Source organism: Adiantum capillus-veneris, chromosome 30 (genome assembly GCF_014529385.1).
Source record: "Adiantum capillus-veneris isolate H3 chromosome 30, ASM1452938v2, whole genome shotgun sequence".
NCBI lineage: Eukaryota > Viridiplantae > Streptophyta > Polypodiopsida > Polypodiales > Pteridaceae > Adiantum > Adiantum capillus-veneris.
In genome coordinates, this window is record NC_140960.1 from 103,498,849 (window position 1) to 103,570,937 (window position 72,089).

The 72,089-nt window shown below is 43.6% G+C and overlaps 2 protein-coding genes across 3 annotated transcripts; both read left to right on the plus strand.

Moving 5' to 3' along the window:
• The first annotated feature begins 34,766 nt into the window (after nt 1-34,766).
• Nucleotides 34,767-37,503, plus strand: LOC147418553 (protein TIFY 7-like). 2 transcript variants are annotated; one of them, XM_086507228.1, is made up of 6 exons: nt 34,767-35,162; nt 36,093-36,243; nt 36,332-36,428; nt 36,539-36,812; nt 36,911-36,968; nt 37,126-37,503. In XM_086507228.1, exons 1-6 carry the CDS (start codon nt 34,991-34,993, stop codon nt 37,313-37,315), a joined length of 942 nt encoding a protein of 313 aa, XP_086363354.1. In that variant the 5' UTR covers nt 34,767-34,990; the 3' UTR covers nt 37,316-37,503. The 2 variants fall into 2 exon arrangements, with proteins under 2 accessions (XP_086363354.1, XP_086363355.1); XM_086507229.1 differs by having other exon boundaries at nt 34,771-35,162; nt 36,338-36,428.
• Nucleotides 37,504-49,879: 12,376 nt separating this feature from the next.
• LOC147418554 (uncharacterized) lies at nt 49,880-51,995 on the plus strand. The gene is made up of 5 exons (XM_086507118.1): nt 49,880-50,332; nt 50,470-50,550; nt 50,618-50,954; nt 51,081-51,235; nt 51,432-51,995. The coding sequence occupies exons 1-5, from the start codon at nt 49,880-49,882 to the stop codon at nt 51,993-51,995; spliced, it is 1,590 nt and encodes a 529-aa protein (XP_086363244.1).
• Nucleotides 51,996-72,089: the final 20,094 nt, after the last annotated feature.

Here is a 72,089-nt window from a genome sequence, read left to right on the forward strand (position 1 = left end):
GGCACAAGCTGCATCATGCTCACATTGTAGCCAAAAACCGCACCTTCGACATGAGTGCAACCCAAAGTGAAGAAAAGGCCATCATTTTCTCCCTCGATATCCGCACAGGCGTTCTCACAACGGTAGGCTTTCAAGTAGCACCAGGCTTCTCTACATCTACATCCACATCTTTGCCACCTATTCCACCTACATCCACAATAAGCCTTCATAACTTGAGGAAGCTACTACGAACGCGTGGTCCCTCCCTCTCCCTTGCACCAAAAGATTCAAGGGTTTTCCAGCGCCGACAATCACCCCGTCTCCAAAACAAAAGGGTAAATCCTCCAAAGTCTTTCTATACCTCACTCTCATCTCATGAGCCAGGAACTAGAAACAGCAGCATGGATTCTACGTCGTCTACCGAGTGAAGTGCGGAGCTTGTCATCGACAAGGTCTTTGACACAGGTTTTGCTTGGCGGAAAGACAAGATCCTCCACCTTCAAGGGGTGTTACTTGTGAATCAAGGCTATGATGACGACTTTACAGCTTGCTATGTATCCATCCAACTTGGATTAATACAAGTGGTAAGACTCACCACCTACCTCATCACACATGTGTATACACTAGATGGCACTCTATCTTGCAGGAAAGTGAAGTTGCTCAAAGAGAGAAAGTTCAAGCTTTTCCAAGAGCTTGCTAGAGGGGCAGTCCTAGAGCTAGAAGACAAAGACAACCTTGTCCTGTGGTACTATAAATTTGACCTCGACTACCAAGAGCTCTACACCTCCGACTATAACCTTCCACCACAAAGAAGAGAGCCTTTCCGAATTATCATGTGATGGACCCAGCACATCAACCTTTTGCAAGGAACCAAACTTATGCACCACAACGAATTCAATCAATCAAAGTAATCTTGGACCGCAAGATGTTTTATCAGCAGATCATTACAACCATGTTTGGTAGAGAACGACTGCAAGAGATAAACACCTCTTCTCTACCCTTTATCCTCCCTATGATTAATCATGAAGTGTCTTTTGATGTAGTTATTTTCATCCTTGTATAGTATGTTTTCCATCCACCGAGCACCCATGTATTGAATCTCTATAAAAAAAATAAAAAATAAAAAAATCTAAGTCGAGTTAATTTTCTCACTCTCACAATGGCAAGTGTAGCATTTCCAACCTTTACTGGTAAGGTGGGTGAGGATGCTGCAGACTTTCTAGACAACTTGGAAATAGCATGTGTCATCTCTGCGAGAGATGATGATGCTTCACGCTTGCGCATCTTCCCACTTCTAATGAAGGTGGAGGCAAGATCATGGTACAATGCCTTGGCACAAGAAACCAAGGAACGGTGGGACTTATTAAGAGCAGCCTTTGTCAAGCGTTTTGGAGAGGGCACAACATCAGAGAAGCTATGGCAATTGTTGACAGAGTTGAAGCAGGGCAGTATGCTAGAATACACATCATATGAGTCAAAGTTTGTAGATTTATGGGGGCGATGGGTTGCATCGCTAAGAGAGGATGAGGGGGCACCTGATTTCCTAAAGAAGGATCGGTTTGTGGCTGGGTTATGGCCAACTCTTAAAGAGAAGGTGAAGGGAAGGTTTCCTGCTACGTATGAGCTAGCAGTTGAAGTGGCCCGCCTTAAAGACAAGAATTTGCACCTACAAGCCAGCAATATCGATGGAGAGGAAGCCGTTAGGACCCCACCACCTCTAGCACCACCTACAACAGTCGCCCAGAGGATTCAACCACAAGAACCAATTGAAGATCAGCAAGACCTGCTCAACCGAATCACCAATCAACTTGAGAATCTCTCAGTCCATTTGATACAACAAGGGCATGCACACAATCGCAACCAAGAGCAAGGGAGAGGACAACGAAGGCAAAACCAAGAATACCACTGCTACAATTGTGGGGAGGATGGTCATGGCATGTACTACTGTCCACAACCAAGGAGGCAGAATTTCAACAGAGGAGCCAGACAAAACCAGGTTTCACCACCAAGAGCAAGACCACCACCACTGAGGGCACCACGACAAGCACCACCCGTGCAAATCTTACAACCACCACAACTTCTCATTCCACCCTTACCCCCACCACCAGTTGGCAATCAAACAGTAAGCGTCATCAGTCTTGAAGGTAAGGGAAAGGAGAAAGTGGAGGAGGATAAGACCAAGGTTAAAGGAGTAGATGCCATTGGGGTAAAATGCGCTAGGCATGGTGAATCTTCTCAAAAGGAAGAAAAGATGAAGAATAAAGGGGAATCTAGCAAAAAGCCGTCCAAGTCACGACGTAAAATTGACATTGTAGATTTCTCTTTGGGTGAATGTTCTAAACCATATGATTTGGTTCAAGATGTTTCTGTGCAGGGCCCAAAAATCACCTGGCCCCAGTTACTCCACCTAGCACCTAGGGTGAGGAGACAATGGACAAAGATGGTTAGCACTATGCGACCAAAGCCAAAGATAGCTGGGGCTATCTCCGGGAGGAATCTAGACGACATACTACCAGTGATGGATGCTTACATCAAAGGGCAACACATCTCCAATATCTACATCGATGGTGGCGCACAAATATGCGTCATGAGTGAAAAAATGATGCACCGTTTGGGTTTAGAGGTGAGTCGGCCGGCACCATGCCGAGCCAAAATGGCAAATAATTTAAAAGTTCAATGTGTTGGTGTCATAAATGCAGTTAGGATAAAGGCATTCAACACCGAGGTAGATGTGGACATCTTTGTCGTGCCACACAAAGGGGAGGGCTATCCTATCATTCTAGGGAGGCCTTGGCTTATGGCTATGAGAGCTAAGCAGGACTGGGACACCGGCATAATCCAGATGAAGGATGCAAAAGGAAGGCCAATACTTTACGACATGAAGATAGGTCAACAACGTGACATGGATCTAGAAACCTCCGAGGATGAGTTTTCTAGTGGTGACTCTTCAACCACTTCAGAGGAGGAGTCAACAGTGAGTGAAGAAAGTGACAGTAGCATTGAGGTGATGGGGATCATTCTCAAGGACCCTAAGAAGATGGAGCAACCTGATGCCTCATCATCAAGACAAGGGAAGACACCAGGTATACAACCTCTGGTAGAAGCAAGTAAGCTACATCATATGCTCTCTAGTGAGTTGTGTGGGAAGGAGCGTGAAGATTATATTTTGATGCTAAGTAATTTTACCACATTGTTCATTGATGAATATGATAAAATCACTGGCATCACAGTAGTTCAACATCACATTAAGCTCAAGGAGGGAAGTAAACCTGTAGTGCAGAAGCTCAGGCGGCTAGGAGTAATTCAACAAGACGCCCTACTCAAAGAGGTGAGGAAATTGCTAGAAGCCGGTTTTATCTATCCTGTTGAAGACTCAGAGTGGGTTTCTCCAGTGGTAGTCACACCAAAGAAGAATGGTAAGTGGAGGGTTTGTGTTGATTACAAGCCTCTTAATGCATCCACAAAGAGGGACCATTTTCCTCTTCCTTTTCAAGACGAAATACTCAATGAGGTAGCAGGACATGAGCGCTACACGGTATGTGATGGCTACTCAGGCTACTTCCAAATTAGCATCGCTGAAGAAGATCAAAAGAAGACAACCTTCATCACACCATGGGGATGTTTTGCTTACAGAGTTATGCCTTTTGGTCTCACTAATGCTCCAGCCACTTTTCAGCGATATGTGACATTTGTTTTTCAGCCATTCTTTGGAAAATCAATCCGTGTTTTTATTGATGACTTTTGCATCTATAGCTCTCGCTCTCTTCATTTGGAGAAAGTTTATGAAGGTCTAGCTAGGCTACAAGCTTTGGGTGGCCAACTCAATGTGGAGAAATGCCACATTGGTGAAAGCAAGGTTACTCTTCTTGGCCATGTGATCTCGGCCAACGGCATTGAAGCTGACCCAAGCAAGGTTCAAGCCTTGGTGGCTTTGACCTCTCCCACCACAACAAAGCAATTGGTCTCTTTTCTTCAAAAGGTGAGGTATTTGAGTAGGTTCATTCACTTGCTCTCCCAAGTGGTTCTCCCTTTACAACAAGTTACCCATCAAGAGATCTTCACTTGGAGTGAAGAAAATGAACAACAATTCAATGAGGTAAAACAAATTCTAGCTTCACTTCCCACCATAGCACCTCCAAAGTGGGATGAGCCATTTTATGTAAACCCTAGTGTTGGCAATGACACACTTGGGGCTGTATTGATGCAAAAGGATTCTCAAACTTCTTTCATGCGTCCTATCTACTTCTCTAGTCGAATGATGACCCCATCAGAAAAGGGATACACGGTAGTGGAGCACATGGTGCTTGCATTAATGTTTGCTACCACCAAATTTCGCTCTTATTTATTGTCTAGACCATTCATAATCTTAACAATGGAAGAAGTATTTCCTTATGTAATGCAACACATGGATGTTTCTACTAGGATTTACAAATGGCTCACAAGGCTACAAGAGTTTGACTACACAATGCAAGTGGAGAACTCCACAAGGGCCAGTCTAGGAGGTATTCTCACTCATCGCCACTATGAAAAGAAGCTAAAGATAAAGCCAAATGATCAAGATATTACACCTGTGCTGGAAGTCCCTAAGGTAGAGGAGGCTCACCCTCTTTTCTTTGATGGAGCCTACAAGAGGAAAGTGGACAAAGCTGCAGCAGGCATTGTCATCTTCAACGAGCAAGGGGACAAGGTTTTCTCCATTGGGAATCTCTTGGATTCTCACTCTAACAATGAGGCAGAATATGCAGCTTTAACTCTTGGGTTAGAGTGGTGTGTGACACAGGGCATTCAACGGTTAAATGTATTTGGTGATGCCATGCTTTTAATAAAACAAATACAAGGAACTTGGGCTTGTAAAAATCATATCTTGCTAGGCCATTTGCGCAAAGTCAAGGAACTTTTAGGGAAATTTCAAGTTGTACAATTACATCATGTCCCTCGAGCAGAAACTCAAGAAGCAGATGCTCTAGCTAGAGAGAAGTTGCAAGATGTTTCAGTGGTGGGTGCTATCAAGTTGAAGCTGCCTCTCTTCCAAGGTAGCGATGCTATGCTTGACATCATGAGTTTCTTGGACACAGGAGAGTGTCCTAAGGATCTTACTAAGGGCCAAAAGCAGTGGCTTGTGCGCAAGGCAACAAAATACCGCCTTATCAATGACGACCTCTACTGCAAGGGTAAGGATCAAATTCTTAGGCGTGTACCTCTCTCTAGAGAGATCACTGAAATCATTTCAAGTTGCCATGATGGTGTTTGCGGAGGACACTTTGCACTTGACATCACTAGTAGAAAGATTCTACAAGTCGGGTTTGTATGGCCTAGTCTACATAGGGATGTGCATCATTGGTGTAAAACATGCAAGGAATGTCAAAAGGCAGGGGATAGGAGGCTCACATATGAGCCACAGACTCCTATAATCTCATATGGACCATTTGAGAAATGGGGAATTGATGCTATTGGGCCTTTGCCAAGGAGCCAATCAGGTAAATTTTCTATCATCATGGGTGTGGACTATATGACCAGGTGGGCTGAAGCAGTTGCCACCACCCGGATTACAGCTAAGGAAGTGGCTAAGTTCGTATTTGAAAACATTTGTTGCCATTTTGGCACTCCTCTTGAAATAATTTCTGACAGGGGACCAGGTTTTAGAGGAGACCTTGTAGGAGAGCTAATGGAGAAGTTAGGTATCTCACGATGACACTCAACTCCCTACTACCCACAATGCAATGGTTTGGTGGAAAAGGTAAATGGTATGATCTGCAAGATCATCACTAAGCATGTAAACAATCACAAAAGTGATTAGGACAAGCATCTTATGGCTGCACTTTGGGCTTATCGCACTTCATTTCGCACATCCCTTGGGTTCACACCATATCACTTGGTGTTTGGTAAGGAAGCCATTTTACCCATTGAAGTACAATTGGCTAGTCTCAGGGTGCTAGCTGGGCAGGTGGAATGTCCTAATGCTCATCTCCACAACCACATTCTTGATCTAGAGAGGCTTCAACTAGACAGAGAAGATGCTATCAACTATTATGCAGCACAGGCAGAGCAACGTCGACTTACCTTCAACAAGGGACTTAGGGCAAAAGGTCTCAAGAAAGGTATGTTGGTCCTACGGTATGATAACAGGTTTGACACTAGGAAGGATAAAAAGTTTTCACCCAGATGGAAAGGGCCATTTGTCATTAGAAAGCACTACGCCAATGGCAGTTACCGATTGATGGATGCAGATGATAGGCTCCACAAAACACGTGTCAATGGATGGAGGTTGAAGCAGTACTTTTTGAGATTTGATCAAACACCTATGATAGAAATCCCCGAGGAGGGAGACTCCTCCACCTCAATTGAAGAAGAATCAGGTACAACGCTAGAGGCATGAATACCTCTAGCCTTAGGGGGAGGGCTATTGAGGAAAGCTTTTCCATGCATGGGAACCCCCCCATATATTTTTGCCCTTTTATCAAAATATTTCCCATTATATACGTTACTTTTGATTTTTTCTTCCTTTTTCACAAACATTTTAGCCTTTATTAAATAAATAATACTTATGCTAATCAATCACGATGTAGCATAATAAGTAAGCTTTCTTTGTTGATCTCTCTTTTGACCTTAAAAATATTAAATATATATATTCTAGTATTTTCTAATATATTTTTTTCATGTATGTATATTATTCCACTCTACCAAATATTTTATTCACTAGTTTTCATTTTCAAACCTCAACCCCACTTTCAAATTTCAATAATACCTCCATCTAGATGATTGCCAATCTTTTCAACACTCTAGGTCATGTTTTCATACACATGAAGGAGCTTACACTTGAAGGCAAGAGAGAAGTCCACTCAAAGGGGACCACCAAAAGACTTTTGCAGCCACAAATAATACATTATTTGGCTGAATTTTTTAAGTAAAGAAGAACCCCGAATCTGAAGGAGCGTTCAACATGAAAGATGTAGCTCGTGATCTCAACTTTTAGCTCAAGTTTTTTCAGAATTTTTGGAGTTATGAACACGGAGATATGATTTTTGTAGTGGACCCCAGTTTTCTCGTGTAATGGTGACACAGGCCATCCCCACTTTTCTTCCTTCCAGAATGGCTATGGTTCTACAAGTCTTCAAGCATGATTACAAGAGACAAGGCTCTTTTAATGAGGTCTTGGCTAGTCTAGAGTAATTCTATCACCATTTTTGGAGGATCCATCCTCATCAACAAATATCCACCTTCGACAACCTCTCTTATAATTTTCTTACCTCTCTCTTCTCTCCCTAATAAGCTTATGTCTATCCAAAGCTAGACTATTGTAAATATTTCCTATCCTCTACATCCTACCCACATTCTCTCTTTTTCTCTCTCTATTGACTCTAGTATTTTAAATAATGAGGAGATAAGATGGGAGCCACAGTCACATGCACCCCATTTTCCTAGTCACCAAAGTGGGACACTCACCTCAAATAGAAATATTGCTAAATCCTTCCCTCCTTCCCTATATAAGGAGGCCATGAGAGCTCACTTGGGGGGAGAGAACACACACACACACCTATCCATACACACTCTTGTGCTACATACTTGTAGCATGAACCCTAATCACATAATCACAACACCATCATCATCACCATCACCATTCACAAAAGATGAGCACCACACCTCCACACCACTTGTAATTAAGGGTTGAAGGCACAATTTCAAAAAGAAGAAGGGTGGACACACTCATGATATTCCTCGCCATCAACTCCCATCTCTCCATTATGCCTCCTATGATCTTGTTCCCTTCTCATTTTCCTGTCATACGCTACCTATTGTATTCATCTTTTGCAAGCAATCAACACACTCCATCTTGGTACCATACTTTGTGTCGCTTTGGATACATCTCATTGTGAGTATGGTATATGCTTGTTCCTTGCCTCTTTTGTTTTTGCTTATGCTAAGGTGTGCGGATTCGCCACCATACACACACACTCTCTCTCCCTCTCATATTCCTATCATCTTGCTACTTCCATCTTGAGGTGTGCGGATTCGCCACCTCTTGTATGAGAAGTGAGCATACTTGCATGTATCCCTGACCTCGTTATCTTCCTTACTACATGCACGAGTAGCGAGCCCATTCTCACTCACTCACCACTCCTCTCACCTTATTCTCTGACCACCCCATTCCACATTTGGGCGTGGATCTTGAAATTGTTTTCCATGGCATGCTTCATTGTGTATATGTATGCGTCCTAGCCGCATATCTTGCTAGGTGGTGCCCCTATTGTGTATCCCCCATGATGAGGCCATTGTGCATAGTGTTGGTGTAGAGGCCACCGGGTCTATTTTTCACTTTCGCCTCTCACATACTAAGTAACACACTCTCTATTGTGTGCTTTGAGCTTCCTTCGTCTTCTCCAAGCTGTGTGCGTATCTCTGCAACCCTAATTCCAACACTTGGTATCAGAGCAGGTTGCATCCTCCCGGGCTTAGTCGCTAGCTTCTCCAGCACATGCCTACTCACTTTCTCCGATTTCAGTGAGCTTTGGCAAGAGTTCGTAGGTCGACAAAAATTTCGGGCTCATTTCGGCCTCTGTTTCCACTACAGGCAGTACTGCACACACTTATTCGTGATTTTGTGCAGAATTTTTGTCAGTGTGGTTTTTTGCATAACAGGTGCCTCATAGTCTTCTATGGTTTGTGTTGTATAGCACGTGTTGTTCCCGCTCAGTTTCTCCTATTTTCGTGTAGCTTTCACATCAGGTGTAGCATTTACCATGGCTGACAACACATTAGGAAAAAATGGACTCTCCATGGGCCTTGTAAGAATCCCTAATTTCAAGGAAGCTTGTCAAGATTAAGGGGGACAAAGGCTTTGAATGGGGCTATTTTGGTAGGGTCTTCTCCACCTTTGACCCCTAAAAAGGTAGGGGGAAGGGGGGGGGGGGGGGTAACCATTTAAAAAGTAGGGAAGGGGGGGGTAAACCATTTGAAAAGTAGGGGGGTAGGGGGTCTTCTCTCTCTAGCTTTTTGGCCAACTTGTAAGTGGCCTCTTAACTCTCCCATGCCACCTAAGCAAATCCATGGGTCAAAGAGGTCAAAAAAATGACTTTTTTCAAAAACTTTCAAAAAAACTCTATTCCCCCCTAAAAAGTACCCCCAACATATATACATATATTAAAAAAAAAAATAAGTTAAATTACTCATAATTAAACATTTTTTGACTCCCTCCAAAACTTTTAGGAAATTCCCCCCAAAATTGAAAACTTTCCCTCCTAATCTAAGCTCCTCTCCTACACCCATCCCCCTTGCACCTGCACCTGCTGCTGCACCTACACACCCATCTCTCCATCCTTCAAGCTCCATCTCTCCATCCTACAATGCCTCTTGACGACGTGACCAATGTCCCAGCAAGCGGTTCACGCGGTAGGTCTCTAGGGATTTTCCTACGCCTACCTCGAGAGTATGTTCCAACAAAGAAAACATGCTTGGGTACATTACCTTCAGCCAACGAACGCCGCGCTCAAGGGGAGAAGAATGTGGATCTCTGGACAGACGGATGCTTGTATCCAAAGGATCCTTCTCTCAATGTTCATCCGTCTTTTACAAACATTCCATCACTATTGCAATACGTTGGAAATGGAGAGCAAGGTTTGTTGGGCTACTGCAAGAGACTCAACAAACACAAGATTGTGCGGTCCGAGATCTACTTGCGTCATTGGCAGTTGCTGAATGGGAGTTTCCACAATCTTCAAGATCAGATACAAACAGCTACTAGTGCGCTTGAGGAGGCAAAGAGCACTATCACAACCAAGGAAAATGTAATTAAAAAGCTTGAGGATACTCTTTCACACATGAAGAGTACTGCCATGGGAGGTAGGGTGAGGAAACGAGAGTTGTCCGAAATTCAGACTCTTGCACCACGTGGAGGTGCAAGAAAACTAAGGGTGACAGCTATGAGGTAAGATGTTTTGTCCCTCGTGTTGTTTAAGTCTAATACCGCTCATCATTGTTGTTTTGGGTAATAGGAACTTCATCCAAGAAACGTGCGGCGGCGAGAATGCGTCAGCTAGGGCTTCTTTACTTCGTTCTTGTTTCAACAAAGAGGATTTTATTGGGATGCTTGATGCTCCAGAGGCAAAACACTTGAAAGACGCAATCACTAAGAGAGTTCTTAGTGATTTTTCTAATATTGTCACTGATCTAGATGTTCAGGATATTTGTGATGCTGTTGGGATTAGTACGAAGGGCTATCAAGCAATACATCAAGTGTTAAAAGATGCATTAAGAAGTCAAGGAGTCACGGAAAACCTATTCCCACTTCCTCACAGAGTGGCGATTGCCAAGAAGGTGTCAAATGAAGATGTTGTTCACCGATCAGGGGACTACTTGTATATTGAAGACACGATGCCTCTTCAGACGCTCCGTAGCAAATCACAAGGAAGAAAGGGCCGCGGGAAGGAAAGCGGTGCTGTTTCTATCAGTGTGTTGCGGACCGAAGGGTTTGTTTACACCAAATTCAACAATATCTTTGTGGACTTGATACGATTGCAGCAGTCCATGGCTGTTTTCTACAATTTGAGTGATGCAGGTTAGTTTAGGGTTGCCTACATGCTCTATGATGTGTCATAATATGCATTCTGAGGCTTTATATTGTTGGCAGTTCTTGAAGGCAAGCTTGTGTTCATGCTGAAGTTGGATGAGTGTGTAATTGTTAAAGGGAGAAAGTTGGAGAGAATGAGCATCACGCTTATGAATGAAGCCCTAGCTTCTGCCAAGCAATCTTGCAATTCGAGTGAAGTGGCAAAGCCCTCTTTTAGTGTGCAATCAGAGAAGGATATATGGTGGCTTGGTGCAATTGAAGTTCCGAAAGAGACACATGAAGTCCTTGCATGGATTTTCAATAGAATCTCATGGGTCACAGAGGTCATTAAAGCTCAAATAAATGGTGAGAAGCTCATGGTTCCAGGACGTGGGGAGTTTGATGTTGAATGGCATTTAGCTGGTGATCTAAAGACCATAAAGTGCATGCTTGGATGCAAACAAGGTGCAAATTCTTTACTTCCCTGTCCATTCTGTGTGAAAGGGCACAAGACAAGTCGAGCAACTCAAGTGGAAGGTCAAGACGAAGATAATGATGACCATATAAATAGGGAGTGGCAAACTTCGGTTCTTTCATGTGATATGCTACAGGTGCCCAATAGGGATAGCAAAGATCCTAGGTGGAACCCCATAATTCCCTTCTCCCTCAACAATGTTCACTTTTGTACATTGCATGCGTTTATGCGAATATTTGATAGGGTCCTAAAGCATCACATTGATTATGCTTTCACAATGAATCCCCTTCAATGGTCAAAAGACTCCTTGCAGGGGGTGGAGATGCTCCTTAATGAGATTGGATGTCACCGATCAAGGGTGAACATTGTAGCAGAGACTTGTAGGGAGAAGACATATGAGGTGGCACAGAAGGTTTTCATGAATGGAGCCAAGGCACATCGATTTTTCAAGAAGATGTCAAAGTCTCCAATGCAGGTATCCAAGGCAAGTGTCGATCTAGCAAGTGAGAAGCGGTGGGAGTAGTGGAAAGATTTGTGTTCATGCACGACGGACAAAGATCCCAATGTGGAGGTTGCTAACCAACGCAAGCTAGTATGGTCATCCTTTCAAAAGGTTGTGCAATTGATGAATCTTTCAAGCACCACCGTTGAGCAGCGAGAGGAGTTCAAGAAGGTGCTTTATGAATTCACAAAGGCCGCTAAGGACGGATGGTCTGAAAGCAAGATTACACACTACATGGTTTGTTTTAATGGACTTAATACATATGCAATGTTTGAAAATGCAACTTTTCTATTGGCTTATCTCCTTTTTGGTTGTTTTAGCACGTTCTCTATGCGCATGGTGCATACTTCATGGACCGCTATGGTTCGCTTGATATATGGAGTACACAAGGCATGGAGAAGTCCCACTATCGAGCAAAAGGAGTGTACTTCAAGAATACTCGGCATGGTGGTGGTAGTTCACACTCCAACTACCTCCAAGAGATGTTTAACTGGTTTTTTAGGCACACGTTTGGGAGAACTCGCACTATTGAGAAAGCAAGAGAGTCGATGTTAGCAAAGCAGTTACGCAATGCCTCCCGTACTGCAGCATCCGAGAAGTGGAAACGCTCGTGAGCATCCCTGGGCCATGAAGCTTGGCGCGCAACTAAGTATCGAAAAGGCAGCATTTGGGCGTCGCGTCAGCCCTTCGCATGATCCAAGTTTAGTTGTTAAATTCAATTGGTTTATTTGAGTTTCACTCAATTGGCCGCATAGTGTGAAAGGGCCCAAATCTCAAAAAAAAACTATTTAAAGGTTGAAGGCGCTCATTTTGTCATTTTCCCTACTAGGTGCTACCATGGCAAGAACAAAACAAACGGCAAGGATTGCATATCCAGCGGGGCTGGATGGCCAACGACTCAAAGGTACAGCAACAGAAGTTGGAACTTCACAAGCTCAAGGTGAAGTCCACACAGAAGAAGCTGGAGCTTCAAATCAACATGGCCAGTCCTCTACAGCAGCAAAAGAGAGAAGGAAGCATTTCCTTGTTGTCTATTCATCGGACTCCAACGATTCTGATGGCAGCAGAGAGGATGAGAGCGACCAAGGCAAAGAAACAAACAGCCAAAAGCAACCGTCAGAAGGCTCTGAATAGACGCAAATGGATGAAGATGCCCCATGGGTTGGCGTCAAAATACAAACTTATCAGGCTCATATGTCTATTGGGGGTAAGACACTTCCTAAAGGGAGTGGACCTACACCATCACATCCGCTCAATAGTGAAGAGCACGAATCAGATGGAGAGTGGGTGGAATCAGATTATGAGGTGTTGGAAGTGCCTGTGCAAAAAAAAAAGAGAAAGAGCATTGTCTACAAGAAGAGGAAGCAAGCTGCCCCAACTCATGCCAAAAATGCACCTCCACGTCGACCTCAGAAGGTACGAAAGCGCAGCCGTGCTTTTGTGGAGATTTGACACTATCAAAAGAGCACCGAGCTCTTGATTCGAAGGGCCCCTTTTGCAAGGCAATGTAGGGAGATTGGGGAGAATTTGAATACAAGCGTCTTTTGATTGTATACCCCACTCTGTGCATTGTATTGGGAAGAATTTGAATATAAGCGTCTTTTATTGTGTACCCCACTGCGCATTGTATTGTTTTAATTCTGTACCATGCAATGTAGCACTGGTCCAAGTTTTGTCTACCTTCTATTGTGTGTATGTAGCCATTACCTTGTTATTGTGAAAACTTGCCGATGTTTAGCACCTTGGCTAAGTGGGGCATGCACTTCCTGATGCTTCCATGCTATGTGACTCACTATTGCATGGCAAAAGCATTTACAAAGTGTTGAAAATGGCTTGGAATGCCCCCAAACTGGCTGCCACAAGGGCGCGCATTTGGGGCTTCCAGAGGCATACGGATGGGCACAATGCGCGCCCTTGTGGCAGCCTTTTTTGGTGCATTCTAGACACTTTCCAATGGTTTCCAGATAATTTTCACAAGCAATAAGTATGTTTTGTTTGATTCAATGCTTCAATTAGCATAGATGCTTCTGGCAATCATCCCCCCTTAGTCCATGTACCATAGAAATTTTCAAGGATGGTTGTTATCTGTGAAGTCAGTCCTATACTCCAAAATGGGCTTGATATGGCCACATAGCTTTCTCTTGTGGTTTGTTAATACAACTTCAAGTATCTGGGCCAAGATGGTCTTGTCTCCCTGTTTTGCACCTGGGTATGTTGTTATATGGGTCCAAAATCATCTGCCACAAGGGCGCGCATTTGCCCATTTCATCTGCTGATGGAAGGCCCCAATGCGCGCCCTTGTGGCAACCCATTTTAGGGACTTCCAAGCCCTTCAATAGGCATATACATAAATTTGGAAGCCTAGATATAACAAAGTATGCATTTTATTGATTTTAATGCCTGCCAAACCCTTCATTAGTCATATCAGAAATCATGGTGCTTCTCATACACAATGGATGCCCAACATATAAGAAATTCAAAACCTTGCAAGTAAGAGAGTCTTAGAGACCAAAAAGTAGTTTCATTAAAGAAATCAATGCTTTACATGATATCCGGCTTTTGCTTTAGGATCTTTCGAATTACAATTTTCTGGCGCTTGGCCTTTTGGGGTGGCTCCCTGTTAAGTAAAGTGGTTGTGATTTCTTGGGTGTCATTAACCCCTACAGCTTGGTTCATGCCGACATGGGCAATAAGGCGCCCGTGAAAGTTAACACCGAAAGTGGATATTGCAAAATCTTTCTTTACAAGCACTACAAGATTGGCCGTTTGGGCAAGTGTTGTTAAACACAACGCCTTGGAGAGTGAACGGAGAGCAAAAATGTTGTAGCGACCATTGGGAGAGTAGTCAGCATGGACAAACACCACGACACCAGTCGAAAGCGTGCCGAGGTAGTGAGCAAGTGCCGCTTGAGGTCCGAACGGCGTCCTCCTCCCCCCTGACCATTGCGCCCAAGCGTCAACCTCCAGAACATCCTGCAAAACATAGGTTTTATTTGATATGGCACATAATTATGATATAACATTAACAAAATCATTTGTAACAATCAAATATAAGTGAGCATCTATACCTCTTGTCTACGATCCTCCTCATCCGCATCCGGGTGCAAGTAAAGATCCACACTTGACTTCCCCTTTGGATCAAGCAAAACAGGTGTTGCAGCAGGTGGTGGTGAATCAACTCTTGCGAGTTTAGCCAAACACATGCTTGCACGGCCACAAACTCCTCCTCAGAGACCTTGGCCTGCTCGGCCGCTGCCACCTCAGCTTGTGCGATCGCCACTGTGTCCGCCAAAATATTCCCCATGGGCAGTAGGAGATCATCGTCATGGGAGGTGGTGGTATCAACCTCAAACTTGCCATGGGCATCGAGGATGGCGAAACACTCATCCATGCGAAGCTCAAAGGATTTCTCCAGATCGTGCATAAACACAAACTCCTCCCCACCCACCACAATGGAGGAGAAGCGGGTAATCTCTACCTTAGGGATGGCATCCCGAGTGGTGGTTCCTTCTGGCGGTCCCGATGATGAACCGATAGATGGAGAGGCCTCCAAGAGGCCTTGAATCCCTATAGGGTAGGTCAAGGCAAGCGTCCTCTCCTTTGCGGATGAGTCAATGGCCGCGGACTTGGGGTCCTTCACATCAACCAGTACCCCGCCGATCTGCAAGTGTGGTAGCACTACGTCAGGGCTTGCTAGGCACTCATGAAGGAGGAAGATCATTATGGCCTGAACAGAGAAAAAAGTGTTTCCGATCCTTGCCTTACGCATTGCTCGCACATCATCAGCTTCAAGCCGAACATATTGCCCGGCGGGTTGTGTTATGGTGGCAAAGCGTGCAAGCCGCTAATGAAATGGCCTTTCCCCTTGGTAGATGTGGTGGAGAAGGTCTTCAAGGACCCATTGCCCTGGCTGGTTTGGTAACTCAACAATGAATCTCCCCATGCACGTGGAAATGTATGAAGTAATGTGCTCAAGAGATTGAGAGTGGAGGGTCAAGGTGGTTTCCAAATTGGGTTGGGTTGTGAAAAATGCTTGAAGCTCAGGGCGATTTGCATGCCCAACCTCAGTAAGGAATGCATCTAAAGCACTAGTAGCAGCCATGTCTTCTCTTTGCGTGATTGGGTATACTAGGTCTCTCTGCAATGCTGGGATGAAAATGGTGAAATGAGGAGGTGGTCCCCCTTATATAGACATATTCCATCTCGAAAAAAATAAAAAATATGCATTTAAAAAATAAATTTACACCACCTTAAAACTCAAGTACAACACCTTAAAACTTTTCAAAATCTTTAATAAAATATCCAATATATAAACGATTAAAGTTACAAGCCAATTCACTTAGACAAGATAATTTCGTTTGTAGCCCAATCTTTGTAAACAAGCATAGTGGCCTCCATCCACCTTCCAATCTATACAACCAAAAAATGGGCAATCAAAATACAAATACCCACAAAAAATAAGAAAAGGTAGCTAAGCAAGCACAAAGCAGACCTTGCGTTGTTCCAGTTTGAAACTTGCATTGCCGACATCCTCAAATCCCATTATGACAAAGTGTTCCCAAAGATTGGCAAGAGTCCAATGCGGATTCAATGCAACCACCTCCACCTCATTATTGGGCATGTGGACACGAATTTCAAAGGATTGAACCTCTTTGGCTGTCAGCTGCAAGGGTATCCATTTGCCACGTTTGTGCATCCACCTCTCGTAGCTAAACCGTGCATACAAGGTTCACCTTGCTTTCAAATACCGAAGGCAAAGCTGTGTGGGGGACACATTGCACTTATAACGGTCACCATCATGCAAACCGTCAACATAGCCCCAATTGACACCTAGAATGGTGTCCATTGCATCTATGCCAACTTCTTTGCAAACAAACATTGTTGGTGTTTCTACAATCGGCAGAGAGTGGAATGCATGCACAAACAAATGAATGGGACAATGCCAACTGAGACCCACCGATCTGGTTGCCTTACCAAACTTTAGGGACCCTTGGAAATTTTGCAGCACCTTGCGCTTGAAAGAAAGCAAAGCCCAATGGTCTGGAGTTGGCCATTCTGCACTCTGTAATGAGGGTGTCTCCACGGCTTCTAACCTACCATAGCTTTGGCTTGACTTCGGCACCACGTACTTGTGGGAGTACATGAATATTTGCTGCTCGGTAAGTTTTTTCGATGAGACATTAGGAAACATAAGCTCCCCAATGTGAGCATGCACAACCATGAACGTGCCTGAGAGGCACTCAAGCGGCTGCTCCTCAACTAAGCTGGATGGAAAAACATCTTTACAAATGCCCTTAGTTAAACATAATGATCGCATAAACGTAAACATGTCATATGCATGGGATAGCTAAACCATGAAAACTTACAATGAAGTGCAAATTGAGTTGAAGCTATCTTGAGGTGGATCTCAGCTGCACTGTAGACGTGTTGCACGATGGCCACCATTCCGGACTTGGTTTCTTTGAATGCCAATAGCTGGCCCTTCCAATGATGTTCCAATACACCTCGACACCGTACGCGATGAGGTCCAGCACGTGACGATTGCATGTAGACCCATGCACCCTTCTTGAATACTTGTGGGATCCATACACCCTCTAAATCTTTTGTGTTGTGCAACACAATCTCCTCTATCTTTGGTTTGGGCCGTCTATGCATGGACATGCTTGGGAAGTTGGGCTTATGAAGGGATTTGAAAGAGTTGGGTACTATGGAGAGAGAATGAGGAGCTGAGGGTGAGCTGCCTATGGTGGCTATGGTGGTTTTGACAGTGGAGATAGAGAAAGAGGGGAGGAGTGAGAGGTAGAGAGGTAGAGAGGATAGTGGAGCTGTGGGCTATGGAGTGTGGGACTGTAGAGGGTTGATGGAGGTGTGAGAGAAGGGGAAGCTATGGAGAGAGAGGAAGAGAGTGGTGGAAAGCTTTTGGCTATGGCTGCCTTGACTGTAGAGAGAGAATGGGAGGAGGGAGAAGAGGGAGAGTGTGGGAGAGAAAAGTAGTGAGGGAGAGAGAGAAAAGTGGATTTTGAGGGGAAAATTGACTTTTTTAAGTTAGTTTATGTTTTGGGGCAGTTTTGGAGGCAAATGGGTCAACTTTGGAACTTTTAAATTTTTTTTAATTTTTAGGGTTTTTAAGCATGTGCGTTTTTTTTTGGGGGGGTCCCTCCCTCTTTTATGACACCTCTCTCCTCCTATTTACCGCCCCCCCTAGCCTACCTCCCACCTCTCTATAAGAACCAAGCATTGAAGAGGGAGACAATTAGGCTGCACCCCTACCATTCCTCCCCCTCTAGGTGATATCCCAAGAGCCTTCTCATTGGTTCTCCCTATGGCCTTCACTAATCAAAAAGGCCCAAGGAGAGTCCATATTTTTCCTAATGAACACAGATGTGTTCAAGATTTTTGCTGCTGAGGACAGGTTGGATAGGGACAACTACCTTATGTGGGCTTATATGATGCAACATGTTCTTGTGTCAAAGGGCGTTTGGAACATTGTGCAGGGCATTGATGTACGTCCTTGTTCTGAGGATGCAGGCGATGTTGAGGATGTTGCAGGTATTGCTGCAAGGATTGCTGTTATTAGAGTTGTTTTGCCTACGGCAGAACAAGCTCATTGGGATGTAAAGGATGCGCAGGCTCATGCATTAATTGCGTTGTCTGTGAAGCGCACCATTGTTCCTCACATCCGTTCAGCAAAATCTGCAAAACAGGCTTGGGATATATTGGCTAGTCTTTATGCAAGTCGCAATGAGGCTAAAATTGCTTTGCTGCGTAAAGAGCTGGAGTCGAAGATTATGCATGAGGAAGATGATATGGACACTTTCCTTGCTAGTGTCAACGATATCAATGAGCAACATATTTCTACAGGTGAAGTCATTTCAGACAATTCCCTTGTGCAGATTGTTCTTGATGCCTTACCAGATTCTTACCAGACTTTTGCTAGTACTTGGAGACTTATGACCCAAGGAAATCCAGAAGTTGTCAAGTTTGATGCATTATGCACATTGCTGTTGCAAGAGTCCGTTTCCAGAAAAAATAGGAATATGCAGCGTGCAGTTGAACATGATTTTATTGTTTCTCAAAGAAAGGGTGGTAACAGCAATGCAACCACTTCTTATGGTTCTGCTGAGAGTGGCAAAACTTCTGTTTCCAATGCTTCTGCTTGCAACACTTCGTCTGGCAATTCTCGTGATAAGGGCAAAAAGAAGATGCGTTGCCATTATTGTAAAGCTAATGATCACTTGATCAAGTCGTGTCCTAAGTTGAAGTCCAAAGAGGCTAACAAGAAAGAGGGTGGTTCCACTGAAAAGGCTGGTTCCACTACTAATGCAGCCATTGTTGAGTCTTCTGTGAAACGAGACTGTGTTGCTGATGTTGATGCAGAATGCGCTTTTAGCGCAGAGTGCACTTACAATCCTGCTGTCCATGATGGATGCTTGTCAGTTGCTGCAGATTCACATGTGTGGTATCTCGATAGTGGTGCTACAAAGCACATTACCTCACATCGTGAATTGTTCACCTCTCTCGAGTCTGTCCCTCATGGGAATTCCGTCACTTGTGCCAACAATGCCTCTTATCCGGTTCAGGGAGTTGGAAAGATTGTGCTTAATGCTCCAAATGGCAGTTCTTTCACACTTGTTGATGCACTTTATGTACCTAGGATCAAGAAGAATCTCTTGTCTGTATCCGCACTTGCTAGAATTGGACTTGTAGTCAAATTTGTGGATGACAGATGTACAGTTCATGATCTCAGTTTTGATGATGAAATTGTTGCATCTGAGCTTTTGTGTCGTGGGTTGATGCACTTTATGTACCTAGGATCAAGAAGAATCTCTTGTCTGTATCCGCACTTGCTAGAATTGGACTTGTAGTCAAATTTGTGGATGACAGATGTACAGTTCATGATCTCAGTTTTGGTGATGAAATTGTTGCATCTGAGCTTTTGTGTCGTGGGTTGTATAAGCTCACTTTGTATGACAAGTGTGGACAAAAATTTACAAATGCTGTTGCAGATTCAAGGGCTATTTCAGATGCAAAACTTTGGCATGCACGTTTTGGTCATCTGAATTTTGCTACTTTGCTGCGCTTGAAGAAATCTGATATGGTTGCTTCTTTGCCGCCTCTTGAAGCACCTGTCAAACATGTTTGTGAAGGCTGTATTTTGGGTAAGATGCAACGTTCTAAGTTTCCAAAGGATGGTTCAGTTCAGGCCACATGCAGGTTGCAGCTTGTGCATAGTGATGTTTGTGGGCCCATGCAAACTCTGTCCTTGGGCAATTACCTTTACTTCGTGACTTTCATTGATGATTACTCCAGGCATGCATGGGTATTTCCGCTTAAAGCGAAGTTCGAAGTTTTATGTGCTTCAAACAATTTCTGGCTATGGCTGAAAATTTCTCAAAATGTAGTATGGACACCCTCCGTTCCAATCGAGGGGGGGAGTATATGTCTCATGAATTCAATGCATTTCTGGCTAGTCGTCGGATAAAACACCAATGTACAGTGCCTTCTACACCTCAGCAAAATGGTGTTGCTGAGAGGAAAAACAGGTGACTGACAGAAATGACACGATGTATGGTCAAAAGTCAAGCTTTGACGCATTCTTTTTGGCTTGAGGCCATCATGTGTGCCACTTATGTACTTAACAGGTGTCCTACGAAAGCTTTGCAGTCTATTACTCCATATGAAGCATGGCATGATAGAAAGCCTTCTATTGAGCACATGCGTGTTTTTGGCTATTTGGCATATGCTTTGGTGCCACGAACACAGCACTAAAAATTGGATGATAAGGCTGTCAAATGTATTTTTGTTGGTTATAGTGCTGAAAGCAAAGGTTACAGGTTATATCACCCGCAAACAAAATGTATTCTGGTTTCATGGGATGTAGTGTTTATGGAAGATTCTGTTCAGCCCTTGCTGTCATGTACTAGAGACAGTAATGGAAGCTAACAGGACATTTATGACACTTTGTTGCCTCTTTTCAGTGGTGGAAATATGAATGTAAGTTCCAATGAGGCAAATGCACAGCCTATGGGGGTTTCTGAAAATGTTACAGATCAGCCTATTACTGATGCAAATGTACATGATGTACTTGATGAGGAAAGGGCTGAAAATGAGTAGACTAGAGGTATGACAAAATGGCTGGTGCACACTTTGCGTGACATTAAATTGGATGTACGTTTGTCTAGTCGTACTCGTTTAGGCTCTCGCCATGCATCTTATGCATCGGATTGTTATGCTTTGGCTGTGTCTAGCTTACATGATGTTGAGGAGCCTCTATCTTTTGATGAAGCACAGAATTCAAAGAATTGGATGGCTGCCATGCAATCAGAATATGATGCACTTATAGGAAATGACACATGGACTTTATGTGATTTGCCTCCTAGCAAAAATGCCATTGGTACGAAGTAGGTTTACAAGTTGAAAGGCAAGCCGGATGGTGAGATCGATCGCCATAAGGCTCAACTTGTTGCAAAGGGTTATGCACAGCAAAAAGGCATAGATTATGAAGAGGCCTTTTCTCCCACTTGTCGTATGACTACTGTGCGTTTTCTATGGACATTGGCAGCTCATTTTGGTTCGGATGTACATCAATCACACATTGTTACAGCTTTCTTGAATGGTGACATATTTGAGGAAGTTTATGTAACGCAGCCTCGCGGTTTTGTCATAAAAGGACAAGAGGACAAAGTGTGCAGATGTAAGAGGCTTTGTATGGGTTGAAGCAATCTCCTCGTGCTTGGTAAAACGAGGCTTTTGTAACAGTCCAACAAAAAGCACATTGTATGTAAAGCGTGAGGGTGATGTACTTCTCATTGTGGTTCTTTATGTCGATGATTTGTTGATCACTGGACCAAATGAGATACATATTGCTGAATTTAAGGCTGATTTGAATGCTACTTTCAAGATGAAAGATTTGGGGTTGTTGCATTATTACTTGGGCATACAGTTTAAGCAGTGTGATGGTGGTATTGCCTTGTGTCAGAAAAGTTACATAGAGACATTGCTATGTAAGTTTGGACTTGAGGATTGCAAACCTATTGACACTCCCATGGAAACAGGTTTGAAGTTGAGTCTACATGATGCTGGCGATCCTGCTGATGTCACTCTTTACCAAACTGTTGTTGGTTGCCTCATTTATGTATGCAACACGAGGCTGGATATTCAGTTGGCAATCTCACAGGTCAGCAGATTTCTGCATAGCCCAAGGTCTAAGCATTGGCAGGCTATCAAGAGTATTTTCCGCTACCTTAGTGGCACTTTTACATCTTGGCTTGTTTTATCCCAAGGGGGGATCATTGCCGCCAGATTTACATGCTTTTTCGGACTCAAATTGGGCTGGTTGTTTTGACATGCGAGTGTCCACAAGTGGTTTTTGTTTCATGCTTGGCAGTTCATGTATATCATGCTTGAGCAAAAAGTAACCACTGTGGCCACTTCGAGTTGTGAGGGTGAGTACAGGGCAGTCTTCACAGCTACAATTGAGTGTGTATGGCTTAGATGCCTTATGGATGATTTGGGTGTTGGACAGGACACTGCCAACACTATTTACACTGACAGTCAGAGCGCATTGGTAGTTGCGAGGAACCCAGTTTTTCATGCTCGCACAAAGCACATTGAGGTGAATTACCACTATGTCAGGGAGAGGCTCTCAATAGGAGAGATCAGCTTGGCTTTTGTGCCAACACAGGACAACCTTGCAGATCTTTTCACAAAGGCATTGTCTCGTGAGCAGCTTGAAGCTTTTCACAAAGCTTTGGGCTTACTCCCCTTTGTGGACTGATCATGTCCTTAGGGCATGGCACTTCCTTTACTCATGTGCCAGCTCTCGTTCACCGCATCACTCCAGGGGGGATTTGTTACCATATACATGTGGTAGTGATGTGTGTGAACACACTAGGACCGTTGGGGCATTTTTTTCCTCTTTAGGAGGTTTTTCCCCTTGAGCATTGTATATAAGCCCATCACTCTAGGGCTATCTATCTTTCCATTGCATACTAAGTAACACACTCTCTATTGTGTGCTTTGAGCTTCCTTCGTCTTCTCCAAGCTGTGTGCGTTTCTCTGCAACCCTAATTCCAACAACCATCTCTCCTCTTGGTCCCTGCTGAGATAGGTCTAGAAGCACATGTCTCTATTCTAACTATTGTTCTCGTTTATTCTCCCACTTTAAATGATCATTTTAATATGAGAAAATCGTTTGGATTAGCTAGATATAAGATTTTATGACATTTACATGTAGGTTCTAGCGTGTGCTTGCTCACCTATCCCTAGAGCCGATATGACTGCATGTAGATCGACTGAGCGAGCCAATGGGCATAGGTTAAGAGAGTCTCTCACCTGTTTTATTATACATACTAGTAGTTTAGCTAGTAGGACCCACTTATCGACACATTCACCTTTAAGTGGGAGAGTGTTGGGGTAAAGGCCTCTGTGCCTTGCAGGGTTGCCCAGGCTATGGGCTCCCTCCCACTGACCATCATCTTATCTTGTATATATATCAAGAATAAGGAGCTCCTTATTTAGAGGCTGACTCCACCCACACATCTTGCATTCCTTCTCCTTCTTCCCCTTCCCGCACGCACCGCACCACACGCATTCCGCACTGCACCGCACTTTTCAAGTATTATGTGACCCCTACCACGTTTAGACCAGGTGTCTTAGAGACAAGGTGAAAATCCACAAAAGTGGTTCCTATTAGAACTAGAGTGGAAGATTCATTCTGTCACCAGCGGACAGTACTCACAAAAACAACAATCCAGTGCGCCATCTTCAAAAGCCTTTATTTGGACAATGTATTGTAGATGGAGCCTTGCCATCCAAAGCCAGTGAACAATTAGTTTTGTACTCGCATCTTGCAACACATATTTTTTACCCAATGCATCTCTTCCATTGGCATAATAGGGCCACATTTCACAGCCTTGCATTGACCTGCTATTTGCATCCATGCACATTGCGAAAACTTTCATCAGAGGAAGACTCATTATGAAAAGGGGGAAGTAACTATAGCTTTTGTAGCTTATTGCAAGATCTTAACCTGCAAGATGTTGAGAAATTATGTATACAATGTACAAAACGTATTTTCTGCTTAAATTTTTACTTTTTTGTAGTTTTTTTATAGGATTTAACCCTTATCAAGCATAATAATGAGCCATAGAGACAATTTTTTAGAGACATGATGCTTAGACTGAGAGTATGTATATATGAGTGTATGGAATAATTTGTGCTAATTTTTGGCCAGATAATAATAATTTTTGGTAGTTCTTTTTTCTTTTTTAGTCTAATAAGGATCAAAATTTAATAAACTAAGCTATGGAAGTCAAAATCAAGTTCTAAAAGCAAACACCAAATCTACAAAGCAAGAGTTTCACGTATGTCAAATTTGGAAGTTTTGGTACAAGTCAAAATTTGGTCCAACTTACGGCAGACCAAAATTGCAAAATCGAGGGCAATTGGCGACCAACAATTCAAATGATGAACCATCTGAGCTGTAGGTGGTATGCTAGGAGAAACCAAAGTAAACAAGGTAAGTATATACTAGGCACTTTGGATAAGTTGGGAACATATAGACAAGTTGGACCAAGGTAGAGCTCATTTTCATATGAGAGAGCCACACACACACACACACACACACACACACACACACAGATCCCTTTGTGACCTAGAGTGACCTGCCACATTTTTGCCTGCTAGAATACGCAGGGATATCATACTACAGTAGATTTGACCTTGATCAAGAGAAAATGTATATAGCCCACACCGTACAAAAACACCGAAACAACCGCACATGTCAAATCTAAGACGAATTGTCTACAAATTGTTTGGGGTTCATAGGGGCATCAAAACCACTCCAAGTTCAAATATTTCACCAGTGAACTCATCAAGGCAGAATCTAAACATGCAAGCACAATTCAGAAAGAGGGTGAAACAAGACACGCAAGTACAATTCAAAAAGGGGGTGAAACATGGATCGTGATCCATGCTCCTCAACCTCCAATTCAAAGATAATTGGGAAAAATAATCCTCTCAACAACACCTAAATAGTAGCATAATCACACATTGCAAACGATTCCCAACATGGATCACAATCCATGTACCCAACAATTCTCAAATTTTACAAAATTTGGCTCACAATTAGAGACCAGGGAGTTTCCATCATGGAAATTTGGGTGAAAATGGATGCAAATTGACACCCCAAAACCCTATGAAATAAAAAAAGTCAGTCTACAATTGGTCATTTTGACCTAGAAAATGAAGAAGTGAGTGTAACTTCAAAATATTGTGACCAATAGCTTAGGGGCTATCGGGAACCATCCCACAAAGTTTGGTGTGATTTGGCCACAAAACATGGATCGCGATCCATATACTTGAAGGGCAATTTTGGGATAGGCAGTGCTTTTAAAGGCTAATGATGGTAGGATATAGCAATTTCTCAAGGATTTCATTCAGAATATTAAAGGCTAATGATGGTAGGATATGGCAATTACCTCAAGGATTTCATTCAGAATATTAAAGGCTAATGATGGGAAAATATAGCAATTTCTCAAGGATTTCATTCAGAATTGTTCCAAATTCTAGCATTGGGTAATTTCAGAGTATTAAGTGTTAAGGTCAAAGTGTTTTGCAAAAACTAAAGAAAGGAAAAGTTTGGAATGCTCAAATGTGTCACAAAGTAACGCAAAAAAGCTTATCAATTGGAAAAATCTTGTAAGCCCAACTAGGATGGTCAAACAAGCTCCAAATATACTAAAAATGGACAAATAACTGGTCTTGGACATGGATTGATGGATTGCAACTTCAAATCGCCAGAACACCCAAATTCAACTTAGTCTAGCCACAAGGATCAATAAAAGTTGGCATCATAAACTGCGCCATATAGTGGGAAATTGGGAAAACTTAAGAAAATCTACTCCAAACTTGAAAAGAGGGACATGCCTACCAAGTTTCACCCCAAAATGAGACCAAACATGGATCGCGATCCATGTACCTTTTTCACTTTTCTAGGCCAAAACCTAACCATTAGCTCCTAAATACAGAGTAAAGCCTAAGCTTAACCTTCAAGTCATTTGGACATCAAACCCTAGCCAAAGTGCCAAAATTCTCTGAGTTTGCAAAAATTTTCAAATTTTGGCATAGATTCCAAAAGAGTGATCCAAATCACAAACGTTCTGAACCATAGCATCCATAACCTACTTTATTAGATGGTGCAAGTAGAGTTCCAAGAGGTGTTCCAACATGGATCGCGGTCCATGTACCTCTGACCCATAATTGACTTGTAACCCATTGCCCTAGTGCCAATAGTTGTCCTAGTTGCACCGATGAAGTTTGGTCAAATTTGGAATTGTTTTGATAAAGTTATTTTCATTTTTCATTTTGTGGTCAAGTTTGCATTTTCTTGACAATTTTTGACTAGTTTTCACGCCTAAACAGTTGATTTTTTGGTAGTAAAATGCCTCGACGAAAATCTCAGAAGGAGTGGGAAGCTGCTCTGTACAAGATAATCGACGTCTCTCATCAAACATGAAGGCTCACATCATAGATGAAGAGTTAGCTAAAATGCTAGTAAATGTGTTCATAAAAAAAATTCAAGCAACGAATGGTACTAAAGTCAAGACCATCATATTTTAAGAGATCTATGGCCTTTGCATCAACAAAGAAAAGTCATAGGAGGGACCAGATGCCTACAACTTGATAGTTTGTTTAGATTATTGCCTTGGGGGATTGATTTCCAAAGGGCACATGAACTCATGAGCTCTATTCTCAATACAATGGAGAGGCAACACTCATATACAAAGATGCAACCACCGTTAAAGTAAGGATTACGGATGAGCTCATCAACCAGGCTCTCCACCTCTCCACCGACAACCACAATCTACTAAACAAGACCATTATGACAAGGCCTTTGTGAAGCAGCAAGGTCACAAGTTCACATATAGAGATTTGATCTATTTGGAGATCGAACTGCCCTTACCTCTCATTTCACAACATTTGAAAGTACAGAAGCTACCATGATACATAAAGTTGTTACCATATACATGTGGTAGTGATGTGTGTGAACACACTAGGATCGCCGGGGCATTTTTTCCCTCTTTAGGAGGTTTTTTCCCTCGTGCATTGTATATACGCCCATCACTCTAGGGCTATCCATCTTTCCATTGCACACTAAGTTATACACTCTCTATTGTGTGCCTTGAGCTTCCTTCGTCTTCTCCAAGCTGTGTGTGTTTCTCTGCAACCCTAATTCCAACAATTGGTATCAGAGTAGGTCACGTCCTCCCGGGCTTAGTCGCCAGCTGCTCTAGCACACGCCTGCTCACTTTCTCCGTCTTCAGTGAGCTTTGGTAAGCGTTCGCAGGTCGACACTTATTTTGGGCAAGCTCAAAGAGCTTGGTCTGCTCAAAATTTTGATTTGGGCTCATTTCGGCCTCCGTTTCCACTACAGGCAGTACTGCACAAGCTATTTCGTCATTTTGTGCAGAATTTCTATCAGTGCCGTTTTTTGCATAACAGGTGTCTTATAGTCTTCTACGGTTTGTGCTATGTAGCACAGGTTGTTCCCGCTCCGTTTCTGCTATTTCCGGGCAGTTTTCACATCAGGTGCAGCATTTACCATGGCTGACAACAACAACACAGATAGGTTCAAGATGTTTGCTGCTGAGGGCAGGTTGGATGGGGACAACTACCCTATGTGGGCTTATATGATGCAACATGTTCTTGTGTCAAAGGGTGTCTCGAACATTGTGCATGGCATTGATGTACGTCTTGGTTCTGAGGATGTAGGCGATGTTGAGGATGTTGCAGGTCGTGCTGCAAGGATTGCAGCTGTTAGAGTTGTTTTGCCTACGGCAGAACAAGCTCGTTGGGATGTTAAGGATGCGCAAGCTCATGCATTGATTGTGTTGTCTGTGAAGCGCACCATTGTTCCTCACATCCGTTCAGCAAAATCTGCAAAACAGGCTTAGGATATTCTAGCAGGTCTTTATGCAATCCGCAATGAGGCTAAAATTGCTTTGATGCGTAAAGAGCTGGAGTCGAAGATTATGCATGAGGAAGATGATATGGACACTTTCCTTGCTAGTGTCAAGGATATCAATGAGCAACTTATTTCTGCAGGCGAAGTTATTTCAGACAGTTCCCTTGTGCAGACAATTCTTGATGCCTTACCGGCCAGATTCTTACCAAACTTTTGCTAGTACTTGGAGACTTATGACCCAAGGAAATCCAAAAGTTGTCAAGTTTGATGCATTATGCACATTGCTGTTGCAAGAGTCACTTTCCAGAAAAAATAGGACTAGACAGCGTGCAGTTGAGCAGGCTTTTATTGCTTCTCAAAGAAAGGGTGGTAACAGCAATGCAACCACTTCTTATGGTTCTGCTGCGAGTGGAAAAAATTATGTTCCTAATGCTTCTCCTGGCAACACTTCGTCTGGCAATTCTGGTGATAAGGGCAAAAAGAATACGCGTTGCCATTATTGTAAAGCCAATGACCACTTGATCAAGTCGTGTCCTAAGTTGAAGGCCAAAGAGGCTAAGAAGAAAGAGGGTGGTTCCCACTGTAAATGCTGGTTCCACTACAAATGCAGCCATTGTTGAGTCTTCTGTGAAAGGAGACTGTGTTGCTGATGTTGATGCAGAATGGGCTTTTAGCGCAGAGTTCACTTACAATCCTGTTGTCCATGATGCATGCTTGTTAGTTGCTGCAGATTCACATGTGTGGTATTTCGACAGTGGTGCTACAAAGCACATTACCTCACATCGTGAATTGTTTACCTCTCTCGAGTCTGTCCCTCATGGGAATTTAGTCACTTGTGCCAACAACGCCTCTTATCCCGTTCAGGGAGTTGGAAAGATTGTGCTCACTGTTGCTAATGGCAGTTCCTTCACACTTGTTGATGCACTTTATGTACCTGGGATCAAGAAGAATCTCTTGTCTGTATCCGCACTTGCTAGACTTGGACTTGTAGTCAAATTTGTGGATGACACATGTACAGTTCATGATCTCAGTTTTGGTGATGAAATTGTTGCATCTGGGCTTTTGTGACGTGGGCTGTATAAGCTCACTTTGTATGACAAGTGTGGACAAAAATTTGCAAATGCTGTTGCAGATTCAAGGGCTATTTCAGATGCAAAACTTTGGCATGAACGTTTTGGTCATCTGAATTTTGCTAGTTTGCTGCTTTTGTAGAAATCTGATATGGTTGCTTTTTTTCCGCCTCTTGAAGCACCTGTCAAACATGTTTGTGAAGGTTGTATTTTGGGTAAGATGCAGCGTTCTAAATTTCCAAAGGATGCTTCAGTTCGGGCCACATGCAGGTTGCAGCTTGTGCATAGTGATGTTTGTGGGCCCATGCAAACTCCATCCTTGGGCAATTACCTGTACTTCGTGACTTTCATTGATGATTACTCCAGGCATGCATGGGTATTTCTGCTTAAAGCGAAGTCTGAAGTTTTATGTGCTTCAAACAATTTCTGGCTATGGCTGAAAATGTCTCGAAATGTACTATGGGCACCCTCCGTTCCGATCGAGGGGGGGAGTATATGTCTCATGAATTTAATGCATTTTTGGCTAGTCGTGGGATAAAACACCAATGTACAGTGCCTTATACACCTTAGCAAAATGGTGTTGCTGAGAGGAAAAACAGGTGACTGACAGAAATGGCACGATGTATGGTCAAAAGTCAAGCTTTGCCGCATTCTTTTTGGCTTGAGGCCATCATGTGTGCCACTTATGTACTTAACAGGTGTCCTATGAAAGCTTTGCAGTCTATTACTCCATATGAAGCATGGCATGATAGAAAGCCTTCTATTGAGCACATGCGTGTTTTTGGCTGTTTGGCATATGCTTTGGTGCCACAAGTGCAGCGCAGAAAATTGGATGATAAGGCTATCAAATGTATTTTTGTTGGTTATAGTGCTGAAAGCAAAGGTTACAGGTTATATCATCCGCAAACAAAACGTATTCTGTTTTCTCGGGATGTAGTGTTTGTGGAAGATTCTGATTAGCCCTTGCTGTCATGTACTAGAGACAGTAATGTAGGCTCACATGACATTTATGACACTTTGTTGCCTCTTTTCAGTGGTGGAAATACAAATGTAAGTTCCAATGAGGCAAATGTACAACCTATGGGGGTTTCTGAAAATGTTTTAGATCAGCCTATTACTGATGCAGATGTACATGATGTACTTGATGAGGAAAGGGCTGAAAATGAGCAGGCTAGAGGAATGCCAAAATGGCTGGTGCACACTTTGCGTGACAGTAAATTGGATGCACCTTTGTCTAGTCGTACTCGTTCAGGCTCTCATACATCTTATGCATCAGATTGTTATGCTTTGGCTGTGTCTAGTTTACATGATATTGAGGAGCCTCTGTCTTTTGATGAAGCACAAAATTCAGAAAATTGGATGGCTGCCATGCAATCAGAATATGATGCACTTATAGAAAATGACACATGGACTTTATGTGATTTGCCTCGTGGAAAAAAGGCCATTGGTACGAAGTGGGTTTACAAGTTGAAACGCAAGCCGGATGGTGAGATCGATCGCCATAAGTCTCGACTTGTTGCAAAGGGTTATGCACAGCAAAAAGGCATAGATTATGAAGAGACTTTTGCTCCCACTTATCGTATGACTACTGTGCGTTTCTATGTGCATTGGCAGCTCATTTTGGTTGGGATGTACATCAATCAGACATTGTTACTGCTTTCTTGAATGGTGACATATTTGAGGAAGTTTATGTAACGTAGCCTCGCGGTTTTGTCATAAAAGGACAAGAGGACAAAGTGTGCAGATGTAAGAGGCTTTGTATGGGTTGAAGCAATCTCCTCGTGCTTGGTATGAGAAAGCTGACACTCATTTGGTAAAACAAGGCTTTTGTAACAGTCCAACAGAAAGCACATTGTATGTAAAGCGTGAGGGTGATGTACTTCTCATTGTGATTCTTTATGTCGATGATTTGCTGATCACTGGACCAAATGAGAGACATATTGCTGAATTTAAGGCTGATTTGAATGCTACTTTACGGATGAAAGATTTGGGGCTATTGCATTATTACTTGGGCATACAGTTTAAGCAGTGTGATGGTGGTATTGCCTTGTGTCAGAAAAGTTACATAGAGACATTGCTATGTAAGTTTGGACTTGAGGATTGCAAACCTATTGACACTCCCATGGAAACAGGTTTGAAGTTGAGTCTACATGATGCTGGCGATCCTGCTGATGTCACTCTTTACCAAACTGTTGTTGGCTGCCTCATTTATGTATGCAACACGAGGCCGGATATTCAGTTTGCAGTCTCACAGGTCAGCAGATTTCTGCATAGCCAAAGGTCTAAGCATTGGCAGGCTGTCAAGAGGATTTTCCGCTACCTTAGTGGCACTTTTACATCTTGGCTTGTTTTATCCCAAGGGGGGATCATTGCCGCCAGACTTACATGCTTTTTCGGACTCAGATTGGGCTGGTTGTTTTGACACGCGAGTGTCCACAAGTGGTTTTTGTTTCAAGCTTGGCAGTTCATGTATATCATGGTTGAGCAAGAAGCAACCTACTGTGGCCACTTCGAGTTGTGAGGCTGAGTACATGGCAGTCTTCACAGCTACGGTTGAGTGTGTATGGCTTAGACGCCTTATGGCTGATTTGAGTGTTGGACAGGACACTGCCAACACTATCTACACTGACAGTCAGAGCGCATTGGTAGTTGCGAGGAACCCAGTTTTTCATGCTCGCACAAAGCACATTGAGGTGCATTACCACTATGTCAGGGAGAGGCTCTCAGCAGGAGAGATCAGCTTGGCTTATGTGCCAACACAGGACAACCTTGTAGATCTTTTCACAAAGGCATTGTCTCGTGAGAAGCTTGAAGCTTTCCGCAAAGCTTTGGGCTTACTCCCCTTTGTGGACTGATCATGTCCTTAGGGCATGGCACTTCCCTTTCTTCATGTGCCAGCTCTCGTTCACCGCATCACTCCAGAGGGGATTTGTTACCATATACATGTGGTAGTGATGTGTGTGAACAGACTAGGACCGCCGGGGCATTTTTTCCCTCTTTAGGAGTTTTTTCCCCCCGTGCATTGTATATACGCCCATCACTCTAGGGCTATCCATCTTTCCATTGCACACTAAGTTATACACTCTCTATTGTGTGCCTTGAGCTTCCTTCGTCTTCTTGAAGCTGTGTGTGTTTCTCTGCAACCCTAATTCCAACAAAAGCCCAATCTACACATTGCAGTGGTGATGGCAATGGGACTGGCAGAGAGGAGAGTGATCAGATGTGACCTTGGGAATTACATCCTCAAGAATCTGGTTGAAGCAAACACTATTGATCTTAGAAAATCAACTATTGTGGAGGAAGAATTGGTTCAAAAAGCGACCAAAAGATGAGATGATGTACATGAATACACCGTAGCATCTCAAGAATGACCCTAAATTTTGCCCAATTCCTTGATGGTGGTCCTAAGATAGCTACTTGATATGAAAAATTCACAGTTCATCACTTCTAAACTACCTAGTGTCAAAGCCGACATGGTTGGACGTAGAGGAGTGGACGGGGATTTCTCGAGAGCAGCATGAGTGTCCACAGTAGCAGCGAGATGCAGTTAGAGCACGCCTGGAGTCTGTAGGATCTTGTCATCTGGGGAGTGGAGGCTACGAGACTTTTCAACATGAGTTTGTAAGTGTCATATACTATTTAAATAGCATATGTACATATGTTTTCAATCGTTTATCTTATGGTTAAGTGTTTATACTATAGGAGCTTGACATGAAGCGTCTTTCAACGGGTAGAGAGGAATAATATGGATTCAAGCATGGGCTATCATCACTGCTTCTGCAGCTTTAGGATGAGGGAGAGGCTGTCGACTAGGAGGCCTTACCTTGATCAACCTGGTCGATGCATGTATTTTCATTTGTACATGTTGATGTATAACTACTTTTAGATGGTAGCTGTTTATGGTTGTGATTATGGTTCTGGTTTTAGAATGGTTATGTTTTGCGATTTACACGATGGATATGGTTATGGTTTTAGAAGTCGGTTATGGTTATGGTTTCAGAATTTGGTTATGGACTCAAAATTCGGTTAGAAATATGGTTTGAGGTTATGGTTATGGTTTCAGAATTCAATTATGGTTATGTTTTACGATTTACACGATGGTTATGGTTATGGTTTTAGAATTCGGTTATGGTTATGGATTCAAAATTAGATTAGAAATATGGTTTGAGGTTTTGGCTATGGTTTCAAAATTCAATTATGGTTATGTTTTGCGATTTACACGATGGTTATGGTTTCAAAATTTGGTTAAAAATATAGTTTGAATTTATGGTTATGTTTCAAAATTTGGTTATGATTTCAGTATTCGGTTATGGTTATGTTTTTAGAATTCAATTATTGTTATGTTTTGCGATTTACATGATGGTTATGGTTTGTGAGTATTGTTATGGTATGTTTTGTGGATCTCGTCATGGTCAATATGTACTCACACATCTGTGGAATTTTTAGGTAAAACGAAGGTGGAGTGTGGTTGCTTTTGCACTCTCTATTTTGAGCAAAGAGGGTTGCTTTTGGTGCTATAGTACATGCAACACCAGATGCCAGCCTTCTCTGCTCATTTTTTTGTGTGTGCAGGTTTTGATGTCGGTATGAGCGTCCATATAGGCATTGGTATCCCCGTCGATATGCACATATTATATTCCAACAGATATATCGACGCCTGCTATAATGACGTGATGGTACCGATGCTCATACCGACGAACGGGCTCTCTTTAATTAGTTTATTTCCATCGCTACGGGCGTCGATATTGGTGCAGCGTGTTGTAGTGAACAAGAATGTGTGCCAGTGGGAAAACTACGAAGGGGGATTTTAATAACAATTGGACCAACAAGGTTTGAACACACGATCGTATGATCAAGATGTTATGTTGGCTGGGATAACTGGGCAATCACTTACTTCACGCTATTTATAAATGGGAGTAGTGTTATATGTTTTTGGGGGACCCTGCCCTTTGTGTGGGGGTATCCTATAGAAATGTGAATAGTACTAGATGAAGTTCCAAAATCATGCCTTCAAATTAGCAGAAGAGCTCTCTTGACATAAAAGTCGATGGAGATTTGTAGGTAGGTCACACATGCAAACAAAAGATGGCACACAGTGTCATTTTCTACTTCACTGCATTGCATAGGATGAGAGAGTGTAGAGAGAGAAGGGCATACTTATGCCAACTTTGCCAATAATTGGCCAAATTAGATCCTCGTTGGCATCATTTTCACTAGGAAACAAAGGATGCCTATACCAAAAAAATATTGCAGTGGACGGTGTGGGAAACGTAACTAAGGTGCGTTTCGCACATGGCAGAGTTTACCCCCGACTCACATCGTCAACCTACCCCCACCTTATTTTTTTAACTCTGCCGAAATGGGCAGATTTGTCTCTACCCCACCTAGTTGAGGCGTTCACGCAGCAAGCAAGCAATAAAAAGACAGGATTGCTGATGTAAGCAAAAACCCTCCTCTAAGTTCTAAGAGCCAATTCACATGAGAGTGAGGTTTGCCAACCGGCAACTTGCCATGCCAAGTTTCCATGGAGATTTAGCATCACATTAGAGAGAAGAGGGAGTGTTCCTTTTTAAGACAATTGGAGGGACATGGTCCCTGTGTGTGTGAGAGAGAGAGAGAGAGAGAGAGAGAGTCAAAAAGGTTTGGTCTTTTCTAAATTAGAAGGGGGTCACTTTTTCAAATTTTGTCCTCTAGTGTGGTTTCCTTTGTGCTCCAACCCCTTGAAGTAGAGCCCAATTGCAACTTGTTGGCAACATATTGCCCCTTTTTTTTTTAAAAAAAACCATTCATGGGAACTTAAAAAGGCTCATGTGAACTAGCTCTAACTAGCGCTGTGGAAAGTGGAAACTTTCTTTGAAACTTCTGATTGATGGGCTTTTTGCCGACAGCAATGAGTACAAATTTACAAAAATGAATTTGTTAGCTACGTGGCCACGAGAATTCTATTTTGCCATGTGCAACAAATGATCACGTGCTAAAAAGTCAAGGGAGTTTGGGGCACAGCTGGCAGGTGCCGGTGATGGAAGCAAGTGCCAATTGCCAAGTGGGAAAAGGGGAAGTCTAGAGGGCTGCATTTGCCGGTGCAGTCGGTACTCTCCTTTTTCGCTTGCATTTTACTCGTGGCTCCTGGGGGCGGAATCGCAACTCGCAACTGTGCAGTTTGTGGCTCTTGTGGGCGCTCCACCAGGAGCACCTATTATATTTGCCCTAGCCTAGTGGACCGACTTCTTAGTCGGTGTGAGCCATCCGCTCCACATTTTTGTCTCCTCTCTCTCTCTCTCTCTCTCTCTCACGCACACAACACAGCTCTCTGCACTTCACATACATATACCCACCTTTTCCCTCTTCCTCATACCGCGTTTCGTCATTCCTCCTCCTACCCGCACACACGCTTCCCCTGCCTCTGGAAAGAGCTCTCGTGCTCTCCTTCTCCACGTGATCATTTCCCGATCTGATGGTCCTCGAAGTTCAGCAGCAGCAGCAGCCCATCATGAGGGATTTCTTGGGGCTAGGAAAGCTCGTCGCTGACAATGATCCAGCAAAGGGCGAGAGCTGCGCACACAAAGAAGAACCCTTCCATTCGGTTCCCGGCTTTTTCTCTGCTTCCATCAACATGGACTCCACAGGTACAATTTTGGCATATATCTATCAGACATTGTTCCAGCTATTGGTTAATCAGGGGGATTATTGGATAGTCCTGCCAGTTTTAGCATGAACCATTTTTCGTGTGGTTCACATGACTCTGGTTTGCTTCGCCGGTTTGATGATGGCCCATGTGATATATACTTGACGAATGTCTTACATATAGTGCACTGACATGTGCACTACTTAGCACCGCGCGTGATGCATATTTATACCATGTCGATTTTGTGGACACGCCCACTTGCCTACATTTAGCATCCATGGTTGGGAAGATTTGACCTAAAAGGTGCACGGTCAAAAATTGAGGATTTGGAAGAAGGAATTCAAGGCTTCATCTAGGAAGTTTATTTGTGCAATTCCAAATTTTATTTTCTCTGGTGTGTGTTGGCTGCATGCCATCTGATTGTAAGATGGCTTTTGTGGAATTTTGTAGTAGTTTAGTAGTTAGTCTTTACCATACATGGTGGCTATATTGCCTTGTGGATAGCGGCACTCCGAATGGAGTTTTAAAATCAGGTTTCTTCATGTTTCTTACCACTTGAAAGGCAGAAGTGCACATGTTTTACACCTTGAAGGGTTATCATGCGAACATGTAAGCGTAGAGAAGGGGGGTCGTGCAGGGGAGAGGAGACCTGTATATTAAAAATCGTGGTCTGGTATTTAAGGGTAAATAAGGGGAATTTGGTGCATGTAGGTGACATCCCCTTATTATTAGTAGTGGATACCCGAGAATAGTTTAAATTCTTTACGGGGCTTCAAGATAGGACCATGGGAATTGGATGTCAAAGTTAGATGCTTTCTTCTTGCTTTCTTCTTGACAATCTAGTATGGTTAGCAAGCTTGCATTGCTGGGTTACTTAAAATTATGGCATTTTTCATGTAAGTATCTGATAAGATTGTGGGTGTGTTTGCAGGAGCAAAGTATCCTAATGTGAACATGGGAGCCGTTGAGCACAGTTTCTGTGGAAGGAAAAATCTACATGACAGATACCTTGAGGGAAGTGCAGAAACCTTTGGCTTGTCGGGCACTAAGCGATGGCCGGGGATGGTCTCCAATACTGCAAGGTGTGGACAGCTTACATGCATAGCAAATGCCTTTTTTGTTGTGGTCATCTTTTCCGAGGGTTATGTACTAATGTGGGTTTTTTTATAGCTTCAGAATTGAAGCCAACGCCAAGCCGAGCTCCATGCAGCTTACCATATTCTACGGAGGCCATGTGAATGTGTACAACAACATTCCTGTTGATAGGGTGAGGCTTGCTTATCATTTTCTTTGCATCAAGCCTTTGTGTAGGCTGCCTCACATGCTTATCATTCAATTGATGGTGGCTTCTTACTCTTTTGTTGGTTTCATTCACAGGCTGAGGCGATAATGCATATGGCTGCGAAAGGTGATTTGTTGCCTCCAACTGCGCTAACTCCGTTTGGAGTTTCGCATACAACGGTCGCTCCAGGGTTCTGCCAGCCTACGATGGCCACAGAAAACGACCGTTTCAATACTCAGATGGGGGCCCCGATCCTTTTTGCAGCTGATCAAGCTAGTCAAAATGGCCTGCCGCTCCACAAACCATTTGATTGTGTGATGCCAGATACCCCCTCGACAGCAACTAGCCCACAGCCTGTGGTCCCGAGAGGTATGTTTGTGAAACGATTGCTGTGTCACTTATCTTCTGAGTGTTTAGAGTAATCAATTGAAAGGAAGGCAATTTAATTGCTCTACTTATGCCTACAGCTCTACCCCTGGCTCGGAAGGCATCGCTGGCTCGGTTCTTAGAAAAGCGCAAAGAGAGGTAGCTAGATCTTCTTTACTTCTACTTTTTGAATCTCAGCGTAGGGCAAGAGCTCTTAAGCAAAGGCTCTGTAGCTTTCTCTAGCTTTGTTGATTTGTTTTTCGGCTTTTAAAGGCTGTCGGGAGATTACTCATATTCTGAATATTACTGGTTCCAGGATGCAAATGATGTCCCCATACTTAAAGAAGCAGATTGCCCCAGCACAACAGGGGGAACAAACTGTCTGCTTCCTACAAAATGCCACTTTGTCTGAGGTCTATGGCCAGTATTTTGCAAGGCCCACGATGGTTTATCATATGCAAGAGCAGACAGATGTGTCTTTAAATGGTAGTGTTGCAAAACAATAACACAAGAACTTCGTTTTTTACAAGAAAACCCAACACCAGAAGCTAACATCACTCCTGAAATCAGCCAATGCTGGATCATAGCTCAAGAACATTTGTTAATTTTTTTTTGTCTCCAACTTGTATTCTGATGTATTCACTTCCTTGATAGCAAGGATTTTGACATGTTCTAATATACAGTTTTCAATTTATGAATGGCGTAACAAAAGTTTTGGCCGGCACATTGGTGGTAACACTCGACCACAATGAGCAGCTTTGTATGTTTCTCTGTAGCTGAAACGTTGAACCTTCATGAACTTGCTGCCTCTTCCATATTTCCAAATCATTGTAGGCATGGTGTGTGACCCTAGATTTGTGTTTTAGATATTGCAGGTACTACCTCTGAATTGTGGACTTCTAGCACGACTCCTGACTTCGCTTGATTCTGCTTTCTCTCGTGGTTAATTTCTTCATTAGCTGCTCCTTGAAGGCTGGCACTAACTCGCATAACTGTGTTGTCATCATGGACAACTCTACCAATGGTTTTTGTGCCAACCTTGATTGTGTTATGTTGCTGCTCAAAAGGTGATCAGATATGGAGTGCATGTTGTGAGGAGGCATGTGTTGTGCACACTAATTCACAATTTCTAATTAGCTTAATCATCTATGGCAAGCTAAGCGTAACCATGCCGTCCTCTTTGTGATATGAGTAATACATGCTAATAGCACTAGGTCGATCAGTGAATAAGTGCGAGACACATCAATCTTTCCCCTTGGATATGGAGAGACTACACATTGAAGCCAACTATCGCATTTGCATGATATGTCTGAGCTTCAACAAGGGGAAGTATGTTCGTGGGACAAGCGTGGTGACAAGCTCTTGCCGGATGCAAGCAATGTGCTCAGAGCTAAATCATCTTTTCCCTTGGCCTATCTTCTTTATGAGCATCATCTCCTGCTTATCACAGAGCTTCTTGGCTTTCCTTTGCCTTATTGTGAGTAAATTGCACAAAATTCTTGAGTCACCCCTCTTGCAAATTTGTAAGACTTTTTAAACAAGGCGTTTGAAGGAACGTTGGCACTACGTCCTTTCACTGTGGCTGGATGGATGGGGGGGGGGGGAGAGAGAGAGAGAGAGAGAGAGAGAGAGAGAGAGAGAAATGAAATGAAGTGCTATTTTAAACATCTTCAAAAGGCCAAAATGACCTATGAGACCGAACTGATACATTCCTACAATGTCTGGGTACAAAATAAAATGAAGTAAAATTCATGCTCAAATGAACATAGCTATCGGAGGACACCTGACATCAGGCGTTGTTAGAGGATGCATTGCATCGTTTGTTGAAGACTATCGTCAATGTCTCCCATGCCATGCTAGAATAGTCTTGATCCTCTAATGGAGCCTTTGTCGATGTCATGGTGTCCCTTGTCGACATGGGTGTCTAGTTGTCCCAAGCTCAATGGTTGCGCCAATCAATATACCTTTGGTATAGGTGGACTTTGAAGTTTGTTGTGAAGCTTGCTCATTGGCTCTTGAGTCTCTACTCTAAAGAAATCAGTTATTTCCCTCTGTGTATGTCTCCCTGTTATTTCCCTATATGAATGTCTCCCACTGTCTAATCTCCTCAGTAGACTCTCCCTGTGTTTGTGCAGCTCTAGCAAAAACAACCCGAAAAGGCATCTGTGATCTTGATATCTCATGACTCTAGCCAGTGGTTCAAGCCCTCTCTGAATAATAGACAGTGAAAGAGGCCTTGTGTCTTGTAGTACATTGGACAATGATATGTATTATGTAACTCTGTCTCTGGCTCTATATGATACACTCGACAAACCCAGGTCTTTGTTGGTACTCTCCTAAATCTACCAGTCTCAATCTCTTGCCAGCGCGATGATGTGCGCATCTGACCAATAGCACATCGTTTCCCAAGGAATCGATAATGGAATGCCCATATAGGTAGGTATGGCCATATATCCATCCTTTGTGAGCTGGAGAAGATGCTCTCTATAGAAAGCCATCTTCATGTCAAGCTCTCATGTCGGCTTTGTCCATGTCGTCCTGGTGTGTCAGTTGAATCAAATCTTGTCTCATGAGGCGGGTAATCTCGGTCCGTGTGAGGGACAATGAGGTTGCATCCAACGAGGGTTGGAAGAGGGGTAGTTTGTCCATACTAAAACCATGTAGTTGAAACCAGGATATCATCTATGCATACCAACAAGATGTGTTTCCCTGTGAGGCAAGCTGTCAAGAAGACTCCAAAGCTAGGCGAGCATATCTATCTTTGGGGAGATCCCAGATATTGTGTATAAAACAGACGGATTTGGTAATTGCCTCTATGGCCAACGGGGGAGGAGCAAGCTCTGCACGAATAATCTCATGTGGTACAACGGCCTTGGCTCTAATCATCTAAGGAATCATAGAGCAAGCTCTGCACGAATAATCTCATGTGGTACAACGGCCTTGGCCCTAATCATCTAGGGAATCATAGAGACTAGAGGTCTCTCCATACATCTACATCCATCAATACTACTAGCTTGTTGGCTATGATGGTCCACTGATGGTCCCCATATCTACACCCATAAAGCATAGCTGAGGTAACCAACGTGTCAAATAGACAAGAGTTTTGTTCGAGGTTCTTGAAACTAATCAGCGAACACCTCCTCTCCATCCTCCCCAAAGCTACATTTGCTCTCCTCAGTTTGGTCTCTATTGCTCTCCTCAAGGAGAACACTGGACCATTGAAGACCACTCCTAGGTAATGTATACATCTGTAAACTCAACCACGTGCTGATGATATGTGAAGATCGGTGCAGATTGCATGACCCATTGTGTTGTGGTGTTGAACACCATAACTCTGGTTTTGCCAAGGTTCATCGACAAGCCATTATCATTAGCAAGTGTCGTTGCATCCCCTCGCACGAATATTAGATCAACGCTATATCATCTACATATAGTAGTAATAAAATCCATGTCCCTGCTAGCTGTGCTCCTCTATCACCTCCCCTTTCAATGTAATCTGAAACCTCATCTACATACAAACCAAACAATGTAGGGGAGAGTGGGCATCCTTGTTTCACTCCAACAGAGGAGTGAATATGCATCGATAATCCCTTGAGAGTACAAACATGCCGCACGATTGTCCTGTATAAAGCCATGACTCCCCAAATCTCCCCCAGATCAGCACTGTGGGTACTCCCATCTCCTATAGTCTTTGTATCGATTGAGCTCTAGGGACCGTATCAAATGCTTTGCAAAAATCCACAAAGGTACAATAAATCCTCCTCCCATGTGGTATGCTTTCCTTAATAACAACTCTAAGTGTCAATATATGATCAAGAGTACATCTCCCGAAACCTGCCTAGCATGATGCCCTAATGCCTGCTCTCTCTACCCATCTACTCAACTGCTGCTCAAGAATGGATGCATACAACCTAGCTAGTGTGCGCCCAATCATGATAGAAAGACAATTCAGCGGTATCATGGGGTCTAATGGAGTTCCTGTCATTGGGTGATCACCGTTTTGTGAGTGCTAAAGGTTTCATCCAGCGTTTTCCCGTTACTTTGGCAGGCCAAACTGTGGAGATTGATTGTTATGCTTTGTGTCTTAGTCTGGGATCTAGGCAGTACCAACTTCTTTTGGGGAGACCTTGGATATGGATGACTGACTGTGTTATTGATATGCCTAGAGGGCGGCTGCTGCTGGGTAGAGGGTCTTCATGGGTGGTTCTTCTAGCTTATCCTTCTTGTATTACGAGCTTGGGGTTACTTCAAAAATTGAGAGTAATGCTGATGATGACTGTAGTTCTACTTCTTCTTGTAAATTTCTTATTGTATTTACCCTAATGCTATTGAGATTACCCTTGATGAGGATGAGGAGACTCTACCTTTGGCTAGAGAGGAAGACATTGTGAGGGTTCCTATAAAGGGGGAGGACAAAGTTGTTCTTTTGGGAGCTTCTTTAGAGTCACCATTAAGGGAGGAGGCTATTTTTTTATGTCGGGAGTACCAGGAAATTTTGGCATGGGATTACACGGAGTTGAAAGGTTTCCCACCTGAGTTAGCTGTGCATCACATCCCACTTAAACCAAGTGTTGTTCTTGTTTGTCAATGTCATCGTAGATTGCCAGAGCATTATAGAGAGGGGGTCTATATGGAGATAAAAAAACTTTTAGAGGCTAGGCTAGTTTTTCCCGTGGATAACACTGAGTGGGTTTCCCCTATTGTTGTTGTACCCAAGAAAAATAAGCAGCTTTGTATATGTGTTAATTATAGACAGCTTAATAAGGCTACTATCAAAGACGACTATCCTTTGCCTTTTATTGATCATATTTTATATGCTTTAGCTAGGAGGGAGATTTATGGATTTATGGATGGGTTCTCGAGATACAACCAGATGGTCATAACTGATGAAGATAAGCTTAAAACCACTTTTACCACCATCTTTGGGACATTTGCATATCATGTCATGCCATTTGGGTTATGCAATACTGGTGTATCATATCAAGAATATAAGCATGAAAGCTTTCGAGATGACCTTATAGACGACACAGGCGTGGGGACCACTTGAGCAAATTTTCTTAAAGCCCTCCATTATGTGTTTCAAAAGTATCGAGAGACGTCCATTGCATTGAATGATCACAAATGTGTGTTTGGAGTCTCCTATGGTATTTTATTGGGACATCTTATTAGTGAACATGTGATAGCTATGGATCCTACAAAGGTTGAGGCCATCCTTGCCTTTCCTGCACCTACTATCATTCGTTAGGTTAGAGGCTTTCTTAGGGCTGTTGAGCATTATACCCGTTTTATTAAAGATATGGCTCATGTTATTTTACCACTTAATACTCTTTTGAGGGTTGAGAAAAAGTTTGTTTGGGGGACACCTCAAGAGACCTCCTTTTCTTCCCTTAAAAGTGCATTTACTAAGGCTCCTATTCTTAGGCCACCCGATGCTTCCAAACCTTTTCATTTATTTTTCACTTGCTCGCATTATGTTTTATCTAGTTGCATTGCCCAACTTTATGACAAGAAATTGCATCGTGTTGCATATTATAGTCACAAGCTTAAAGATGCTGAGATACGCTATACTTGGGTAGAGTGGGATTATTTAGCTATTGCTGAGAGTGCTAGGGAGTTTTGCACCTATTTATCCACGCATCACCCCATTATATACGTGTCTAAGGACTCATTACGCCTTATGATGAGTAAGTTAGAGCCCTCTGAACGTATTATGCGATGGATTGTTGAGTTGCAAACCTTTGATTATGAGCTTAAATCCAATCCTCCTCCGTTGCAAAGCTTGTAGATATCTTGGTTGAAGTGTCTCCCTGTGCTGATGAGCCCATCGCACCTCAACCCAATTTGTTTCGCATTGTGCCTTCTCGAGAGCGGTATGGCCAAATTGCTCATTATTTGTCTACTCTAGAATTTCCCCCCTACATGAGTAAGGTTGCTAAGAAAAGATTAGCTACCCATGCAAAGAAATTCTCTATTATTGATGGGTCTTTATATCATAAGGGGTTCAAGGACATTTATCACCCCTGTGTTGCATAGGAAGAGATCCCTCATATTCTAAAAGAGTGTCATGATAGTGCATGTGGGGGACATTTCACCGAGAAGTTGATCGCATTGAAGATCTTGAGAGTAGGTTATTGGTGGCCTAGTGTGTTTAAGGACTCATTTGAGTGGTGTAAGAGATGTGATGTTTGCCAGAGAGCCACCGCCTTGAGAATCGTTTGCGCCCTAACAATCCTATTATGGCCACATTACCATTTGAGAAATGGGGCATTGACTATGTTGGGCCCATCACTCCTATATCTAAGCATGATAAATCCTACATCATTGTTGCAACTAATTACTTGACAAAGTGGTCTGAGGCTAGAGCGGTGAGGAGTGATGATGCACGCACTACTGCTTCATTATTGATTGATCATGCTACTTGTCGTTCTGGGGCATCGACAAAACTTGTATCCGATAGGGGGACACACTTTTTAAATGATGTTCTTGAGGATCTGTGAGGGAGCATGATGCCTTCATCCTTTTTGACCCTGGCTCTACTCACAACTTCATATCAACGGAGTTGGCCACTAAGTTGGGAATTCAAGCTTTTGAGATGGGAAATACTGTAATTTCTGATGGAGCTTTCAAGGGACAACAAGCCTCCATTACTCCCTTGATTGGGAAGTTGAGGCTTCATGTCCAAAGCTACGTCGACAAAGAAGATACTCTTCAAGGAGTAGAGACGTATTTCTTTTGGCCCACCATGAAAGTGGACATGCAAGATTATGTTTCAAAATGTGTGGTATGCCAAAAGACAAAGTATGATAGAGGGAAGCAACGTGGATTCCTCCAGCCATCACCAATCCCTAATTGGACATGAGACAATATATCCATGGAATTTATCTTTGGATTATCTAAGTCTATCCATGGGAATACAGGAATATGGACAATAGTCGATATGTTTAGAAAACAAACACACTTTATTCCTGTCAAAAAGACTATTAAGGCACACCAAATGGAAACCCTCTTCATATCCTAGATTTTCAAACACCATGGATTGCCAACATCCATCGTGTCAGATAGAGATCCTAGAATGACCAGTAATATTTGGAAAGGTCTCTTTGAAAATCTAGGTACAAGGTTCAATTTCTCTTCGGCCTATCACCCACAAACGGATGGCCAAAGTGAGATAGCTAACCTTAAGATTCTCGATTTACTAAAGATTTATGTTACAGAAGTAGATCAACGCTCACAATGGAAGAAGTATCTACCACTTGTAGACTATGGGTACAATAACACTGTCCATACTACTACAGGAAAGACACCTTCTGAAATCATTGAGGGAAGACCTAAAAGTCCCTTGCTACTTAAGGTACATGGGAATATCTTTGCTGCCGATGAGTATAGCCGAGACCTACAAGAACCTTTTCAAAAGATTAAGGAGGCTATATCCACCATCTCCCAACAAAGGCAAAAAGCTGCTGCTAACAAGCACAAAAGGGCCTTAACATTTAAAGAAAATGATCGGCTCTTACTTAAGTTTCCCAAGGCTCGATTGAGGCAAACTACTGCCAAAAATCCTACGGTCCACCAAAAGTATTATGCTAAATTAGCAAAAAGATACTATGGTCCTTTTCAAATCTTAAAACCAATCAATGAGATGGCCTATCAACTCAAGTTTCCCAACTATTGGCTCATACACAATGATTTCATGTGAGCCTATTCAAGCCTTACAAAGGAGAGCCACCAACCGAACCAATTATGAAGACCCCCCCCCCAGAGATCAAAGATCAAGAAGAGGTTCTACAACCCGAAGCTATCCTTCGACACGAGGACAAGGTACTACGACATGGTAAGATTATCCGATGATATCTTATTAAATTCAAGAATTATCCATTTGAAGATGCTAGGTGGATGCACGGAACACAACTTAAGGATAGTATGAACATTGTCAATGCTGAAAATGCTACAGTAGAGTAAGAAAATGTAAATGTTTCTTTTAAATGATCAATGTTTTTGTCTTATAAGACTAGGTCTCTCTTTTTATTGTGCACAAATTTGAGTAATATGCATGCTTAGAATCATGTTTATGATGACGATGTTTCCCAAACACCAAGTAGAATTTGTCACTCTACTTTGGAAAGTATGATATGGACTAAAGAGAAGACATGCTTGCGGCATCTAAGTCTTGAAAGCACCAAATGGATTAGTCATCCATTATGGAATGATGTTGTAGTGTAAGAATAAATCCTCTACCCGCTAAGAAACATAGACTAATGACTAAGGCTTTATCTTCTCTACCTCATAGTCGAGGACAACTATGATTTCAAGATAGAGGTATTGTCATAAAATCTAATATCTAACTAACCCAAATGATTTTCTCATATTGAGCTGATCATTTAATGTGGGAAAACAAACGGGAACAAGAGTTAGAAAATAGACATGTACTTTTAGGTCTATCTCAACAAGGTGGTGTAGCCAAACCTGGTTGACCATAGAAGATGGCATGGGCAGGTATGTATAGGCTTCTAGGTCCATGGAAAAGAACAAGAGCAACTATAACAATCGTGGCGGGGAAGGTAGCAGCGGATGTGTATGGCTGATGCGGTTTATAAGCCAAGAGGGGCTCTAGAAAGGGCTAATTTGGGTGTAAGATGAAAGAGGTTTAAGGTTAAATATTTTTTCTTGGAAATGTAGATTTTGAGTTGCTTAAGGAGGAGGTATACGGCTCATCAAACAGAGCTACAGATCCCAAGGTATTTGAGCGTGAAGGTGCAGTGCATTACAGATCTGAGACGGAAGGGGCAAGTGGTGCTAAGTAGTTAGAGCCGGTTTCAATGGATAGATGTGTAGTGCTTGATTATGGAGCCTGTTGGTCTTTTTAGATTGGTAATCAGAGTCACAAATATCAAGATACGGAGCTTCGAAGTTTTGCAGAGGGCCAGGTGTGTAACAATTTGTCTGCTTGGGAATTGTGCCATATGGTGCCTTTTGAGGCTCGCCATAGTTCAAGAAGGTAGTACATGGCAGCACGTGAAATCAGTGGGATTTGATAGCTCTTCAATCGAAAGCACGGGCTAGAAGTTATGCCAGATTGAAAGTGGGTGCCTTTATTAGGGATGCGGTGCCTGATGTCTTTTTACCTTTTTCACGGCCTCGGTTTTTGGCCTTGGGAGAATCAAGTTGCACCGAGGATTGGGTGGATCGGAGTTACAAAGGGGAATTTTCAAGTGGTTCTGTCGGCTTGGCTATCCGAGCGCCAGACAACATGTTGCAGGGCTGTAAAGTTGGGGGCAAAACAAAGGGTTATTTTGAAGAATTTTAAAGTTACGGGGGTTCGGACGCTCAGAGGTCTCCATGTGGCAGTCAAATTGTCCCATAGGCAGAGTTCGCACCTCACATGGCGGTGTACAATAGCTAGTTGTGACCTATTCTAGGGTATTAAGAGGGAGAGAGAGCTCTCTCACCACATGGATATTGAGGATAGCCTACGGGTGTTGCGGGGCGGAACTGGGCACCATTTTGTCCATTGGCAGCGGAGGTGGTGCACGATGGGGCTTCTGGGTAGTCGGACAGCCGTGAGTGGCATTTATGCTGTGCCATTCCGTAGGTGTTTGATCCCGCGCCCATCAGGGCCCTATCTTTTGGAGTTAAAATATAACCCCCCCCCCCCCCCCCCCCCCCCCCCCCCCCCCCCCCCCCCCCCCCTTCCCCCCCTCTCGCGAGGTCACTAGTGCTCAAGGCAGGGGTTGGGTCATATGCAGAAGAAGGAGAGAGGGAAAGTGTGAGTGCCCTTGGGGGGAGTGTTCGCATGGGGGTGGCCGGAGTGGCCAGCCAAGGAAGATTTCAGGCGGACAAAGCTAGTCAAAAGCCCAATAGAGGGGCAAAATCAAAGGTGCAAAGGTAAAAAAATAGAATCTATATATAAAAAAAGGCATAGGGGCACTAGCGACATCGCTAGTGCATCCCCTTTCAAAAGAGAAAGTGAAGTTCAAGTTCCCAAAAGGAAACAAATCCCATGCAAGCCTTCTAATTAGAAAAGGGACAAGTGTCCAGTGGTCCCCAATTCACCAAATAGGGATGATCTCTCCTATAAATATCAAAAGATGGCCCATTTTGGGGACTTTTTTGCATTGTGAAGACCTGCAGACAATGGGTGTGGAGTTTTTTTGTTTTGAAGCTTTACATTGGAGCTTTGAAATGGTTGTACTATCTCTCTGATAAGTAACACTAAGCCATTGACCCACTTCCTTGTGTCGTTTCTCCCCCTCCCCTTCCTTTTCTCTCGCTTTTTGTGTGTATGTTAGTGCCTACAGAGGTGTGTGCCCAAGGATCATCGTGTGCTGCAAAGAGGACAGACTTGGAGTGTTGTGTGAGTCGGAAAAGGTGAGTCAAGTCATTGGGGTGCATTCGGGCCGAATAGTTTTTTGGCAGAGGAGGAGAGTATTGTTTTTGTGAGCAAGGATTGTTCCATTAGTGCAAATTGGTCCATTTAAAGGTGTTATCTGAGAGATTAGGGGTGCTATGAATATCCTGAGCTATAGGAAGTCATTGTGTTGTGTGCTGGGTGTGTTCCCATTACCCCTCTCCATCTTCTGATGCCCCCAGGGAGGAGCAACTGATTGCTCATCGATTTCGATCAAATAGGGTTTTGTTCATCAAGGAGAGATGGCAACACGAAGTTATGGACCAATTTTCACCGGAGAAGAAGACTCGGAGGAGTGGATGGCCGACTTTGAGCTGTATATGCTATTGTTGCATATGCCAAATGAAGATAGCAAGATGCAAACAATTCCGCTCTGCTGATGCGAGGAATAGCAAAGACATGGTTCTATGCTTTGGAAGGGGAACCAAGACTTATGTGGCTAGCATGATTTCTCTGCATGATTGTAAAGCCGGCCACATAAGTTTTGGTTTATAATTGTGTTATAATTGTAGACATGAGGGCCACTATGCTCCAGATTGTCCTCATCCACTGAGAGAAAGGGGTGGCATGTACCATCTGTTTGGTCGAGGCAGGGGGCAAGCACAATTTAATGGCCAAACTGAGCATCAAGCAATTGAAAACCAAGCACCACTGGCTCCACTAGGTAATGATGAAGTGTAAAGGGTTAATATTATTGGTGTTACAAGCAGGAGTTCGATATTATGGCCAACAAAAGATCAAGAGGTGAAAGAGAGACTAAGATGGAACGGGAAACCAGAGCAAGGAAAGGTAAAGAGATGAATGAAGGTCGAGAGCAGCCAGAGTCAAGCAACAGAAGATGGGGACAAAAAATTACTCATACGTATTTTAGTAGGGGCACAGTAATCTTGAATATGACCTGGTAAGGAATGTTCAAAATCAAAAAACTAATATCATTTTTTGGGTAGCTTCTTGCATTAAACCCCAAGTTGAGGAGACAATGGTCAACCAGTGTCAGCACGAGGCTTCCTCGAGTAAGGTGTGATGTGCATGCTGCTGTACAAAGTCTAGCCTTGAGGCTGGGGAGTCCAACCAATGTGCTTCCAGTGGTGGAAGTTTTGCTTGAGAAGAGGAAATATGTGCAAGAGTATATTGATGGTGGTGCTCAAGTCTGCCTGATCACCGAGTGTGCTATCAGGGATATTGGTGTTAAAGCTGTAGTTAGGTCCAATGTGCAAATGAGGATGGCCAACCATGCCAAAGCTTGATGTTTGGGAGTGGCGCAGGATGTGAAGGTAAAAGTGATGGTAATTGAATGCCTCATTGAATTTTTTTGTCATGAAAGCACATGAAAATGCTTACCCAATTATATTGGGGAGACCGTGGTTGTTGGCAATTGGGGCCAAACAAGATTGGGAGAAGGGGGTATTTACCTTGCCGAATTGAGAGAATGGAGGGTAGATCGTGCCTGACTTGAAGACGAGGGAGAGCCACTTTCATCCGAAAGTAGGGGGTGATAACAGAGATTCTAGAACTATCTACAAATATGAATCTGAAGTCAACTTATGATGAAGGGTCCACCAGTGTGTCAAAGAGGAAGAGAGTGATGAAAACCAATTGAATCTGGAAACAAATTTGTTCGGGGTCACCATAGATTCTGCCTGCTCGAGTGAAGGTATGCAAACTCCAGTTTGTAGTCTAAAGGATAAAGAGGTGGAAGACATGCTAGGTGCAAATCTAACCAAGCAAGAGAAGGAAGGTTATGTGGATCTATGTGCATCCTATCCCTTTTTTTTTGAATCTGAGTATAAAGATATGAGAAGAGCAAAAGGAGTGGAGCATTGAATCCTACTCAAAGACGGATACATGCCAAAATCACAGAAGCTACAAAGGTTGGGAGATATTCAAAAGGAGGCTCTATGGCAGGAGATCAACAAGTTGCTCAAGGTAGGTATTATCTATAATCCCTTGAATGCGGTGACCAAGCGGAACCACTACCCCTTGCCATTTCAGGACGAGATTCTGAACCAGGTTGCCAGACACAAGTGCTATTCTATCATGAATGTCTTTTTGGGGTATTTTTAGATTGGTATTGCTTTGGAGGGTTACTTGAAAACCACCTTCATCTCTCCATGGGGCTGCTTTGCTTACTGCAAGATCCCTTTTGGGTTGGTGAATGTGTATGCTACATTTCAAGACTGGATGAATAAGTGTCCGGGCCATACTTGGGTAAGTTCATTAGAGTTTTCATGGATGATATTGGTTGTTATAGTTTTAGGGCGGAGCACCTATCCAAATTGAAGCTGTGTTTCCAAAGGCTAGATGAGGAAGGAGGACAATTGAACCCAAAGAAGTGCAAATTGGCACAACCGCGGGCTCAGCTGTTGGGCCATGTGGTCTCACATAATGGTATAGAAGCGGATCCAAAGAAAGTCAAAGCCTTGGTTCTAATGGAGCCTCCCACCAGTGCGATAGGGTTGGCATCGTTCGTGCATAAGTTAAAATATATGTCATTATTTTTTTGGATGTTGTCCCAGTATGTGTATCCTCTTCAAAAGAGGGCTCAATAGGTACATGGATTTCAATGGGATGATGAAGCTCAAGAAGTGTTTGACAAAGTGAAGTGTGTGCTATGTCAGCTACCTATGTATGCCCTTCCAACCAAGAGGATGACTTCTATATTGCTATGACGGTGGGTACAGTGGCCATTGGGGCAATATTGTCACAAAAGGTAGGAAGAAGTTACAAGCTGGTTTACTTTGAGAGCAGGGTAATAAGCTCTGGAGAAGCTACCTATACGGAAGTTGAGAAGTGGGTGATGGCTTTAGTCTTTGCCTATAGGAAGTTCAAAGTGTATTTGATCGTTTGTATGTTTAATGTATTGACAACTAGTAATCTTTTTCCTAAGGTGGTGTTACACTTGAAACTAGGAAAACAGATCATGAAGTGGGTGATAGAGCTCCAAGAGTTTGAGTTCGACTTCAAGGTTGACCACACTAATCGGTCTCATCTGGCAGATATCCTCGTCAACAAAGAGGTCAAGTTACCAGTTTATCCAAGATTGATGCGAGAGGAAGATAAAGAAGAGCCAAACTTGGTAGGGGCCTTCATTATGTGGTTTGATGGAGCTTACAAAAGGGTAACACAAAAAGAAGGGGGAGGTGTGTTGATCCAAGATTCACACGGCACAATAATCTTTTCAAATCTTACGACTTGGAAGATGTCTATACCAACAATGAGGCAGAGTATCTTACTTTAGATTTGGGATTGAAGCAGTGTATTGAGTTTGGCATATCAAGGTTGATAGTAAGAGGTGATGCTCTATTGGTTATCAAGAAACTTTTAGGACAATGGCAGGTAAAGAGGGACTCTCTCAAGAATTGGTTTTTTAAAATAACGAAGCTGTTAATTTTTGTCTGAAGAGGTGCAATTCAAAAATGTTAGAAGGGAACAAAACCAGGAGGCAGATTGGTTGGCTAGCAATTTTATGCAAACTCAAGTGGGGAGTTTGTATGTGGCACCGGCTACTTATGCAGGTTGGGAGACTTTAAATGAAATTAATGATTTTTGGAGCACATGTGAATGTTTGGAAGGGCTATCAAAGCTAAAAAAGAGAAGGATTGTTCAGAAAGATCGCAAGTTTACTCAAGTAGGAGAAGATTTGATGACTCATGGTTGGGATGGAGTGCTGCACAGAGTCCTTTACAAAGAGGAGATTGGTATGGAATTGGAGAATTGCCACGAGGAGAGTGGACATCAAGGTAAGGATCAAGTCCTGTTTCATATTTTGAGAAGCGGGTTTTGGTGGCCTTTTGTTGTGCGAGATGTGCACTATTGGTGCAAAACATGCCATCTGTGCCAATCAATGGGTGAAAGATGATTGGTAGCCGAGAAGCAAGGGGCTATCATAGCACATGATGCCTTTGAAGAGTCGAGTTTGGATGCTATTGGTCCATTGCCCAAGTCAACTAGCGGTAAGAATTATATTGTGGTGGCCATAGATTATCTCACCAGATGGGTTGAGACTAAAGCGATAAAAGAGGTAAATGCTCATACGGTTGCTCAATTTGTTTTTGATTGCATATGTTGCCATTTTGGAGTGCCATGGGTGCTCATATCTGGTGGAGGACAAGGGTTCAAAAATAAGTTGGTGTGTGCACTAGTGGAGAAACTGGGTATTCAACATAGGCTCCATGCCATCCCCAGTGCATTGTTTGGTTGAAAGTGCCAATGCACAGATAGTCAAGATGCTTACTAAGTACATTTACAAGAAGGTTGAAGAGTGGGAGGGTAACCTTGACAAATGTTTGTGGGCATACAAGACTTTGTACAAAGTGGCCACCAACTTTACTCCTTATGAGCTAGTCTATGGCAAGGAAGTAGTGTTGCCTAGTATGCATGTGCAATTACGAGCACTCAAAGGTTTGTGGCGGATTGATAAAACTCATCAGGATGTTTTGCAGGATAAGATTACAAGTCTTGAAGCCTTGAAGACGGATCACAAAGCGGCAACAAATTTCTATGTGAAGCCGCGGGAGAGAAGAGTGGCAAAGCTCAACCAACATTCGCCAAAAAAACTGATCGAGAAGGGTGATTTGGTGATAAAGTACGAGAGCTATCTTGGATTCACCTTTCAAAAGAAATTCAAGAGGAAATGGACAGGGCCTCATAAGGTCCACCAGGTTTTTTCCAATGGTACTTATTCACTGATGAGGATGAATGGTCGGTTTCTCAAGAACAGGGTGCATGGTGTGCATCTCAAGTTTTATTTTGAAAGGGAGTTGGTGCCAACAGTGCATTAGGTTCTGATGGAGGGGGTTGGGCAACCAACCTAAGCAAGCTTCTAATATGCTAAGAATAAGACTATGTACATACAATTGTGTTCTTTTTGGTTTTCTCATAGCGTGCTCAATGTTTGCAGTGGAATAAAAATCTTTTATGGTTGAGCATGCAGCCAAAGTTGGTCGACCATAGAAGATGGCATGGCCAAGTATGTACATGCTTGCAGGTCCATGGAAAAGAATAGGAGCATCTACAAAGATCATGGGGAGGCAGGTAGCAGTGGATATGTATGGCTGATGCGGTTTATAGGCCAAGAAGAATTTTGAAGTCATGGGGGTTCGGGTGCTCAGAGGCTGCCATGTGGCGGGCAGATTGTCCCATAGGCAAAACTCGCACCTCGCATGGTGGTGTTTAATAGTTCTTTTGTTACCTATTATAGGGTATTAAGAGGGAGAGAGAGCTCTCTCAACGCGTGGCTATGGAGGATGGCCTGCGAGCGCGCTGCGGGGCGAAATTGAGCACCATTTTGGCCATTGGCGGCGGAGGTGGGTGCACGATGCGGTACTACTGGGTAGTCGGATGGCCGCAAGCGGCATTTAGGATGTGGCACCCGTAGGGGTTTGTTAACCCTCGTGGCTCACAGACACCCTATCGCCTACGATGGACACTGTAACCGTATTATTTATTTAAGTAGAGTCAGGCACCGGGCTTGTCGGTCCAATAGGGAAAGGTAGAGTGATCGCCGATGAGAGGCGCACTCTAACACGAACATGCTAGGGTTAGTTGGCTAAGCATGGGCGCCCAAGTGTGAATGGGGTGAGCTCACATAAAAGCCAATTAAACCTAAAATTGAGTCATTCTCTCATTGTGCAATAGAAGCTGCTCTTGCTCCATCTCCACCTTCTCCTTCACCATCTCCTTGTGTGTGTGCGAGAGAGAGAGAGAGAGAGAGAGAGAGAGAGAGAGAGAGAGAGAGAGAGAGAGAGAGAGAGAGAGAGAGAGAGAGAGAGAGAGAGAGAGAGAGAGTGAGAGTGTGTGTGCGATCGAGCGTTGCGGCGGCACGACGGCGGCGAGGCGGTTGAGCACGGCGTAGCGGCGTCTCCCTCTTCTTCGCGGCGAGGAATCCTCTACGGCAGGAGCATAAGGCGGTGAGTGACACACCATTGCCCTCTTGAGCTTACTAGTTAAACTAGTTGTGTGCTTGGAGCCGTCTGCGGCTCGTACACGGTGTATCGGCAAGTCCCTTGCTTCGACAGTGCGGCAAGGAGCGCACATTTTTGGCGCCGCTGCCGGGGAATAGCCCTGCACTAAGTCCAAGAGGCACTTTGTGCTTCTTGTATGAGTGGTTTGCAGTAGGAAAGAAGAGGGAGAGGAAGTTAGCATTTTCTGTTTTTCTGCTGCGTACATTTAGTATTAGTTAGACAGTTAGCAAAATTCTGTTTTTCTGTTTGCACACAGTTAGAATTAGTCACACAGTTAGCATTTCTTACGTTTTTTGCGTTTTCTGTGTTTTCACTGCACAGTTCTGTTAAGTTTCAATTTTTGCATTTTCTGTGTTTTCTGGTTTGTGCACAGTTAGGCGCACAGTTAGTTAATTAAGTAGGTTAGTAATTAGGTGAACCACTGATTAGCAGGTCAGTAGGTAGGTGGGACAGTAAATAGGTAGGTGAGGTCAACGCGCACCAAAACGCATACCAAATAAAATAAAATATTTTTTTTCTTTCGAAAAAAAAAAAATTTTGTGAAAAAAAAAATCCGAAAAATAAAAATCGCGAGTGAGTGGGAGCTTAAATTTTCAAAAATAAAAAACGTGAGTTATAAAAACGTACGGGTTGGTCTGTATAAAAGATAGATCGGGATCGGGATCATTTGCCCAAGCCCAGGCCCAGGCCCAGGCCCAGGCCTCAATCCTCAATCTTATGATATATTCTAGACTCACTCTTATATATATACCCTACTCCCTCAAGAGAGAATGAGAGCATGTGGGACAAGTCCTCCACTCTCCTCCCTTCTCTTCCCACTTGCACCCTTAGACTTTCTAGTTTGGGCCTAGTTCCCTACTGGAAATTGACAGTTTTAGGGATTCCGAGGGCATAGAGTGACCAAACGGAGGGCTGTAAAGCACGGCATGACCCTCTGACCGATACGCTTGTTTCGAGCTATCACACGGCCCATTCCACGACACACTCTAAAAAATCTAGCAAAAAAACAAACAAAAAACACGCTAAAAACTAGTCACAAGGCCTTCTAGAGCAGCTTTTTGACACCTTAGGGTATCAAAAGCACATGCACTTACGCTCTGGGCGGGTGCTAGAACACGAGCATATTGAGGGTGCCTCTGTTCATACGGACACCCATTACCCATCCACGATAGGATCTAAACCCTCAGCGGGGACACAAGGTAGCACCACCCAAGACCCTAAAATAGCCGCTACTGATTCCTCCTCCGACTCAGAAATCATGGAAGCATACCCTACCCAAAACACTGAGAGAGAAGGCCATGCACCTCCCGAAGCTCCACAGCCTAGTACTAGTATGTTTAGCCGTTTCATGGAAACATTAGGAAGAGCTACTCGCTCGGAACCTGATGCAAATGAAGCACACGAAGGGGGTGGGGAAGTGGACTCTCCTTTCACATCGCACGTGGACCCCACACCCCCAAAGAGTGTCCATGTGGATATCCTGCCAACCTCTTACCAAGAAGGCCCTGTTGAGCTGCCTCCTTCAGAAGTTCCCTCTAGAGTACCGTTGGTGACAAGTAAAACCACGGGGAGCAACATTGCTTCTACCTCACAAGAAACCGTTGTGAGCGGGATGAAAACACACACAGCGCCTCTATAACGACCCGACACACACTCTTGGGAAGATACACACACACACTATGGGGCACCACTCGGCTTAGACAACATACCTGGCCGAGACAGGGAACACACCTCTGGAGTGAGAGGAGAGAGACTATCCACTTGCCCACTCCACACAGACACACACACACACACACACACACACCCAAAAAACTCAGCTCAAAAGAGGAGAATTTCTGATTTTTAGATACAATTGAGCTTGGGCCAACACCAATGGGGCAAATAGCTCACACAATATGGGTAAAAGATACCAGATACAATCACAAATTGGAGGAGAAGCTTCACTCACCGGAGAAGATTACACAGAAAAACAGCAGAAAAAGAGTGAGGAATTTGGCAAAATGGACAGCGCCATCACGTCCGGAACGGCCCAAAACCCCAGTCTACAATGTCAAAGTGCTCAAATCCGACATCGGATGAGCAGTTTACGGCCAAAACAGGCTCCAAAATGGGCAAAAACACACCTGCGACTGTTCCTCCTCTCTTCTCCACGTTTTTTCTGGTCTTCTCTCTGTTTTTTCAGTTCCCACACTTAGATTTTTTAGTTGGGCACCCTTGGCCTTTTAGATGACCTCAAACGGACCCCGAACAGGCCAAAAACTGACCTCGCAGTGCATAGTTGTCACCTTTTTGCATCATTCGCACACCTGGCACTCAGCTTTTTTTCAATAATGCATCTCGCCACCACGTGAAGTGGCCCCAAAAAGTGGTCCTAATGATGACCTTTCTGCATAATTCTCACCAGAAAACACCCACGTTGTGTTGGTCCTCATCCGCGTGCAAATATTGACCTCGTTCGCTCTCCTGATGCCACTAGATGCCATCTGACGCACCTGCTGACCTCACGTCGTCGGCCTGCGGATAGCTTCCTCGAGAAGTTTTACGCGCTACCAACTTCACTTTATTGCAGAAAAAACACACTAATACTGATAATAGTGAAAATCGCTGCACTATGTACATGCTGTCCTACCTGTACACATGTGGGCCCCACGTAACCACCTGGCTCTGGAAAATGGGCAATCCTTTATTTGATGCACCATGCATGTATATGTACATATGCGCAATTCCTTGCTCCAAAAAACTCCTGACATAATTTGCCCATCCCCTAGCCTGCTAGATCATTCATAATCAGCAGCAGCAAAGAGAGATATGAGACTCGCCGCATCACAGGTCTCCTCATCCCTCACCAACACAGCTTGATCCACAGACAGCTCATCTTGCTCCACCATCATCAATCTAGCATGATACAATTTAAGACGCAATCCATTTACCCTTGACTTATGTAGAATACCATCCAGGTTAGCCAGCTGATATGTGCCATTTGGAAAACACTCTACTACCTTGAAAGGGCCTTCCCACTTAATTTGAAACTTCTTTTGGAAGGTGTTGTCCAGCTTACTGTTGTAGCGCAAAACCAAGTCATGTTTCTTGATACCCTTACTTTTAACCTTTTCATTTATCTTTGCCAAAGCCTTATCCTGCATCTGTCCATAATGCTCCAATGCGCTCATCCTATCCAACTGGACCTCTTGTAACTGCAAGAGCCTCTCTTTGAATGCATCACTAGGCGACCCAAGAAACTTCTCTAACATCTTGACCGCAGGCAACTCTACCTCCACAGGCAATAGTGCTTCCTTTCCATACACCAAATGAAATGGAGTAAACCCTGTACCTGTCTTCACCGAAGTACGGTAAGCCCATAATGCACTAGGCAATTCCAAATCCCAATTCTTTTCTTGGTGCTCTGTCACTTTAGAAAGAATTTGTACCAACTCACCATTAAATCTTTCATTTAAGCCATTACACTGCGGGTAATAAGGAGTGGTATGCTGGTGCCTAATCTTCATCTTTGTGCATAAGAAGTCTAGCAATTTAGCCCTAAATCCTGGCCCCTTATCTGAAAGTAGCTCCAGTGGCACCCCAAACTTGCAACATATTTCATCATACACAAATTTTGCCACATCCTTTGCAGTGATCTGTTTTACTGCTATAGCCTCTGCCCATCTAGAGAGATAGTCCACTGCCGTCAAAATATAGCTTTTGCCCCTGCTTGTGATAGGTAACGGGCCTATTGCATCAATTCCCCACTTTTCAAACACATCAAACGCCATAATGGTTTTTCGTAGCTCTGGCTTCAACACTCTCTTCCCAAATGCTTGACACCTATTGCAAGACCTACACCAATGGTGAACATCCTTGTGCAAACTAGGCCATACATACCCCTCTTGCAAAATCTTATGCAAAGTGATCGTTAGAGCAAAATGGCCACCACATGCGCCTTCGTGATTCTCTTCCAACACTCTGTAAAGCTCCTCCCGCCAAGGTACACGTCTCAACACGAGATCAGCCCCTTTCATGTATAAGACATCACCAATCAATTTGTACCTGTATGCTCTACGCACAAAGCCATACTTCTTAGACTTCTGAATCTCCTTTGGAATGATTCCTGTTAGCAAAAACTCCTCTTCTTGAGCCAAACTTTCCCGGCCATGATAAAGAGGTAAAGTGGTCCTCAACACAAATAGTTCCCCAATCATGCCTTGAGCTGCTTCATGTGCCTCTCCATTTAGAGCACGTTCAATGTGTTTGATGCTCCATGCTTCAAACTTTTTTAACAGGCCTTTAATTCTAAAGCACATTTCCTTCAATGAGGTGTTCTTGCTCTTCCACACACCCAGCACTTGCTTCACCACTAACAAGGCATCACCTTTTATGCTCAACCTTCGAACCCCATGCTTCAAACAAATGTGTAATCCGGCTTCCAATGTAGCATATTCAGCCTCATTGTTACCATGAGCATCCAATTTGAACCCTCTCTTGCATACTAGCTTCCCCTCTGGATCATAAAGTGCTATACCCCCTGAAGCTGCATCGTGGCTCTTTCTGTATGAACCATCAAAGAACAACACATGTGCATTGCTGATCTGTGGCACTTCTTCAACTACCTTTCTCACCACCTCTTCCTTAACAATAAGGGGATTCTCCTTGTAGGTCAACAAATCAGCTAGGGTAGCCCTTGTACTATCTTCCACTAGAAAAGAGAACTCAAACTCTTGCAGCTCAATTACCCATTTCTTCACCACATTTGACATGTTAATACCATTAATTAACTGTGTCAAAAAGGCATAACTCGTCAAGAAAACAAAAGGCCGTGGTAGCAAGTAATGACGAAATCGTCGACAAGCAAATATTACACTGGCCATCACTAGCTCTACTTCCGATAACTTTCTCTCCGCTACCAACTTCACTCGGCTTGCACAATACACTGGCCTCATATAATGGCTGCCCTTCCCCTTTTGCAATAGCATAGCTCCAATGGCATCATCCCCTACTGATGGATTTACATAAAAAACTTTCTCCCAATCAGGAGCCTGCATGGCTGACAAACCCCCTAACACCTCTTTCACCTCTTGAAACACTTCTTCACACTTGTCATCCCATTGCAATGGATCATGCTTTGCCACTTGCTGTAATGGATAAAGAAGCTGCAAAGACAATGGAATAAACCGTGCCATGTACTTCACTTTGTGTATAAAGGTTGCCAATTGCTTCGTACTCATAGGTGATGGAAGAAGAATAATAGACTTAACCTTGTCTGGATCAGCCTCAATGCCATTTTCTGACACCATGTGGCCCAATAACCTCACCCTTGGCTGTGCTAGATGACATTTCTTTGGATTTAGTTGTCCTCCACATTCATCATATCGAGCCAATACCATCTGCAGCTTCTCATGGTGATCAGCCCTACTGCTATAGACACAGAAGTCATCCATAAAAGCCTTAACACAACTACCAATGAATGGTTCCAACACCCAATTTGCTCTCTCTTGATAGAAGGAAGGTCCATTTGACAACCCAAATGGCAATACTGTGTAGCAATAGCAACCCCATGGCGTAATAAAAGTTGTCTTTGTGCGGTCTTTAAGAGCAATCTTCAATTGAAAATAGCCTGAAAAACCATCACACACACTGTACCTCTCAAAACCTGCCACTGAATCCAAGATTTGATCAATGAATGGAAGAGGATATGGGTTCTTCTTAGTGGCTGCATTTAAGGGTTTAAAATCTACACAAATCCTCCACTTCCCATCCTTCTTTGGACTGACTACTACTGGACTCACCCATTCTGTGGTCTCCACAGGGACTATGAACCCTGCCTTCAACAACTTGTCCACCTCTTCTCGCAAGGCTTCCATTTGCTCTTAACCCATCCTTCTTAGCCTTTGCCGCACTGGCTTAGCACCTTCTTTCAGCTCTATATGCATCTCTTCACCCTTGAACCCTCTGATCTCTTCATATGAGGTAATGAACAAATCAGGAAAACTAGCCAGCATATGCAAAAATATATCCTTCTCCATAGCTGAGAGGTCTCCACTAATCATTTGCGTCATTAATTCCTGCTTCTTTGACAACTCAACCTTGGTTTGCATCAGCCCTTCAATCACTTCATAAGGCCCTTCACTTTCATCTTCAACCTCATTCGCAAATGCAACTAAACCAATCTCCTGGATTTCTTTGTCCATCAAAAGAAATGCAACATCAGCATCCTCATCACTGCTGGTAGTGCTATCACTGTCCTCATCTGTCACCGTGGAAGAGTCTTCATCACTAGACTCATCCTCATCTTCATAAATCTCCTCTAATCGTTTCCTTGTGTCCATATTATAAAGCTTCTTGGTACCTGTCTTTCCATAGAGGCTAATCGTACCATGTCGCCAATCTTGAACAGCTCCCACTGCACGTAACCATGGTCTGCCCAGTATAATAGGATATGCTCCCAACCCTGCTGGCATCACATGAAAATCAACCACTACCTTTGCATCATATGCCTCCACTTCTAAGCTCTTTACAACACCCAAGCATTTTACTTTTTGATGGTTTGCCAATCTGATTCGAAACCCTGACACCCCAGCCACTGTGAGACCCATCTTCTCAACGCATGAGTGTGTTATGACGCATATTTGGGCTCCGCCATCCACATAACCTTGTCCCAAATTTTTCCTTTTATGCCACACATCTACTATTGGACAAATGTCTGGTAGCTCGTCCATTGCCAACACCTTTACTGAACCTCTCTCTGGCTCTTTCTCCATTGGGTTAACCATCCTCTTCCACTGTCGCTTTAGCTTAGGCACCATCTCTATAAGCTGCCCAAAAGTAACATCTGCCTTCCTGCTCGTCAGATCCTCCCTCAAGTCATAGCTTAATTGCCCATCCCCTAGTGGAAAATCTGAAACATGAAACTTTCGACGAGCTCTCCTTTTCCTCTTGGCCTTGACATCCTCGCCTTCATGGCTCTTTCCTTTCTTCTTACTAGAACCTGGGGCACTTCTTCCTTCCTTTTCCTCTGTGGTCCTCTTCCCAATAGGCATCACTAATGTATCCTCTAGCTTTGATGCCTTCTCCAAGGTGACTACACTTAGCACTTTTGTCTTTCCCTTTTCCTCCTGGGTCAGTCCACTGGTTCCTTCATCTCCCTTAATTTCGATGCCATAATCATTTGACCTAGTTAACACCTGTCTTGGCAATGGATACATGTCTCCCCCCATCCTTGGTGGCTTATCACATTGCGGGCTGATGTGACCCAACTCTCCACAATTATAACATGTGGGCGTCTGCCTCCAAAACCTACCATTGCTTTGTCCAACACCATTCCTAGGCCTTTCTTCACCTCCTCGCTGATTTGCAAACCTCCCTCGACCTCGATTATTTCCCACTTGACCTAGCATGTTTAGGCTGAGATTCTTCATCAAATCTACCATTTGCCTCATGTCTTGCCTTAGCCCATCATCTTGCACTGCTGTAGTGACCACTGCTGGCATAACCTGAGTAGTAACAGGAACCACTGGTTCATGATGAACCCCTGACATGCGCCCTTGTAAAGACTCTATAGGCTGAAATTCAGACCTCATTGGCAAAGACTCCACCCCTAACTGGCTCATTTTCCTCAGCTTCCACTCTTTGTTCCTTGCTACCTCTAGTGCATCCTCATATGTCCTAGGCTTCTTTAGCTCCACTCTCCAACGTATATTCTCCCAAAGACCATCCAAGAACCTGTCCTTCTTCATCATGTCAGGCGGGGGTACCTGTGGTGCTAAAGCCTTGCACATTCGCTCCCATGCCAATGAAAACTTACGTATGTACGCATCTACTGGCTCACCTTCCTTTTGCACCAAAGCCTGTACTTCTTGCCACACCTTGTCAGGATCTTCTATCTTCACAAACTCCACTTCCAACCCTGCTCGTAGATTGTCCCAACTCAACCTTACAGGTGGATCAGCCACACGCAACTCCTCCTCAAATGCTTTAGACCAAACTCGTGCATCACTCTTCAAACAAATTTGGAGAAGGCGTAACATTTGCGTAGGGTCATGAATCTGGTTGCTAATGCAGGCAACCTCCATCTTTTCCAAAAATTCTTCCACATCTTCATCACTTCTTCCATGAAACTCGGGATAAGAGAAAGCCATGGCTACCCAAGTTACAATGCTTTGAGAACCCCTTTGAACACACGTGCAAGAACCCAAAACTTTTGACTACACAATCCCCAGAAACTTCAATGGAGCTCAACTTTAGATAAGGACAAACACATGCACATCAAATGAGTTTTCATAGTTGATCATCGAGATTACAACAGGCAAAGGACATTCCAGGATCTCTCGTAATCTTCTTGGCCCGAACATAAAGACTATGCGCTGCTGGAAAAAGATCTTCCTGGACACATGAACATTAATCTGAATTCTTTGAGTTAAATGAAAAGGAGTGAATTGAGGGCCATTTTGATCATCCATTAAAGCCAACCATGCAGCTCCCAAGAAGGCACACGTGACTTAACCTCTGATTTTGCCAAAATTTCAGCAGCATAACAGCATAAATGGCTCAAAATACCAAAAAACCAGCCATCATAACTTGGGAAAATTTCGACAGAGTTTCCCCAGAAGTAGAGCAGTAGGAACCCAAAATATAGACTGTCTATGTATGCATAAACTGTCAACAATAGAACCCGAGCATCAAGTAGGACTCACTAGTACATAGCCTATGGCGAGGTCACGAAAAGGGTGCTCCAGCTACCTGTATCACCGAAAGGATCTCCACATTTGAGAATCCCCCAGCTCAATAAAACCTCACACTATCGACCCTCACACGAAGGCTAATGCAAATCGCGTATAGTCAAGTCTCAGAAATGACTATCTTCCAGACCAAGTCTCAGAAATGGCTGGGACTGCCAAATAAAACCATATATGGCTCCACAAAGGCGTACCATGGCAGTTTCCACAAGTAACGTACAATCCAACAGACAATGCGCTCAAACAGGCGCCAAGTGATGCATACCCACAACAACTGTAAGTGACATCACTGCTAGTATATCACTGTACTCCAGCTACCTGTACCTGTGTGAATTACCTGTACCTGTCCCTGTAACCTGTAACCTGTAACCTGTAATCTGCAACCTGCAACCTGCAACCTACAACCTGTAATCCCGAAGCTCGAAGCTCGAAGCTCGAAGCTCGAAGCAGAAGGTACTCGAAGAAGATCCTCCGTGGGGGCGCCAAAAGAATGTGAGCGGGATGAAAACACACACAGCGCCTCTATAACGACCCGACACACACTCTTGGGAAGATACACACACACACACACACACACTATGGGGCACCACTCGGCTTAGACAACATACCTGGCCGAGACAGGGAACACACCTCTGGAGTGAGAGGAGAGAGACTATCCACTTGCCCACTCCACACAGACACACACACACACACACACACACACACACCCAAAAAACTCAGCTCAAAAGAGGAGAATTTCTGATTTTTAGATACAATTGAGCTTGGGCCAACACCAATGGGGCAAATAGCTCACACAATATGGGTAAAAGATACCAGATACAATCACAAATTGGAGGAGAAGCTTCACTCACCGGAGAAGATTACACAGAAAAACAGCAGAAAAAGAGTGAGGAATTTGGCAAAATGGACAGCGCCATCACGTCCGGAACGGCCCAAAACCCCAGTCTACAATGTCAAAGTGCTCAAATCCGACATCGGATGAGCAGTTTACGGCCAAAACAGGATCCAAAATGGGCAAAAACACACCTGCGGCTGTTCCTCCTCTCTTCTCCACGTTTTTTCTGGTCTTCTCTCTGTTTTTTCAGTTCCCACACTTAGATTTTTTAGTTGGGCACCCTTGGCCTTTTAGATGACCTCAAACGGACCCCGAACAGGCCAAAAACTGACCTCGCAGTGCATAGTTGTCACCTTTTTGCATCATTCGCACACCTGGCACTCAGCTTTTTTTCAATAATGCATCTCGCCACCACGTGAAGTGGCCCCAAAAAGTGGTCCTAATGATGACCTTTCTGCATAATTCTCACCAGAAAACACCCACGTTGTGTTGGTCCTCATCCGCGTGCAAATATTGACCTCGTTCGCCCTCCTGATGCCACTAGATGCCATCTGACGCACCTGCTGACCTCACGTCGTCGGCCCGCGGATAGCTTCCTCGAGAAGTTTTACGCGCTACCAACTTCACTTTATTGCATAAAAAACACACTAATACTGATAATAGTGAAAATCGCTGCACTATGTACATGCTGTCCTACCTGTACACATGTGGGCCCCACGTAACCACCTGGCTCTGGAAAATGGGCAATCCTTTATTTGATGCACCATGCATGTATATGTACATATGCGCAATTCCTTGCTCCAAAAAACTCCTGACACCGTTAACACGTCGACTCTAGAAGGATTGTTCATTAATGATCATTGGACATACGACCTCCACACTGAGGTGTTGACGGATCTACACTCTGGCCACGCCTACCATGTAGGATGGATAGAGATTGTACAATCCACCTCTAGTGCCACGAGCATCGAAGATCAACAGAAAATGATCTGTAATGTTATCCATGGCATTATTCAATCAGAAAGGCAAAACCGAGGGGTAAATATACTCTCAACTGGCCCCATGAGATTTCTGGATACGAGCAAGGCTCAACAGCCTACTCTATCACAAATGGAGACTCCTCTAATGAGCCCCATGGACCCATCTTACGTCATTTCACCTGGGGTCTCTATGCAATCTGAGCCTCCGAGCGACAACTTTAGCTTCCCTAACTTGGCTCAACCCTCTATTAAGGAAAACTCAGTGCTCACTCCAGGGATAAGCCTGACAGAGAATGTACCGATGACATCTACGGTTAGCGCAGTGCCACTACCTAGTGTCGTAGTACCTAATATGGGGCCTCGACCGTATGTGCCTCTAGCCCCTTATGCACACATGGCCCCCACACCTCCAATTGTACCACTTGTTTATGCTCCTCGAGTGCCGCTCCCTAGCCCTTATCCGAGTGGACCTATGCCCGGTTATGTTCCATATCCTGCATCATCCACACATATGCCAAGACCGGTACCCGTCGCTCTCCCACATATGATTCCAAGAGTACCTCCACCGCGGCCCTGCCTCCTCACATAGGTGACTTGGCAGCGTTTGCTCAAACCATAGGTCGATCTATCGCGGAAAATATGCGTCACGAATCTGATAGAGAGCCTAGAAGTAAGGCAGTACAAATTGCCAAACTCACGCAAAAATTCAATGGGGACGAAGATGCTAGAAAACACATTGAAGTGTTTGAACAAGTATGTGATTCCTTAGGGGAACGCAAAGAACTACATAAGTGCAATGCCTTAAGCTTGACATTAAGTGGAAAGGCTGGAGGTTGGTATAGAACCCTAAGGGTGGACGAGAAAACAATCTACCCTACCCTTCGAAGGTTGTTTCTAAAGGAGTACATACGAGAAGGTGTGCTTTGGGGTGTAGCATCTCAGCTACAGAAGGCCGAACGTAAGGAAGGAGAGTTAGTAAGGGACTTCATTAGTCGTCTAAAGCACTTAAACTCTCGCTGCCCTGTAAATGAGCGCTTCAACAATAACCAACTGCTTGATCGATTCATTCGAGGGTTGAGGAATGAAGGAATCTATAATGGACTAGTGATTAGAGGTATCACAACCTGGGAAGATGTCACTGCCAATGCAATCCAACTAGAGGACAACCTGATGATAGCAGGCATGAGGGTGTCTACTGACACGAGATCCACTAGCTCACAAGCCATTGAGTAGGAACCCATGATTGCAAAGCCCATTGCCAATGAGCCAAAGGTATTTGAGACATTCTTGATAGACCTCACCAAGGCAATCCAAGAGTCTCTTAAGGATAATCGACCCCCTCAAAATAGTCACATGTATCCAAGAAGGGAGCAACAATGGTGTTCCATTTGCTTAGGTCCACATAGCACTAGTGAGTGCCCTACGTTTAGAGTAAAATTTAATGGAACTTGCAACGCATGTGGTAGGTATGGTCACCAAGCTAAGGATTGTTTAATGATTAAACGCATTATGGCAAATAGACCACCTGTAGCCTAGACGGATGCACCTCGAGCTCCTGTATTGATGCCTGCTCCACCTGTTGAGCAACTACCGCAACACATGGTCCCTAGACCTCAAAATGTTGTACAAGCTACACCGCTACCACCTCCTGTGCTAGGACCGCAGCCCCCGCATCCAAGAGTCGCCCCTATGAACCAAGTGGGTTGCGAGCCATCAAATGCTTATGCAGATGGTTGTGAGGAGGAAATAGACACTAGTATTGCCTACGGACTTGATACATTGGAAGAGTGTCCTATATACTACATGGAAGATTGTTGGGGGCAAATCAAGCCGGTTTATCAAGCTGCTGCTCTCGCATCCAGAGGTCAAAATATCAACACCCAGGCTAGGAGGACACCTCTTCAATGCTACGAGTGTGGTGGACCACATCGGGCAGCGGAGTGCCCTATTAGGCTGCAAAAGAATGCTGCACAGATGCAAATGAATCAAGGGAGCACGTCTGCAATGCCAATACTCACATGTAATCGTTGTGGCATAGATCACTTGATTGCCCAATGCCCCTATAACCCAAATGCGCCTAAAATCACACCCCTAAATTTGGTCGAAATTGCTAGTGTGACATCACCAATACCACCCGTCGCACCCGGTTATGCGATTACACGGTCCATGCTTCAAGGGCCACGCCATATCCTCGAAGAGAGAGATACCGCGTCAGTTATCCAAGCAAAGAAAAAGAAGACACGAAGGAAGAGGTCGCAGAATACGGGAAATTCAAAGCCAAGTTCCAAAACAAACATAGGAATAGGAGATGACCCCGTGTATATGAATGACCTCGAGGATGATTCAGATTCAATCGAGACAATGGAGACTAGAACCAATACCACAAAGGGAAAGACCGAGAAAGAAAACCGTAACATGGAACCAAATGAAAACCGAATAAGAGAAAACCATAAAGAGCCTCTGAAAACACCACAAGTGTTTCCAAATCCAATCCAAGACCCCCAAGATAAACCGCAAGGGCAAAAAGGGAAGAATCGTAAAAAGAAGATTGGGACGTATCCAAACCCAGTAGACGAGATTGAGTAGGTGAAACATCTAAGAGGTTTAGTGGAGGAGACTCAAAGGAAACTAGAACCAGAAACCATGCATGTCAAAATTCATGAAACAGTGTTTCCCACGCAAGTTCATCCACCCCACATGAACCATAGACCATTAGCCATATCTAGTATCATCCAAGAAGGGAGTGAGGACGGGGCATCAGGAAGTGAGCATACACCTTTCTTGTTGGAAAGGATGTTTAACGAAGGAATACCTGATCCCATTGAGGAATATGAGATTCCATCCTCACCAGTTCCTAGTCAAGGACCTGCACCCTGCAAAATGCCAATGAATGTTGCCAAACTAGTGGACTTCATGTCTTCTGAGGTCCGAACCATGATCATAGCAAAGCTGTATGGAGATCCTGAGTTATTCCTTGCACTTCGAGCATTCCTTAACGGAGAGCTACGAACGGGATTACCGCAGTTTGCGCAACCAAATAGGCCTGACTCGATTATGATTGATGAGGAAAATCATGTGCAATCACTTGACTTAGATGGACACGAGTCTGTGATCGAGGTACCCATTAACGAATTAGGGCAGTATTTTGAAGGCGACGAGTCTAATGCGACCCTACCCATCACTACCAAGGGATTAACTATAAAGGGAATTCTTGATGGTGGTGCGGGAGTTAGCATTGTTACAAAAGATTGTTGGGAATCCAGGGAAAACCCCGCCTCAGTGTTACTAACATTGTGGTAAAGATGGCAAATGGTACCATAGCCAAACCTATGGGGATGCTCAAGGATCTTAAGATCAAAGTTCTAGGACACAAGGTACGACATACGTTCATTGTAATGGATTTCTCTAAACACCTTATGTCATATGAAATGATTTTAGGACGACCATTCATGAGGGAAGCACAAATGGTTCATGATTGGTCTAAAAATCATGTCTATTTGCAATTCCAAGACTCTGTCCTTAGAGTGGATTTGGTGACTGGTAAGGTACACCCCTTAGGGAGTAAAACCATTATTGATCATCGCTCTGACACCACAGTTCACTCAGCCCCACTAAAATATTGTTACACTTGTAAGAAGGATACAGACATTGGCCAAGATTCTCCTTACATGGATGTGTTACCGGGTATGACGGAATCAGACAACGTAGACTCGGTACACCTAGCTGCAACCATAGATACCTGGGGAAATAGAGGAACCACTTGGGTCACACCAAAGGGGGAAGAGGTACCACAAATTGCACCTCTGAACATGATAAGTGCCATACATGCATCTTCTAAGGGCAAGGCAATTGTGGACCAATCTGACAGTGACACCGATAGCTCAATAGAAGACTTTGACCAACACGACTTGGACACTGACTCCCAGAGTGAAACGGATTCTGAATCTCATGAATTAGAGAGTGGAGCAAGTTCAGAGTCAAAACATTCGGAAGGACCGAGCACATCAACCGATGATAGCTCCCCCGAGAGTGAAGAGGACACCAACGAGGACTCCTTTAGTGAGCCATATCTAAATGCAAATCAAAAGCAGGTCTCAAATAAGAAAAAGAAAAACCTTAAGAGGCGTCGATATCGAGCCAATGTACGTGCTAGGATAGAAAAGAAGAGATCCTCAGCAGAATGGCTCAGTTATATAGGGGCATGTGATGCTCATCGAAAATTGGTAGACAATTGGGGTGAATATCTCCAAAATGTTATGTGGTGTAGACCATGACCCCATGACATAGCCCAATTAGAGATCATAGACAAGCCAAGGTTGAGCCGCACTGCAAGGAGGCGTCAAAACCAAGAGTTAGCTCGACAACACAAGAAAGCAGAAATGGAAGCACAAACCAAAGCACAACCAGAATCCACAGACTTGCATCCTGCACCAGAACATTTCAAATCTTACACCACAGGGGAAGCAAAGGTTGTGTACAAAAAAGCCCAAAGAATACCTATCGATGGGAATAATGGAATCTATGATGGTCCGGCAATAGTTAAAGAAATAGAATTAGCTGACCCCGGTGAAGAATCAAAACCTGTTTTTATTGCCCAAGACCTCACAGAAGTTGAAGAGGCGGTCCTCAAAGAGCTTCTCAAGGAATTCAAGGACGTATTCGCTTGGACATACCATGATATGAAAGGTGTTCCACCTTCTGTGGTCCAACATACAATCCCTATGATTAGCACTGCGAAGCCCGTACAACAAAGACCCTACCCGATGAATCCTAAGTACGCAAAGATCATTCAAGAAGAACTAGAAAAGCTTATCAAATGTGGGTTCATATATCCTATTGAACACTCTGAATGGGTGCCTCCGATAGTTATCGTGCCAAAAAAGAATGGGAAACTCAGGGTGTGCGTGGACCTCAAAAAAGTTAATGCAGCTACTAGAAGAGACCATTACCCCCTACCATATTCCGAACATGTACTCGAAAGAGTTGCAGGCAAGGAAGCTTACAGCTTTCTAGATGGGTACTCAGGCTACAACCAAATCACGATAGCGCTAGAGGACCAAGCTAAAACTGCCTTCATCACAGAATTTGGCGTGTTTGCATTTCGTGTGATGGCTTTTGGCTTAACAAATGCCCCTGCTACATTCCAACGATTAATAAACACTGCCTTTAAAGAATATTTGAGAGAGTTTTGTGAAGCTTTCTTAGACGAACTTTGTGTTTACTCTTCTTGGAAGGAACATCTATCATGTTTGCGGAAGGTGTTTGAAAAGTGTAGGTTATATCGTATCTCATTGAACCCGTTCAAATGCCAATTTTGGGTCAAGCATGGAGTTATTTTAGGGCATATAGTATCCAAGAATGGTATCTCAACCGATGAGAGCAAAATTAAAGTGATTCTAGAGTTACCACCACCAACCAATTACAAGGGAGTTCAAAGGTTCATGGGACACGTGGGTTATTATCAACGGTTTATTTTATTTTTCGCTGAGATAGCACGTCCTTTGTACAAGCTTCTCATTGAATTTAAATGGACTGAAGAGTGTGACCAAGCCTATGAACAATTGAAGAAAACACTAGCAAGTGCTCCGATTTTAAGGACACCTAACTGGGATGTCATTTTCCATGTGCATATTGATGCATCAAACTTTGCTATTGGGTGTGTTCTCACTCAACCAGGAGAACATAAATTGGACTATCCCATTAGCTTTGCAAGCCGTCAATTGAACGATGCTGAAAGGAACTACACCACTACAGAGCGAGAAGGTTTGGAAATGGTTTATGCAGTAAAGAAATTTCGCTACTACCTTCTGGCAAACAAGTTTGTATTTTATGTGGACCATCAAGCGTTGCTGTATCTGGTAAACAAGCCATGCTCCACAGGAAGAATCACACGATGGTTGTTAATTCTTCTGGAGTTTGATTTCACGATTGTAGTGAGACCCGGTAAAAGGCACGTCATGGCTGATCATTTGTCTCGCATACCCAATGGTGAAGCCCCTACAGGAGTTGATGATGAATTACCCGATACTTCCCTATTCATAGTTGAGACTATGCCTGAATGGAGTGAGAACATTGTTAACTTTTTAGTTAATGGTTTTCCACCCAAGGAACTTCGTAAGGATATCGCTCGAAGGCTAGTAAAAGAATGTGAACCCTATTGTTTGATTGCCGGAACTCTGTATAGATTAGGCAAGGATGATATTCTTAGGCGTTGTGCCCGCGAGGATGAATATTTGTATATCTTGCAAGAAGCACATATGGGCATAGCAGGAGGTCATTTTTCAGGAGACCTGACTGCTAGAAAGGTGCTGCAATCAGGCTATTGGTGGCCAACTTTATTTAAGGATGCATCACTTTTTGCAAAAGGGTGTGATGAGTGCCAACGTTACAAGACCACACAACGCAAAGACAGAATGCCCTTACATCCTATTAAAGTAACCCAACCATTTGAAAAATGGGGCTTAGACTTTGTAGGTCCAATTAGTCCCGCAGCTCGCAACACTCAATCTCGATATATTCTAGTTGCTACGGACTATGTAACAAAGTGGGCTGAAGCTAAGGCTTCACAAAAAGCTGACGCGAGGACAACAGCTAAGTTTCTTTTTGAGAACATTATCACAAGATTTGGTTGCCCTTTTGAAATTGTTAGTGATAATGGTACCGATTTTATAAATGAGGTAATAAGAGAGCTTACCACGACCTTTATGATATCCCACCATAAGTCTACACCTTATTACCCGCAAGCTAATGGACAAGCCGAGAGCACCAACAAGACTCTAATCTCTATTTTAACCAAGACGGTAGAAGCTCATCGCACTGATTGGGATTTGAAGTTGACATCTGCTCTATGGGCTTATCGTACTGCTTATAAAGTGGCTATTAGTTGTACGCCATTCAAAATGGTATACGGCCAAGAAGCGGCTATGCCTTGGGAGTTTGTCATTCCTAGTCTTAGGGTAGCTTTGCAAGAAGGATGGAATGGTAACCCCTTAACCGAGCGTTTGTATATCTTAGAAAAACTAGACGAAGAGAGACAGTTGGCTGTGCAAAATGCTCTTGTGGAAAAGGATAGGAGAAAGAAGTGGTTTGATCGCCAAGTGAAGGACAAGGACATCAAAGTTGGTGATAAAGTCCTTATGTATGGAGTACGTAAAGAGAAGAAAAAGTTGAAATATGCTGGTAAAGGACCATATAGAGTATGTGAAATTACCCCACAAGGTACCCTTCGTGTGGAAACTCTTGATGGAGTTGAAACCATTGGATTCCTCAATGCGAGTAAATTCAAAAGATATTATGATCCTTTAAGCCAAGAAGAACTACGGGCCATTCATCAAAAGAAGGCCGCCAAAGCACAAACCGAGTTAAACAAGATACAAGCTCAAGCTGAGGCTAAGGAGCGACAACAACGTATAAGACAAAAACGAGAGGCAAACCTTGGGGTCACAAATGCATTCCACGTGGAAATCGAAGAGGATGGGTTGGACTCTGACACACCTCTACGATACCCCATTGAGTTAAATAGTGCCTATGGAAAAGTGCTATATAACGCCTTATTGGACACGGGTGCTAAATATAATCTGCTATCCTATGGGGTGTGGTGTCAGTTAGGGAAGCCACCTCTATCTGAGAGTATTATCCAAGTCAAGGGTGTCAACAAGAAAAAAACTATGGTTTTTGGAATTTGGCACACTTCTGTCAGTTATGACAATGGGATTGTAGGTCAAGACTTTTTGGTCATGCCTACTGGAACTATGGAGGGTAATATAAACCTAGGCCGCACGTGGATGATAGCCACCAAATGCACTATTGATTGGGGGACTGGGGGTGTTACAACGCAAAAACCAACTCTTAGCCCTACTACTCAAGCCATAGTCCCTGAGATATTGCCTAAGGAAATAAAACCCAAGACATTGCATGTCCAGGAGGTTGAACCATACGTCCCCATAGCCCAACTCTCTAGAGCTTCAACTGATGTAGTTGAAAGAACGCTTGAGACACACAAGAACCATCCTAATATAACACAGAAAACATACAAGTGGGTCCCTAAAGCCTCTGTAGTGAGCATGGTTGATGCAAAAAAACGGAAACCTAGTAAGAACCGTCCCACTCACTCCAACAAATGTAAAGAAACGTTGCGTTGGATTCCTAAACGACTATTGGAAGCCCAAGGATACTATGAAGGAAATGATCAAATCTGGGTGCCCAAACGTAAAGTGTACTCTTACCTGTCACCTGGCCCATGTAAACCCAATCCTGTGGCTCCAAAACAAATTGAAAATCGCGGAAAAGAAAAAATCATGGAATGTTACACACCCGATCTAGAGCTAGTTTGGGTACCAAAGAAAGAACGATTTGTTCCACCTAGCTCAGG

What these genes read in the sequence shown, in the direction of transcription:
- LOC147418553 (XM_086507228.1), top strand. Translation starts at nt 34,991, where the DNA reads ATGGTCCTCGAAGTTCAGCAGCAGCAGCAGCCCATCATGAGGGATTTC. An exon ending in CATCAACATGGACTCCACAG is followed by an intron (nt 35,163 to 36,092) that starts GTACAATTTTGG and finishes GTGTGTTTGCAG; the next exon opens with GAGCAAAGTATCCTAATGTG. An exon ending in TTAGAAAAGCGCAAAGAGAG is followed by an intron (nt 36,969 to 37,125) that starts GTAGCTAGATCT and finishes TACTGGTTCCAG; the next exon opens with GATGCAAATGATGTCCCCAT.
- LOC147418554 (XM_086507118.1), top strand. Translation starts at nt 49,880, where the DNA reads ATGACGGTGGGTACAGTGGCCATTGGGGCAATATTGTCACAAAAGGTA. An exon ending in TTGATGGAGCTTACAAAAGG is followed by an intron (nt 50,333 to 50,469) that starts GTAACACAAAAA and finishes GGATTGAAGCAG; the next exon opens with TGTATTGAGTTTGGCATATC. An exon ending in AACTTTTAGGACAATGGCAG is followed by an intron (nt 50,551 to 50,617) that starts GTAAAGAGGGAC and finishes TTGTCTGAAGAG; the next exon opens with GTGCAATTCAAAAATGTTAG.